The 63,242-nt window shown below is 41.6% G+C and overlaps 1 protein-coding gene across 2 annotated transcripts; it reads left to right on the top strand.

The window, feature by feature from the left end:
• Window positions 1-31,693: 31,693 nt before the first annotated feature.
• On the top strand, window positions 31,694-49,897 carry WSB1 (WD repeat and SOCS box containing 1). 2 transcript variants are annotated; one of them, XM_032216408.1, is made up of 9 exons: window positions 31,694-31,848; window positions 35,105-35,273; window positions 36,617-36,885; window positions 39,572-39,703; window positions 40,445-40,545; window positions 43,373-43,545; window positions 44,365-44,478; window positions 46,695-46,802; window positions 48,574-49,897. In XM_032216408.1, the coding sequence occupies exons 1-9, from the start codon at window positions 31,809-31,811 to the stop codon at window positions 48,731-48,733; spliced, it is 1,266 nt and encodes a 421-aa protein (XP_032072299.1). In that variant the 5' UTR covers window positions 31,694-31,808; the 3' UTR covers window positions 48,734-49,897. The 2 variants fall into 2 exon arrangements, with proteins under 2 accessions (XP_032072299.1, XP_032072300.1); XM_032216409.1 differs by lacking the exon at window positions 31,694-31,848 and adding an exon at window positions 34,034-34,070.
• The last annotated feature ends 13,345 nt before the right edge of the window (window positions 49,898-63,242 follow it).

Raw genomic sequence — 63,242 nt, 5'->3', positions numbered from 1 at the left:
ACAATTACATACTTCATTTGAGGATTTTTTTTGTTTTGTTTTGTTTTGTTTTTAAGAAATGGAATAGGAGGTAGCAGATACCCCACTGAGTACTGAAATCCCTTTGCACTGCATCCAAATCTCCATTGTTACATCAGATGTTTTGCTCTTTCCTTGTGTTTCGATTTGCAATTTGCTTACCATTTTGCCTGCCCCAGTTCCGTAAAACTTAGAAGGTTGCATAATATAAAGATGGATGCTGCAGGTCACAAAAGGGGACCTGAATGATGAACTTTATTCATTAGAAAAGATGCTATGAGGCTCCTGATGTTTCGCTATCACACTGATTTGGGTCTCCAACTATAACAAATATGTCTATGTAAATTTTTGAACACAACATTGAAGAGCTTTGTAACTGCCTGCTTCATATACATATACATATTTCCTAATCTAGCCTACAACCCTGACATTTTGTAATGGTTTCTCAGCCAAATGCTAGCCAGGCCCAACTCTGACTAGATTTTGATCTGTGAAGCTCCTCCTTAATCAACTCTGTCTTAGATGAAAGAATATCCTAATAATCGCACCATTTTATCCTACTTTATTGAATATTATTGAGTCTGTCATCTGCACCTCCATAACTTTCTGTTTTGGCTCTGCAACCAAACAAGACAAACATAGACTTCAAAGGACAATTAGAACTGCAGAAAAAACAATTGCTACCAACCTGTCTTCCATTGAGGATCTGTATACCGCACAAGTCAAAAAGAGGGCTGTGAAAATATCGACAGACACCCCCACCCCATCCTGAACATAATTTGTTTCCATTTCTACCTTCAAAACAACAAACAATTAGACACGAGTTTTTCCCTGGATGCCATCACTCTGCTTAACAACTAATTCCCACAACACTCTCAAATAATTTACTAAGATTGTATTATTACTATTATTCTTCTCTTCCTTACTAGTATCTATCTCTTCCAACTTATTACTATAACCATGTTGCTTGTATCTTTCAATTTATATTGAAGGTTTTTTTGTTTCCTAATACAATTTGATAGCTTATTAGTTACTTTGACTATCACTAAATATTGTATTTTTTTAGTCTTGATGACTGTATTTTATTCTCTTATGTACACTGAGAGCATCTGCACCAAAGACAAATTGCTTGTGTGTCCAATCACACTTGGCCAATTAAGAATTCTATTCTATTCTATTCTACTTGTTTTATGCAGGAGATGGAAATGCTTCCCATTTACAGCCACAAACAGGATTTTCAACTAAAATGGAACATTTATTTTAAAGTTCTTCCTAATGCCTAGTTTTTGAATTGGCAGTAATTCCAATTTCAAAACTAGTACTCTTAATCTTGAAATTTCTGTCAATTTAGCAGCAAATTTTTGTAGTGACTTTGTCCACTAGAGGTCACCAAAACTTTTTTCACCCTGGAAATAATGAGGAAGAAGCCTGGGGGGAAATGGTATTTTATCTATTTTAAAGTACTGGAATGCTCCATTTTTTAAAGTTTCCTTCATGTTGTTCATCCTTCTGCTCTGAGGCAACCTTGTTGCTTAATGCAAATGTGTATCCGGTCTTTCTAAGCCATGAATTGCAACTGGGTTGTATTGTGGGAATCACCATTAAAAAGAAATGTTAAATGTAAAGCTGAGCAGCAGATTAAAAGGAGAACTATTCTCCATGAAAATTTGCTTCCTTTCCATTTGTGGACTCATATGCAGAGATAGATAATAAAGAAATAAAAAACAACAAAAAAGACAAGATCGCATTATAGTGAGGTAAAATATATACGTAAGCATATGCAATATTATTTTTTATCCTTGCTTTATACAATGTTTTGGCATACTTGTTTGAAATCAAAATGGTTGCCAACTTGGATCTTTTTAATCCAGATGATTTAATCAATAAGAAATCTAAATATGTCTCAAATTTTCTCCAATTGGCTGCTGGAGTAGCAGCAAGAATAGCCAAGAAAGCAAATTGATTATCAAATAAATCAATCTGGACATCTTACTTGAGGCATAAATAATTAAGCTCATATTTTGAATTCATTACAGATAATCCTCGACTTGCAACCATAATTGAGCCCAAAATTTCTGTTGCTAAGTGAGACATTTGTTAGGTGGGTTTTGCTGTATTTTACGACTTGCCACAGTTGTTAAGTGAATTACTGCAGTTGTCAAGTTAGTAACATGGTTGTTAAGTGAATCTGTCTTCCCCATTGACCCCAGAACACTGCAACCACTGTAAGAGCCAAGGTGGCGCAGTGGTTAAAAGCAGCACTGCAGGCTACTGCTAGATCAGCAGGTCAGCGGTTCAAATCTCACCGGCTCAGGGTTGACTCAGCCTTCCATCCTTCCGAGGTGGGTAAAATGAGGACCCAGATTGTTGGGGGCAATATGCTGACTCTCTGTAAACCGCTTAGAGAGGCCTGAAAGGCCTATGAAGCGGTATATAAGTCTACTGCTATTGCTATTGCTATTGCTAAATATGAGTCAAGAGTCAAGACTTACTAAAATCTCTCCTCCCTCAAATACTGTATTTTTCAGAGTATAAGACGCACCAAGATTTTGAAGAGGCAAACTTTTTTTAAAAAAGTTTTTGCACTCTGCAGACCCCCCCAAAATAGCCAGTTTTTTGCAAAAATGGGCCCTTCCCCCCCCCAAAAAAGAGCATGAATAGCCTTTAGGAGGTTTGTAGAGTGATCCTGGGGCCTAGGGGGGGGGGCAAAATTGAGCAAAAACGGCCCATTTTCCACTCATTTCTGCCCTCCCCATCCCCCCGGCACTCTCTATAAGCCTCCAAAAGGCTATGCACGGCCATTTTGGTGAAGGGGTGGGGTTTCGGGAGGCCAAAAATACTGTATTCAGTGTATAAGACGCACCCAGATTTTCTGTCTCTTTTTTGAGGGGAAAAGGTGCGTCTTATACTCTGAAATTTATGGTATATAACCCCCCCTCCTTCAAATGTAACCTGGGAGTACAAGGTTTGTTAGGATTAAGATAGGAAAACATTTGTATATGTGTCAATGTGGATCAGTGGTGGGATTCAAATAATTTAACAAGCAGCTCTCTGCCCTAATGACCAGTTGAGTAGGCATGGCTTGGTGATCATGTGACTGCGTGGGTATGGCCAACCCAACATCACTCATATTGATGGGCGCTTCGTCTGAGCTGTTACAACGTAATAAAAATTAACTGTAAAGGTAGTTTCTGTAAGCAGGGCAATAAAGATTAGTCTAGAAACAACACCAGAATGTTTCATTCCGGCCTTCCTTACAGGATTAGCCCTCTAAAGTGGAAAAAAACAAAACAAGATTTCTACCTACAACCATTTCTCCTAACTGCTTAGAACGTTAACAACCGGTTCTCCCAAATAGATGCGAATTGGCTGAATCCCACCATTGATGTGAATCCTATATAGCTACAACTATTCATTTAGTGATTATTCAAAGTTACAATGGCATTGAAAAAAGTGGCTTATGACCATTTTCGCATTTACAGCTATTGGTCAGGAGATCACAAATTGGGTGCTTGGCAACAGTGTCTTGGGGTATGTGATCCCCTTTTGTGAACTTCCAACAAGCAAAGTCAAAGGGGACTCGATTAGCAACCATTTTGTTAACTTAATAACTGCAGTGATTTGCTTAACAGGTGTGGCAACAAGTTCATAAAATGAGGCACAGTTCACTTAGCAACTGTTCTTGCTTAGCAATGGAAATTTTGTGCTCAATTGTGATCATAAGTTCAGGACTACCTGTACATTCATCATGATGCAAAATTCAGGTATGGGCTAAGAACAATTACAGGAAGGAAAGAATTTGGAAACCAGAGAGGTTGTGTGATTAAGAACCTTGTGACTTACAATACAATCAGCATAGAGCTGGAAGGAATGTTTGAGGTCTTCTAGTCCAATCCCCTGCTCAAGCAGGAAATCTCTAGTGATCCAGATAAAAAGGTGTCCAATCTCTTCTTTAAAACCTCCAGTGATGGAACACCCACAACTCCTGGAGGCAAGCTGTTCCACTGGTTAATTGTCCTCACTGTTAGGAAGTTTCTCTTTAATTCCAGGTTGCTTCTGTCTTTGATTAGTTTACATCCATTGTTTCTTGTCTTGTCTTCCAGTGCTTTGGAGAATAGCTTGACTCCCTCCTCTTTGTAGCAACCTCTTAAATGCTAGAATACTGCTATCATGTCCCCCCTAGTCTTTCCTTTTTTTCTAGACTAGGCAAACCCATTCTATGGACTTCTATTGTATTGTATTGTATTTGGTTTATTTGTATACTTGGACATTCCATAATGATGAAGTCGATTTATTGTGTATTCACATTAGGATAAATAACACCGTGATCCTCCTGGATGTAAAGATGCTAAATAGATAACAAAGAGATTGTTAGGGTTCCAAGTAACACACCCAACGAAATAAGACTCCAAGGCTTGGATTTCCTCAAAGTTCGGTTTTATTAGAGATGTCATATTGGCACATATGGGAAAACCTGAATCTGAAAGTTTCCAGGTTTTCCCCACCCAAAAGAAAGTTGAAGACCCTGCCCAGCACCCAGATGTCTATCACACGGTCCAATCAGGCACCAATCAAAACTGGAGATGCCTCCCAGTCACCTCAATGCAACTGCAGGGCAAGATGGCCTTGACTTTCTGAGAATGTTACTTTGACTATATATATCACCCACACTCTATATAATCCCCCCTCTCATTTTCCCACAGTAGAAAATGTGGCAGGCCTAAAGGCTCAAATGTAAAAGACGGCTTCCAGGTCTGGCAGAGATCCTCATTGCATTCTTTTTAAAATTTTATATTTTGATTTTCTTCTTTCTATTGTGTTTTTTATTTATTTTTTATGCACGTTTTGAATCTTTTTATAGAATGTATATATTTACTTACAGTTTCTAGAAAAAATTGCCCCATAGTGAACCCTGGGTTCACTTAACAACCGCTGCATTTGTTTAATGACCACTGCATTTGCTTTATGGCTGCTGCAAAAGAGGTCATAAAAGTGGAGTCAGATTTAATGACCATCATGACCTATGCCCATAATTATAGGCTCAATTACAGTTGTAAAACAAGGATTACCGGTATGATTTTACTAAATATTTAAAACACTGCAATTAACATCCCTTGAAAGGCATCACATATAATTATGTAATATGATATGAAATGGTATAATTATATTGCTATTATGTAACATGCTATATATTTCACAGGAGCAAAAGCTTAGCTTGTATATAGTATCCTATTTAGTATCAGAAAAAAAACTGCTGGCTCAGGGTAAGGTATCACCAATACAGAGTTGGCATCTAGTCAAACCCCATCATGAACTGAATAGAGGATATAATGAAAGCCCTCATCCCATGTTGGAAGGCTCTTAGGATCTGAGGGGAACAGCTTTAGATCCAACTTGAACAAGGTTGAATTTCAATTCATCCGTGAACCCACTGATTCTGGAACTACTATACTATACCCGCGATGGCGAACCTAACCCTGACCCTGCAGTTGTTTAATTGGTGACACGGTTGTTAAGCGATTCTGGGTTCCCCATTGTTTTGCTTGTGAGAGGGCTTTCAAAGGGGGAATCACGTGGATACTGCAACCGTTATAAATACGAACCAGTTGCTGAGGATCTGAATTTTGATCAGGTGACCACACGGGGATGCTGCAACAGTCGTAAGTGTGAAAAATGGTCATCAGTCATTTTTTTCGGGGCTGTTGTAACTTCAGACGGTCACTGAATGAAGTCAAGGGCTACCTGTTCTGACCCCCCCTTCTTCGCTCGTTCAAAGACGACAGGCAGACAGACTTAAAAGGAAATAACTTTATCAGTCCTGGCTTCCGCTGGCTGCGAGCCCAAAAATAAACATAAATAAAGTCTCTGGCAAGAAGATAACAAAATGCAAAAACAAAGATCTCTTACGGCCAAACCAGGTGTACAGAAAAAAAGCAAATCACTTCTCCAAGTGTCTCTTTGAATCAGGGTTACAGAAAGCAAATCACTTATCCAAGTGTCTCTCACAAACAAACCACGACCGATGAACCATGAACCATGAACAAACGACGAATGTTGACTTCTGCAACCAGGGCGTGGCACCATCAGTCCTTTTACCTCCACAAAACGACACTAACGAGCCCCAGCTGCATTGTTATTCCTGCATCCCGACTCAACTCACAGCAAACTTCTGCTGAGTCACAACACTACCTGTAGCCTCCACTACACACACACACACACACACACACACACACACACACACACACACCAAAGTTAATGACCACTGACCCACCCACCCAGTACGGCCTTCACTGATCTGTTGAAAGGCGTGTGAATACAGCTGGTAACTCACAGGTGTATCTGTCTCTACAGTAGCCTCTTTTCCTCCCTCCTTTTTCTCACCAAACCTGTCTTTGGCATTTTTATATACTTCCAGACTCGATCCCACATTGCATTCCATGCATTCTGCTGGAGGGTATGGCTGACTCTCTGCCAAGCAAGTTGCGAAATCCAGACAGGTCTGACTGTTTGCCCTGAAAAAAAATCAAAACACGACATAACCATCACGGGATTCAGGGTTTCCTAAGCAGGAACAACCTCCTTATAAACACAGAGCTTGTTTTTCCACAAATTCTCGCCCTTGTTAACTTAGCACCCTAGAAAAGGTGTACAAAGTTTACTTTTTAGCATCTCCTGTTTTTAACGGCCTCAGATCTCACATTGATAACAGTTGTTATTCATCAGAGACTGTGGCAGGGTGGAGCGGCAGACAGCTGCCAGCATCTGACATATTTACATTTAAATGGTTATTGCAAACAGAAAGGTCCTTATTGCTCCATCCCACCAGACTGAGGGTTTTCTTTGAAGCCTTTGCAAGGTTTTGCAAGACAATATGAAGCATCTTGCATATTTTTCCAAATACGTGCTTGTGTGCATGTAAGGATGTGGGTGTGGCTCTGTCAATATATATGTATATGTCCATGTTGTGCATCTGTAATCTCGGCAATAGAGAAATTACAGAATCTATGGCCTCCCAAATGTTGTTCAGGAGAAATCAGATCGGCTCAGAGAGAACAACCAAAGGCCAGGGGTATGAATCTATTCTGGTCTTTTTAATCCACTATTCTATCTCCTACCATTAGGACAGAATATCAGGATTCTCGCCCTCTTTAATTCTGGCCTTTCTTTGAACAGTTAAGCACCTGACAGTCAATTTAAAGTTTTTAAGCAAGTACTGAAGCCAAACATTTTTGGGAAGATGATGTGGATTGTGGCTTTGCTTTACAACAGGGGTCCCCAACCAGAGGTGGGCTCCTACGGGTTCACCCGGGTTCGGGAGAATCTATAGCTAACGTTATAGCCCGTTCGGAGAACCTCCAAATCCCACCCCTGACTAGCCCCTCCAGCCCCACCCCTCCCCTCCCCAGGAGTCTCCACGCAGCCTGTTTTGGATGCGAGGTAATTGCAGGGCCTACGCGGAGGCTCGGGAAGAGGGGGAAACGGGCCTCCCAGAAGTTCCGGCGGGCCTCCAGAGCCCGGGGGAAGCAGTTTTCGCCCTCCCAGAGGCTTGAGGAAAGCCTATGGAGCACGGGGAAGGTGAAAATGCCCCCCCTTAGGCCAATTAAGCCACGTCCACCATGGCCATGTCCACCCAGCAACCGGGCAGAGAACCTGTTGCTGAAATTTTTGAAGCCCACCTCCGGTCCGTGGATTGGTTTCCACCCATTACTTCTTGTCCTGCCTTCAGGTGCCTTGGAGAATAGTTTGACTCCCTCTTCTTTGTGGTAACCCCTGAGATATTGGAAGACTGCTATCATGTTTCCCCTGGTCCTTCTTTTCATTAAACTAGACCTACCCAGTTCCTGCAACCGTTCTTCATGTGTTTTAGCCTCCAGTCCCCAAGAAGAGCCCCTTGTTGCTCTTCTTTGGACTCTTTCTGGAGTAGGAACTAGAACTAGAAAAAAAGACTTCTCCGAATCCTTCAGATGGCTTGCACAGTGGGAGGTTTCAACCAGCAACTTTATCTAGGTTATATACATTCAGCCGACACACTCCGCAGAACTCACCCTAAAGGACCTTGAATTCTGGTACATCTACTCAACTTATTTTTGCCCACTTTGAAGGCCTGGCACCTTCAATTTACAAAAACAACAACTGATCTAACTCTGTCTAGATCTCTGTGTTTCCATAGTGAATTATTGCTATTTTCTTCTTGGTCTCGTCTGCCAGAACAACAATAAAAATAAGGTTGGAAAACCACACTCCTACTTCAGTGGGGCACAAAGTGCTCTAAAGATCAACTATAAAGGTAAGAACAGAGCACAGTGTATTCATTCTCCCATATTTGGACTCACCAAAAACATTGGCTTGGATTCATTACAGTGGTGGGTTTCAAATTTTTTTAGAACCTCTTCTGTAGGTGTGGCCTGCTTTGTGGGAGTGGCTTGCCAGTCATGTGACCGGGTGGACGTGGCCAACTTGTAAAATGTGGTGAAACTCACTTAACAATGCTCTTGCTTAGCAACCAAAATGTTGGCTCAGAAACTGATATTTGAAGCACGCAAGTCTTAAAGCTGTTAAGTTACAAGACCCTTGCACTTCTAACCCTTTAGGGGGAAAAACCCCAGGGGTGTTCAAACTTGACAGCTTTAAGACTTGTGGGCTTCAACTCTCAGAATTCCTCCTCTCGCTCTTCATCTTGATGCTGTGCAGATGGGCAGGGGGAGGGAGCTGGAACCAATTCTAAACGGCACTGTAGATTTGTGGAACCTCTTCTATAGAAGAGGTTAGAAATGGCAGGAACCCACCCCTGATCCATTATAGCAGGAGGTCTCCAAAACTTGGCAACTGGATCGCTCGTGGACTAGCTGTGGAATTCTGGGAGTTGAAGTCCACAAGTCTTAAAGTTGCTAACTTTGGAGACCCCTGTATTATAGTATAGTGTAGAGATTCTCAGTCATCCAGGTCATACTTGTCCCAAAGATGCTTTCAAGGAGGCAACTGGACTTCCTTGTTTTTTCTTGGAAGACATTTAGCTTCTCATCCAAGAAGCTTCTTCAGCTCTAACAGGATATCCTTCCATTTCCTACTATCGTGTCAGAGCTGAAGAAGCTTCTTGGATGAGAAGCAAAACGTCTTCAAAGAAAAAACAAGAAAGTCCAGTTGCCTTTTGAAAAAGCACCTTTGGGACAGTATAGGTCTGTGATGCCGAACTTATGGCACACATGCTGGAAGTGGCACACAGAGCCATCTTTCCAGGCCCAGGAACAGTCGCCCATTGCTCTTCCGGGTTCCAGCATGCCAGCCAGCTGGTTTTCATACATGCGAAAGCACCAGAAACCAGAAGAGCAGCTGCACTCGCCAGTTGCCTGGCCGGTGCGCATGCATGCTCCGGAAACCAGAAGATAGTCTTCCCAACACACGCATGCACACCGGGCGGCTGCTCTTCCGGTTTCCTGCACTCATGTACACATGCCTGCCCCCCTTCCACCCTGTTTTGGCACTCAGTGCCGAAAGGGTTTGCCAATACTGGTATAGGTAGTCCTCAACTTACAACAAAATCTGGGACCAGAATTGGTACCTGAGGAAGGTACTTGTTAAGTGACTTTTGCCCAATTTTACAACTGTTTTTTCCCTGACTAGTTAAGCAAATTAACTGCAATTAAATAAATCATGTCATTAAGCGCATCCGTTTTCCCCCATTGATGATGTTCTTCGGAAGCTGACTGGCAAAGTTGCAAATGGCGAAACGTGACCCCAAAGGGCTTTGCAACTCTTGTACATACATGCCATTTGCCATGCACCCAGATTTTGATCACATGACTATGGCAATGCTGTAACGATCGTAATGCAAGGATGGGTTCTAAGTCACTTCTTTCCAAGGCCGTTGTAACTTTGAACAATCACTAAGTGTAATTTATTCTGTAAGTCAAGAATTCGTTTCTGTCAAAGAGGTTTATGCAAACCTTTTTGCATAACTTCACGCTGGACAAAATTCTCCTTGCTTGTATCATGCCACATTGCACAAGTATGTCATCTGACACATTCTTCTTTCCTTCTTTCCTCGATTGTCTGAACTTAGATTGAAGGTGATAAATAAGACACGGAGGCCTTTCTCGTAGTTCATCTGGTTTGCATCAAAGACTTTCGCCTGTCCTTCGGCGGCATTCTTCTGACATGAGCTACGATGTCACTCTGGATCCGGTTAGGCAAAATTTGAGCCAATGGGCACAACTTGGAATATTGAGAGCGCTTGTGGCTGTTGCTTTCCAAATACCATTTGTGAGTCACTGTGAGTGAATTAGGCGGCTATATAAATTTCTTTCATAAATAAATAATAAACAAAATGGCTGCCATGAGGCCAATGCGAGGTTCACAAAATGGTTGCCAGACAGAGCAGGGCCCAGGGACAAAAAACATCGAACAGAAAATAAATTGGTGAGGTGATGCCCTGCCGTTTAGTCTAAACCTCTAGGATATACAATACAGAGCACAGTGGTACCTCAGTACTCATCATTAATTGGTCCCGGGAGTGCGATAAGTATCAAAAATGATGAGTACCAAACAATTTTTTCTGATAAGGAATAATGTAGTGAGTCACAAGGCAGCCGACATTGACAATTTCTAGCTTGTGCATTGAGTACCAAACAAATGATGAGTACCGGGACAAAAATGTTTGCATTAAAATACATTGAATTCCAAATTCAATGTGTTTCAAAGCAATTGAGTATCAAGGTACCACTGTATTTGTAGTTCAGGGTTGAATTGGTACTCTGATCTTAGTTGTTTCCCCTGGTGCAGCGGTTAAAGTGCATTATTGCAGGCAAACACTGTCTACAGCAGGGGTAGTCAACCTTTTTATACCTACCACCCACTTTTGTATCTCTGTTAGTAGTAAAATTTTCTAACTGCCCACCGGTTCCACAGTAACGGTGATTTATAAAGTAGGGAAGTAACTTTACTTTATAAAATTTATAAAGCAGAGTTACAGCAAACCCCTACCACCCACCATGAAAGCTGGAACGCCCACTAGTGGGCGGTAGGGACCAGGTTGACTACCACTGGTCTACAGCCTGGAGTTCGATCCTGACAGGGCTCAAGGTTGACTCGGTATGTAAGTTTAAATGCTATTGCTATCACTTACAAATGTTTCATTACACAAGTAAGTAACATCATCAGTGCCATTGATGGTGCACTGATCATTACAATTGAGCCAAGCAGCTAAACCTGGAGAGCACCAAGGACTCCACATTTCTAGAATATCATCTAATACCCCAGCTAACTTCTTTCTTTTCTTTTTCTAAGTGAACACATTTCAAAATACTGCTTTTGTTTTGTACAATTCCAGGAACCTCTGTCTGGGGTGATGATGGGAGGCCAAATCTTTTTGTTTTACAGGATGCCAGGTTTTGCTTTTTATTTTCATTAAAAGACCAGGTAGTCCTCAACTTACAGTAATTCATTTAACAACCATTCCAAATTAAATAATACTGGGAAAAAATGACTTAAAACCAGCCCCTTGTATCTATGACTGTTGCAGCATGGTCACATGATCAAAATTTGGGTACTTGGCGACCAGCACATATTTACAATGGTTGTAGCATCCTGGGGTCACATGGTTGTCGTTTGTGACCTATGCTGCCAGCATCCGACAAACAAAATCAGTGTGGGAAGCTGGATTCATTTAACAGCTGTATGATTCACTTAAAAAATGCAAAGATTCACTTAACAGCTCAGCAGAAAAGAATGTAAAACTGGGTGCAACCCACTTAACAACCACCTTGCTTAGCTACAAAAATTAGATTTCCAATTGCGGTCTTAAGTTAAGGACTATCGATACCTTCAGTTAGAGAAGAACACAGGCAAAAATTGAATCAACCAATAACCTCGGGGGAAATCCTGCAGGTAATTAAGCAATTAAAGTCAGGGAAAGCACCAGGTACAGATGGCTTGACAGCGGTTTACTATAAAAACTTACAGTTAGAAATGGTAGAACCTCTTAGAGAATTATTTAATATGATTCAAACGGAAGGTAAAGTCCCTCCATCTTGGAAGACAGCGTTTATATCTTTGATACCCAAAGAAGATCAAGATACTACTCAACCCAAAAATTATAGACCTATTTCATTACTGAATGTAGATTATAAAATTTTTATTAAAATATTAGCAAATAGGTTAATGTTGGTCATTCAACAATTGATACATACGGACCAAACAGGTTTTATACAAGGGAGACAGATGAAAAGTAATGTTAGATTAATTATTAATGCATTAGAATATTTGGGAAAGAACAACCAGATCCCTGCTGCGTTTATATTTTTGGATGCTGAGAAGGCCTTTGATCGAGTTAACTGGCAATTTCTGCTGAAGATACTGCAAAAAATGCAGATAGGAGATAATTTTTTACAGTCAATTAAAGCAATATACCAACAGCAAACAGCACAAATTATAGTCAATGGAAGTTTAACAGACTCTTTTCAAATTGGAAAAGGTACAAGACAGGGCTGTCCTTTGTCCCCATTATTGTTTATTATAACTTTGGAAGTATTGTTGAATAAAATACGGGGCTTGGATGGTTTAAAAGGGATCAAGATTAGGCAGCAAGAATATAGAGTCCGCGTTTTTGCGGATGATTTGGTCATAATATTGGAACAACCGCAGGAATCCAGTATGGTTTTAATGAATACGATTAATCAATATGGTCAAGTGTCGGGTTTTAAAATAAACTTAGGAAAAACCAAAATATTAGCTATAAATATGAATATTAAACAAAAGGAAGAATTAGGAGTGATGCTAGGATGTGAGGTAGTTAAAAAAGTCAAATATCTTGGAGTTAACATTTTAACTTCAAATGGGAAATTATATAAGCATAATTATGAACCACTTTGGCATAGCATACAGACAGAGATGAAAAAATGGGAGAAATTGCACTTATCTTTGCTGGGTAGGATAGCGGCAGTGAAAATGAACATTTTACCAAATTTTTTATTTCTTTTCCAAATGTTACCTATACTTAAAAAAGATGCGAACCTTTTAGAATGGCAGAAGGGTATCAACAAATTTGTGTGGGCAGGAAAGAAGCCGAGGGTAAAGATGAAAATAATGCAAGATGTACGTGAGAGAGGAGGATTGAAACTACCTAATTTAAAACTATATTATGATGCAGTGGCATTATCTGTAATTAGTGATTGGACTCATTTAACCAATGATAGAATATTGAATATTGAGGGACACGATCTGGTATTTGGTTGGCATGCTTACCTGTTATTCAACAAAAAATTGGATAAGAATTTTAAAAGTCATATTTTAAGAAATGCTTTATTGTGGGTTTGGAAGAAATACCAATATAAATTAAATGACAAGATACCCATGTGGGCAATTCCTAGACACGCAATTGAAAATATGAATACAGCACAAAAACAGGACAGAATTACTTACAGACAGCTTCTTACATCGGAAAGGGGGGTATTACAATTAAAATCTTTAGAGGTATTAAAAGAGGAGAAGGTAGTTCAAACATGGTTCCAGTATGGGCAATTACAGGCTAGGTGGAAAATAGATCAAAAAATTGGTTTTATCCAAGTTGAGGATAATCTGTTTAAACAAATAAGAGATCAAAGCTTAATGCATATAAAGAGGATATATAATGTATTAATACAGATGGATTCGGAAACAGAATTAGTTAAGATTGTATGATAAAATGGGCTCAAAATATTGAGGAACCAATAATGTTGGATACATGGGAAAGAATCTGGGTAAGAAATGTGAAATTTACACAAGCTCAAAATCTGAGAGAAAATTTTTACAAGATGTTCTATAGATGGCATTTAGATCCTAAAAGTTGGCTTCTATGTATCCGAATGTACAGCCTAAATGTTGGAGGTGTGGTTCTCTCGATGCTACATATTATCATATATGGTGGACCTGCCAAAAGGTTAAGGCATTTTGGATAAAAATATGGTGGGTCATGAAAAATGTTTTTAAAAGAAGGATAAAGTTTATTCCTCAGTTATTTTTACTAGGTATATGTACTGACTTTACAGTGGTAGAGACCAATTTGATTCTGCACCTGATAACTGCAGCAAGACTGTTGGTGGCGCAATATTGGAAGAAGGAAGACTTGCCTACAATCCAAGAATGGACATTGAAAGTAACAAACTTAGCCGAGATGGCTAAAATATCGGCATATCTCAAAGATCATTCAAATGAGATATATAAACGAGACTGGAAAAAATGGATTGACTATATACAAAATAAATACGGGACTAAGAAATTCCAGTTAGCCTATGCTTAAGATCAGAAATGATTTAAACTGTCAAAAGTCAGTTCAGTAAGAAGAAGCTAAGGTCAATCTAGAATGTCATTAATTTCTTTATTTCTTTTTTCTCAATAGATTTTAAACTGTGTTAGTTAAAAATCCATACCGTGTACGGGTTCTGGGAAGTCGGGGGGGGGGAAGGAGGAGGGGGGGGTGGGGGGGTGGAGGGAGGGGCACATACAACAAAAAAAAATGTACTTCAATGTCTTAATGATTGACAAATGATGACATATTTGTGTGTTTTTTTTTAAAGAAAAATAAAAAAGTTCTGTTTAAAAAAGTTAAGGACTATCTATACCTTAAAACTATGTAGTACCAGCATTTGCCAGCATACAGTATTACCAACAGAGATATTGAGATCATTTTCAACATCTCTGTATGCGTATGTCTATTAGTGAGATCCAGTGTGATCTACTGGGGAAGGTGCTTGACTAAAAGGATGGAGACCCAGATTCTAGTTTTGTTTTTCCTTTGGCACAGGCACGGAAGGCCACTGGGTAACCTTGGTCCAGTTCCTCTTTCTCAAACAACTGAAGACAAACTCCTTGAATTTTGATGTCTTCCCCGTGTGAATTATGCAAGCAAAATGCAAACATGCAGGTGTTGCAACTAAGTGGGACAAAGGCTAAGGACAATTAATCAGTAGAATGTCTTACCTCGAGATAGTTGCAAATACATCACTGGAGGTTTTCAAGAAGAGGCTGGACAGCCTTTATCTCGAATTATATAGCGCCGGGATGGCGAACCTATGGCACTTGTGCCACAGGTGGCACGTGGAGCCATTTGTCAGGGGACGCGAGGCGTTGCCCTGTCAAATGACCAGCGAGCATGCGCACTCTGGCCAGCTGAGTTCAGCCTTTTTTAAAGCCATTTTTCACCCTCCCAAGGCTCCAGAGGCTTTATAAGGCCCTCCTCGGAGGCCCTCCGGAGTCTTCAGGAGCTTCTCTGAAGCCTCAGGAGCACAAAAAACCGGCCCTACAGGCAAAACGGAAGTTCAGGAACGGACTTCCAGTTTGCTCGTAGGGCCAATTTAAGCCCTCAGGGATCTTCCGGAGGCTTCCCTGAAGGCTCCAGAGGACTAAAAATGACCCTACAAGCAAACCAGAAGTCACTTCCGGTTTGCTGGTAGGGTTGTTTTTTGCCCTCCAGAGGCTTCGGGGAAGCTCCTGAAGCCTCCGGAGGGCCTCTGGGGGGGGGCTGTTTTTCACTCTCCCCAGGTTCCTATAAAGCCTCTGGAGCCTGGGAGGGCAAAAAAAGCATGCAAAAAATGAGGGGGACCGCTTGTCATGCGTGCATGCACGCTGTGGGGTCGCACATTGCATTATGGGTGCAGCCTGCCCGCGCACAACCCTCCCCTGCGTTCCCCCCACTTATGGCACGCAAGCCAAAAAAGGTTCGCTATCGCTGATATAGGGTCTCCTGCTTGAGCAGGGGTTTGGACTAGAAGACTTTCAAGGTCGCATCAAACCCTATTCTATGTTCAATGTATGTAATTCTATGTAATTCTATGTTCAAAGAACAACCATCTTCCCTTCCTCCTCAGATACAGGTAGTCCTTGACTTACAATAGTTTGCTTAAGTGACCATTTGAAGTTACATCAGCACTGAAAAAGGTAACATGATGATTTTTCACACTTACAACCGTTGTAGAAGCCCCATGGTCAGGTGATCAAAATTCAGTTGTTGCTAACTGACTCAATTTTATGACAGTTGCAGTGTCCCTGGGATCACCTTTTGTGACCTGACAAGCAAAGTCAACGGGGAAGCCAGATTCACTTAACAACCATGTTACTAATTTAACAACTGCAGTGATTCACTTAACAACCGTGGCAAGGAAGATCGTAAAACGGGGCAAAACTCACTTAACAAATGTCTCACTTTGCAACATAAATTGTGGGCTCAATAATGGCCGTACGTCCATGACTACCTATATATGTATGGAGTTCCAACATCTGAGCATGAAATACTGAATTGGTTATTGTAGGTATTAACAAGCACTTTTATGCAGCTTATTCTTCCATACTTTGCTTTGTCTTTTCTGCATTTTACTCTGATTTTGGATTACTCTTTTGAGGCAAGGTCACTAAAATGCAAATTATAAAAAAAGAGATAGTGTGGTATTTTGAATGATATCAGCTGTCTTTGCAATAAGTTATTAAGAAAATCTACTTCCTCCTTCCAACACAAAGGATAAATCATTATTACTTTGAGATTGCCACAGTTTCCAAGGACAATTAACTATTCCTTTGTATTTATTTATTAGTTCTTTGATTTCCATAGGCGCCCATTTCACCACATGACACGCTTAACAATTAATTCCAGGCCAAAGCATTACAATGATATATGACTAAGGGATATCGCAGCCACATAGACTTCTAACTTTTTTTTAAATGTTAATTTGTATACAAGTGCTTAACTCTTAGCCTAAATAATCTTGTTTTTATCCCAGTTTTCTTATAGCGGATAATAGGCCTATTACAGGGAAGAAGAAGATAGAACAGGGGTCGGCAATGTTAAACACTCAAAGAGCCACAAAGGTCCTAACCGAAAGCCCCCTGTTCAATTCTGGAGCCGACCGGAAGTCTGGTTCCCCCATCATGGAGTCTCCTCCTAGTATGGTGTCCTTTTTCCTCTGCTGAGCGAAAGTCCGTTTCCCCCACCATAGAGTTTTCTCCTAGCGCGGCGTCCTTTTTCCTTTTACCAACTGGCAACAGGGAGCTGCAGCAGGGGGATGAAAGAGCCACATGCGGCTCCAGAGCCACGGGTTGCCCCCTGATATAGAATAACAGAACACTAGAGGAACCTTGGGGGTCTTCCGCTCCAACCCCCTGCTGAAGCAGGAAATCCTATACCATTCTGGACAAATGGCTGTTCAGGCTCTACTTGAAAACCTCCCGTGGCGGAGACTTCTGTATATAAACCATTCCACTGATTAGTCCGAACGTCAGGAAATTCCTCCTCACTTCCAGGTTGGATATCTGTCTAATCAGCTTCCACACATTGCTTCTTGTCCTACCTTCAGGTGTTTGGGAGAATTGGTCCACTCCCCTCTTCTTTGTGGTAGCCCCTCAAATATTGGATGGCTGCTATTATGTCATCTCTCATGGTTCTCTTTGTTAGACATGACATATCCAGTTCCTGCAACTGTTTATCGTATGTTTTAGCTTCCGGTCCCCTAATCATTTCAATAATTTTTAGAAACCTCAGGATTCACACAAAAAAGGGAACAATTGGTTCCTCCTATTCCAGTGCATACTGAACAAAACAAAGGGGTGAATACCCACATATGCATATACTATATACATGCACAGAATGAGGAAGTTGCAAATTGTATGAATTGCCAGCAAAAAATGTGATTGGGTACAATAGGATTGCTTAACTACCTCAACGTCCACATAAATGCAGAAAAAGGTAAAATTGTGTGTGGCCACAGGGTGAGCTGCTTAACAACCGCCATAACGTACAACTGTAGGAAGTTAGCATCCACCCCTCTCCTAGAAGAATGAAATATTCTAGGAAGTATTAAAAAGGCGGAATATTATATTTCCCTGGATGTGAAATGGAGGAACATGTTTTTTAAGTAAGGTGACCAGACGCCCGATTTCAGCGGGACAATCACGCTTTATAACAATTTGTCCCGTGTCCCGGGGCATTTTTAAAAAGTTCCGATTTTCTGGCTTCATATTGGAAGCCCAGTGGATTTGCTTAAAAAATCCTAACCGGGGCAAGACAAAAGACACCCTGTCTAATCCCTCTCTCTGTCTCAGTACTTTCATTGAAGATATTAAAACGTTAAAGCACCAAAACGGACCCACCCCCCGCAGCCCTTTTACCTCATTTTATAAGAAAAAATGACCAAGTACCATAGAGCTCCAGGAAACACTTGGCTAGAGAGGTCACGAGTGTTACTTCCTGGATTTTCCAGAGGGGAGGGGCACGGAGGTTGGAGGTCTGCTCGTGTGCAAAAAATGGTGGCAAAGTTTCTTTGAAAAATATTTCCCTGACTAATTTCACCATTTCAATTTGCTCAGTTCTTTGTATTAACATCTACATCATTTTGGGTTTACTTGGAGTGCAAGCCTGCTGGTAAGTTAGCTGGGTTTTTTTCTTTTATTTTTTAATGTATTTTAAAATAATATTTTATTTATTGTGCATAGGATTTTTTAAAATTCTGTGTGGATTCTTTTTTTAAATTGTCTTAGACTATTTAAAAAAAGATTCTATCCAAAATAAATTGAAGTGAAACCATGTTTAAAAATTCTATGCACAATACTTTGAAATATATTGTGCATAGAAAGAATAGTTTGAAATGTTTTACTTCAATTTATTCCGTGTGGATTCTTTTTTTAAATTGTCTTAGGCTATTTAAAAAAATATTCTATCCAAAATACAAAATACCAGCTGCAGTTATTCACTTAAGAACTGTGGCAAGAAAGGTGGTATAATGGGCTTAGTGACCAAGGTTACAATGGCATTGAAAAAAGTGACTGATGACCATTTTTCACATTTAGCGACCATTTTCACACTTAGCGACCATTGCAGCATCCTCATGGTCACGCGATCAAAATTTTGATGTTTGGCAACAGATTCGTATTTATGATGGTTTCAGTGTTCTGGGGTCATATAATCACCTTTTGACAAAGTCAAATGGGGAAACTAGATTCACTTACGTTAATAACTTATCAGCTGCAGTTATTCACTTAAGAACTGTGGCAAGAAAGATGGTATAGTGACCAAAGTTACAATGGCATTGAAAAAAGTAACTGATTACCATTTTTCACACTTAGCGACCATTTTCACACTTAGCGACCATTGCAGCATCCTCATGGTCACGTGATCAAAATTTTGATGTTTGGCAACAGTTCCAATTTATATTTGTAAATTGTAGTTATGTTGAAATTAAAAAAAAATTACAATACTATTTTTGTGTTGTATGAAAATTTTTGTTGCTCCGTATAAAATTTTTAATTAAGCCCCCCACCCACCCCCCGGTCAAAGGTGTCCCTCTTTACCAATCTGAAAATCTGGTCACCTTATTTTTAAGGCAGGAAGCAAACACGCTCTTAATAGCCCCCACCCTCCTCAATAGCCCACAGCAGATGTCAGCACTTAAGAGATAAAGAGATATATAGCTCTATTCTAAGCAAATGCCCTCTCCCAAGATCCAACAAAGGTAGCATTAGCCCTCTAACCATCTAGCAACAGAACTCACCACATGGCACCTGGAGAGATTATATCACCTAGTAAGATTCAACCAAGCTTGGGACTCAAGACACTACAAAGTTACCCCTACATGGCCCTGTGAGATTCTGACAACCAATGAGAATATATTTCTTACACAGGAACAGGAAGCTCCAAGGCAGGGCCCAAGAGAGGGTATAAATCATGTGCTTTTTCTTTTGCCCAGGATCTCAAACCATGTGGTCCTGTCTACCAGTAAACTATCTTTCCAAGCATATTCCATGTTTCCAGTATCTTTCTCCCCACTTGGAACTGAACCCAGATGGACATTGCTCCCAACATGACCATAATTCCGAGCACATTTACAGTTGTATGTCGAGGACTACTACCTATATTCCGTTCCTTAGTGCCTCTTTGCAGGACTTCTTGTCTACAAATTCCAACTGTATTGCTTTCAAACTGTTCCTTCATAATAGCTTTTTTACAAAAGAGATATCACAGATTAATCAGCCAAAGGTCACTGCAGATAGTTTAATCCATATGTTTGGGAGACAAACATAGTCATTACACAGAGTTCTCTGCTAAAGCAGCCTGTGAAATACAAACAAATACAAAGGATTTCTTTTATTTTGTTATCCAGCTGTTTATTACAGCCGCACAGCATTTCACACTTCTTGGCCAGGCCTATTATAAAAAGCCTTGGGAACTTGCAAATTTCTGTAATCTTGAGTGAAAAGGGAATTAAAACAAAACGCTCACTTTAAAAATATCTATTGAAAGCCCTTGGAACACAATTGCTAAATTCTGGGTAAAAGCTGCAAAAGGCAGCTGCTGATTGATTTGCTTATCACTGTTTCAGAATGAACCTCAGAACTGAAAAACATTTTAGCTTTCCAATTAAAACAAATCCGCTAGTATAATTTTTCAAATTTTAGACTGCATCCCCCCCCACGAGGGTCTCATTCCTCTTTACCCGCTAATGTCAGATTTTAAAAAAGCAGAACTCTCAAATGTTCACTACAAGTCACAAATCCAGGGGGAGGAAAGATATGAACATTTTACAATCTCCCATCTTTCCTACTGTTAATCAATGACCAGCTACAATTTTAGATCCAGGGCAAAGAGCTTGCAAATTGGGGGTTGAGGGTGGATGGAAAAACTGGCTGGGAACAAATCCAGTGATTTTCCATTCTGCCTATATTATTTGGAAAGAGGAGAATGGATACTTTAGCTGAGGGGGTGGGTCAGCATTTGACCTCAACAGTCAAACCAAACAGGCATTTTCATTTTAACCCAATCACAAAAACGTGAGTGCTTTGCAGATGTAAATATTTTGTAACTGATATGTCCACCTGCTGATTAATATCTTCCGAATACTGTCATTTGCAAACACGAATGCACACGTGTGATCTTTCTAGCGCTGAAAACATTGTTAATAGGATTGTTTTCCTTTCCATTTTAAAATTTTAATTTCAGTCTCCCTCTGAAAGAAACGACTCGGTTTGGGCTACTTCTGCTGTTTAAAAACTTTCCTAGAAAAACTTGGTTTCTATTAAAGGAGCTACATAAGTAGTGGGTCCTACCAGTTTGGCTGAACCGGTAGTGATTTGGTGGCCAGAGTCGCTGGAACCTGCAGCGACCCAGGCCTCCACGCCCCCAAACCAGTTCTCCAGGCGGCACCATCTTGTTTTTTACTTCTGCGCATGCACAGAGCAATTTTTATTGTATTGTGCATGTGTGCACAACATGCCCATAAGAGAACTGGCAGTAGTGACTGCCGGAACCCACCCCTGGTCTACATCCTGTTCTTCCCCTAAAGAAATGGAGAAGTCCTGCAGTGGTACAGGTAGTCTCAACTTACAACCACAACTGGAATCAGAATTTCAGTCGCTGAGCAATGTGGTCATAAGTCAGCTGAGCCTGATTTTACAAACTTTTTTTTTTCTATAATCATTAAGCAAATCACTGTGGTCATTCAGTGAACCACATGTTTGTTATGTGAATATATCTTCCCCATCGGCATTGCTTGTCAGAAATATTCTGGGAAGGTTGCAAATGGCGACCTTGTGACTCCAGCACATTGCAACTGTCATAAATACATGCCAATTGCCAAGCATCTGAATTTTGATCATGTGGCAATAGGGAACACTGTGGCCGGTACTGAAAAACCACACAGGTAGTAAATGATGCCAGATATATGGCACACCTGACACTACTTCTGAATGAGTTGCATCGGCTACCAAAGTACCATTGATTAGTGCCCTGGTGGCACTATGGTTAAAGAGCAGCATTGCAATCAGACCCTGCCCTCAGCCTGGAGTTTGATCCAGACTGGCTCAAGGTTGACTCAGCCTTCCATCCTTCCAAAGTTAATAAAATGAAAACCCAGATTGTTAGGGGCAAATAATAATGCAAATAATTCTTCTACTATAATTCAAGTTTGACTCAGCCTTCCATCCAAGGGTGAAATTCAGCAGGTTCTGACAGGTTCTGAAGAACCAGTAGCGGAAATTTTGAGTAGTTCGGAGAACCGGCAAATGCCACCTCTGGCTGGCCCCATGGTGGGGTGGAAATGGAGATTTTGCAGTATCCTTTCCCTGCCACGCCCACTAAATCATGCCCACAGGAACAGTTGTAAAAAAAATGAATTTCACCACTGCTTCCATCCTTTCGAGGTGGGTAAAATGAGGACCCAAATTGTTGGGGGCAACATGCTGACTCTGTATAATCGCTTAGAGAGTGCTGTAAAGCGGCATATAAGTCTAAGTGCTATTACTATTGCTACAATGTAAACTGCCCAGATAGCGCTCTACAGTGATATGGGGCAGTCTATAAGCCTAAATACTATTGCTATGCTTTTGCCACCAGTGTGCTCCCAGTAAGATCCTAGCATGCAGTATTGCAGGCTAATTCTGCCGAATGCCAGCAATTCCATTCTCACTGGCTCAGGGTTGACTCGGCCTTCCATCCTTCCCACGTCAGTAAAATGAGGATCCAGATTGTTGGGGGCAGCACTCTGAAGCGGTATATAAGTCTAAGTGCTATTGCTAATGGTTACCTTTAAAGCCCTACATGGCTTAGGACTGGAGTACCTGAGGAATTGCCTTTTCCCAAGAGTTTCTATCCATCCAACCAGGTCAAGCTGAATGTGGAAGCCACAGATTCCATCAACTAAACAGTGACGTCTGGCAGTGACTAGAAAACAAGTTTTTCCTGCAGTGGTCCCTGCTGGGGATTCGCAGGGGTTCGGGAAAACCTCTAGCTAAGATTCTGTGCAGTTTGGAGAACCCCCAAATCCTACTCTTGGGCTGGCCCCGCCCACTCTGCCCCTCCCAGGAGTTCCCACGCAGCCTGTTCTGGATGCAGGTAAGTGCAAGGAACATGCAGAGGCTTGGGGAAGGCGAAAAACGGGCCTATTGGAAGTTTGGGAAGGGCCTCCGGAGCCTCTTTTCGCCCTCCCGGAGGCTCAAGGAAAGCCTCCAGAGTCCGGGGAGGGCAGAAAGCCCCCCCCCAGTGGTGTAGGAAGTCGATTAGGCCACACTCATGATGGCTGCGCCCATCCAGCAACCGGGCAGAGAACCCCTTGCTTTGAAGCCCACCCTTGTGACCCTGCTCTATGGAACATCCTCCCTTCGGATATCAGAATGGCCCCAACCCTGTTAGCCTTTCATAAGGCCCTAAAAATCTGATTTTTCCCTTTCCCATGCCTGAGGTACTAAATGTATTAAGGGCCCATTTCTTAACTAGATTGCTAACTGGTGAAGTACCTTGCTCCTATGCATATTTAAACTATTTAATATTTTACTGCTTTAAAATGTTTTTAATATTTTTAATTCTAATATTGTTTTTCTGTTTGAACTGTAAGCCACCCCAGAGACATTGGCTGCAATGGGCAGCTATAGTAAGTAAGTAAGTAAGTAAGTAAGTAAGTAAGTAAGTAAGTAAGTAAGTAAGTAAGTAAGTAAGTAAGTAAGTAAGTAAATAAATAAATAAATAAATAAATAAATAAATAAATAAAACCATTCCTCAACTGCAGAAATATGGATTACCATCAGATGGCAGCCAAAAGACACAGAAAGCCTCAACCCATTCAGTGACTCAAGAGTTTTGCAGCCCAGATATAGTGCGTAGCAGCCTGAGATACTATATAGGCAGTCCTTAATTTATGACCCTAATTGGGACTAGATTGTCCATCACTAAGCAATGCGGTTGTTAAATGAGTTGAACCTAATTTTACAACCTTTTTTTTTTTTGCTGCGAACATTAAACAAATCAAAACGGTCATTAAACAAATCAGGTTTGCCCCACTAACTTTATTGGAAAGGCGCTGGGAAGGTCACAAATGTTGATCATGTGACCTTGGGACTCTGCAACCATCAGAAATAGAAGCTGGTTTCTAAGCACTCAAATTTTGATTGATCAAGTCACTTCTTTCAGCACCTTTGCAACTTCAAGCAGTCATCAAATAAACGGTTGTATGCAGAGGCCTACCCAGTGGTGGTGTTCAGCCAGTTTGGACCTGTTCGGACGAACCGGTAGTGGCAACCCAGCATTATGCCATCCTATTTAGCCACGTGCATGCGTGCAAGTCATGTCCACAAGCAAAGCGCATATGTGGAAGGCCGCACACATGTGCAGAAGGCTCGCACTCACATTTTCGGTGTGCAGCGAACCAGTGGTAAAATTATGTGAAACCCACCTCTGGGCCTACTAATAGGTGAAGGAGAAAAGGTTCAGGCAAGGCTGAATCATGGGATAAGAAAATTCTGACACTGCTTGTGGATTTAAGCCAAGCTGCAGATCTCTAGTTATTTATCACATTTCAGACCAGGCAGTATAGGTATTACAATTATTCCATGCGAATCATAGGACTCATCCTTGCTCCAAAATCATCCTCCAGGATGCTCTGATTTTCCCAGGTTGTAAGCTTCTGTTTCCGTGAATCCTCCAACAAATTTTCTCAGACTCCATCAAAACAAACAGAAATGCATTAACCATTAATAGGCTTAGGCGGAAGGAAGGAAGGAAGGAAGGAAGGAAGGACTGCAGTTAGTTGTGGCTTACGCTGACATACTCTAGCTTCCTATTCAATTTTATCCCCTTTGTTGCAGTGTGCTTATTTTAAGATTGTAAGTTCCAAGGTTTGGCTTCATATAGGTCAGTTTTCTCATAATTTCATTCTCTTCCTAATGTTTCAAGTTAATTTCTGCTTATTGCTCAACTTTTCCAGCTTCTGCTTTACCAGTTCCCCTTTCAAGAACATTGACAGAAAGATATTTAGCATATATGGGGAAGTTATGTAACCGCTTGCCTTTTAACCACATGGTTAGTACAGGACATATGACTGGTTTCACAACACTAACAAATTCTCTTTTGATTTGAGCTTGATGCCTAATGACTACTTGGTCATGCCTGTACAGCTTTCTTGGAAATAATACAAATGTTGGTTGCTGTTGCTTCTTTCTGGGATGGTAGCATCCCGTCGAATTTTTGCACGCGCACCAAACCGGCAGTAATGCCGGCAGCAATCCACCCCTGGCTGTAAAGCACTGTAAAGCGGTATATAAGTCTAAGTGCTATTGCTTATGCTATGTGCATTATAGACAGGAAACAGAAGCCAATAGAAAAAATGATAGAGGTTGGCAGACCAAAACAGTACAATATAATACAATGCAATGCAATGCAATGCAATACAATAGAATAAAATACAATGCAACATATAGTACATACATTTTTACATTTCCTATAAACTTGGATTTCAAACGAATTAGGAAAGATTACTCCAAACACAACTTCTGGTTATCCAGTTTGCTTTCAGAATAAATAATTTTCAGGTAGTCCTCAAATCCCAAACACAATTCAGCTAAAAATTTCCACTGCTAAGCAAGACAGTTCAGTGGTGAAATTCAATTTATTTTACTACTAGTTCTGTGGGCGTGGCTTGATGGGCGTGGCAGGGGAAGGAAACTGCAAAATCTCCATTCCCACCCCACTCTGGGGCCAGCCACAGGTGGTATTTGCCGGTTCTCCAAACTATTCAAAATTTCCGCTACCGGTTCTGCAGAACCTGTGAGAACCTGCTGGATTTCACCCCTGATACAGTTGTTAAGTGAGTTTTGCCCCATTTTACGAACTTTCTTGCCACAGTTGTTAAGTGAACCACGAGTTGTTAAGTTAGTAATATGGTTGTTAAATGAATGTGGCTTCCCCACTGACTGGTTGTCAGAAGGTAAAGTTGCAAAAGGTGATCATGTGACCCTGGGACACTGCAACCATCTAAATACATGCCAGTTGCCAAGGGTCTGAATTTTGATCCTGTGACCATGCTACAACAGCCTTGTGAAAAACAGTCATAAGTCACTTTTCTCCATGTTGCTGTAATATCGAATGGTCACTAAACAAATAGTTATAAATAGAAGACTACATGTACTGGCTAATGGCAGATCATTGTCAATGATATTTTTATTTCTGTTTTGGGCATAATGTGCTTGGCTAACATGACATTGACTTTGATTATCTTATGGCCATAGCATTTTAGGGACGAGTGGGCCAATCTGTACTTGAAAGCAAAACAATGTTATGGTATGCCAACAATAACAATCAGAAAGAAAAACTCTGATTAATTTTTCATGGTCATTAAAATTCAACCAATGTGGTAATTTTACTTATCAGTTCTCTCTGTCTGGAGTCTATCTGGAGTCGCTCTTCCTCCAGTCTCTCAAGGTTATTCCCACATACCACTACATCAGTGGAAAGATAAATGAGCAGGTGGTCCTTCTGGTGCCCTCTTATGCTTCCTCATCTCCTGCAAACGATAGTTACCCCATCAGTGTCCATACAAATAAAGGTCCTGCAGGAAGTTTCTGTTATTTTTTCCATCTGAGCTAGATCTAGTTTGAGCCGCTCATAAATTGTGAGGTCCAGTTTCCACAATTGTTGATCTGCCTTTTCTAAAAGTAGCCAGAGCATTTATTAAAATGTTCCTTGAAGGAAGAGGTTAATTTTTCATTTTAATGTCTAACATAAAGTTTTCCCAGTCTTTGTCCAGTCTTTTCTTAAAAACCTCCAGTGATGAAGCACCCACAACTTCTGAAGGCAAATTCTTCTTCCACTGGTTAATTGTCCTCACTCTTAGGAATTTTCTCCCTAATTCCAGATTGTTTTGCTCCTTGATTAATTTCCATTCATTGTTTCTTGTTTTGCCTTCTGGTGTTTTGGAAAATAAGTTGACACCCCCCCCTTCTTTGTGGCAACCCCTCAAATACTGGAATACTGCTGTCATGTTGCCCCTAGTTCTTCTATCTCTAGACCAGCCACGATGACAATGTGCCCACTGATGTGTTGTTGTTTCATGTGTCAGGCAAGAATTTTTCACATGTTCACTTCTTATTTCTTATTTCTAAAATTAAGGCATGAGATTCCCAGGGTAGAATCAAAAGCACGAACTGGGTCATCCCCATCTGCAGGAAAAAGCATCTTTGAATCACTCCTTTGAACAAATGTAGGACTGAATTTCTGATTGTTACAGTTCATTCCTAATCTTGCTAACTAAGACGTTTTTTCCCACCCAGCATATCAAAGATTGAAATGTTACTTTTGTATGCGAAAAGAAGAAAAGCAATCACTGAATTACAGCCTGGACGGTTTTGTTGTTTGTTTGTTTAAGGAATATCAAGGGGTTACTCAACGCAAAGACATAGTCTTTCTGTTGGGCTTGAAACATTTGTGAGGACGTGCATCAAGTCATTCAACTCTGAAGGATATCAACTTCCACATGACTCTTTCTGAGAGTGACCGTTGAGTGGCTGGGATGAATCATTTCCCAAACATGTTCCTGCTGATACAGTCAAGAATTTTAATAATAACCATTCTAGTTCATTGAGAAAGCTTTTTTAGCTAATATCAGAATGAGAAATAAGTCAGTTATGCATCCTTATTTTGAGCAATTATTGCCTGCCTGGTATAAAGGGTTCCACCACAAAACCACGGTCGACTAAAGCGCGCTCGACGAAACCGCGTACCTGACGTCATCACAGCGCGACGAAAAAAGCACGCTGTGAGCGGTAAAGCTAAAATTAACGCGTAAACCTAAACCTAACCCCCCGAAACCTAACCATAAACCTAACCCTAAATCTAACCCTTAACCTAACCCTAAACCTAACCCTAAACCTAACCCTAACACTTAACCTAACCCTAAACCTAACCCTAACCCTTAACCTAACCCTAACCCTAACCCTAACCCTTACCTTAATGTGAATCGGCTTGCTTTAAAAGCGCTTTTTAAAGCGCCCTTTTTTCTCCGCGGTCGTATTTGTCGCGCTGCTGATGACGTCAGGTACGCGCTTTAATCGGGCGCGCTTTAGTGGACCGCGGTTTAGTCCTCGACTTAACCATTTGTTTAGCGACCGTTCAAAGTTATAAAAGCATTGAAAAAAGTGACTTAAGACCAGGCCTCTTACTTAAGACCATCACAGCATTTCTATTGTCATGTCATCAAAATTCTGGCACTTAGCAACCAGCACTGTTACCAATTTGGGAGCCAATTACCTCCCACAGACCCATTAGATCACACAGGGTCGGCCTCCTCCGGGTTCCGTCTACCAGCCAATGCCATCTGGCTACCACCCGGGGGAGAGCCTTCTCTGTGGCAGCTCCGGCCCTTTGGAACGAACTCCCCGCAGAGATTCGGACCCTCACCTCTCTCCAAGCCTTCCGAAAAGCCGTCAAAACCTGGCTGTGCCGGCAGGCCTGGGGTTGATGAGTTCCCTTCCCCTCTCGACCTGTGTGGCTGTGTGACTCTTGGCTATTTTAACTACTTGTATTGTACTCTGTGTTCCCTTTCCCCCTTTGAGTTGTTCGCCGCCCTGAGTCCCTCCCGGAATAGGGCGGCATATAAATAAAACAAATCTCAAATCTCTCACTGTCCCAGGTTCATGGGATTATCATTTGCATCCAGCTGGCTTCCAACAGTCAATGGGAGAAGCTGAATTTGCTTAATGACTGCATGCTTAACAACTGTGGCAAAAGGCCAAAAAAAAGCAGGTGTAACTCACTTAATAACTATTTTGCTTAGCAATGGAACTTCTGGTCCCAATTGTAGTCATAAGTCAAGGACTACCTGTAATTAATACAGGTGCTATATCAAGACAGGATTTTGGAATCAGAGTTTTGATGGTTTGGGAGGAGAGTAGAACATTTAAGTGGAAGCCCACGTTAATTTTATTTCTAAATACAATAAGAAGCCCTGCTAGATTCAGGATACCCATTCTGCAGAATCAGTTTATGGGTTTGAAAGTCAAAGTCTCATCCCGTGATAGCATCCTGTAGAGTTTCCACATAAATTTTGGCTGCCTTAAGTTCTAAAAACAGTGCTGCTTGTTTCTGGGATAGCTAAGGCTCATCTTAATTTCATATGGTTCCCCCCCCCTTGCACATACAGTATGTGCTAGTTGTTCCTGACTCTAGGGGTGGTGCTCATCTCCATTTCAAAGCCGAAGAGCCAGCGCTGTCTCTGTGGTCATATGGCTGGCATGACTAAACGGCGGAGGCGCATGGAACGCGGTTACCTTCCCATCAAAGGTGGTTCCTATTTTTCTACTTGCATTTTTTACGTACTTTCGAACTGCTAGGTTGGCAGAAGCTGGGACAAGTAATGGGAGCACACTCTGTTACGTGGCGCTAGGGATTCGAACCACTGAACTGCTGACCTTTCTGATCAACAAGCTCAGCGTCTTAGCCACTGAGCCACCTTTCATAAGCATTTCTTATTCAAATCAACATTAGTGCCAGTAAATAAACTTCACCACTGCTGCTTAAACCATTTCATTTAGGAATTTTGAACCCAATAGGAGCCTGAGGTTGTAATTTGGTGTGTTGTCAAAATGGTTTGCCTTGTGAAATTAAGAACGACGAAAGTTGCCTTTTAAAATGGAGCTCTTTCACAAGAATTCACTGCATGCTTCATTTTCGTCATCAGCAGCTAAAGCTAAATTTGCTTGCTGCAATTTTCCTGACGGCTGGGAGTACATATTTGGAGTACTTTTTGACAGCCATAAATCTTAACGGAACAGTGGACATACTGAAAAAGTTTCCAGATCTCCAATGGTTTCATATTTAGCAAATGCCAAGAAAAGGGTGCGGTTAAGCTCCATCTTGACATAATGAAAAAGTTATTTCAGGGCATTTGAGGCACATTCCGCCCCCCCTTAGGCCTCTACTGTTAGGATCAAAACATCAGAATCATAGAATAATAGGGCTAGAAGGGACTTTGGAGGTCTTCATTAAATGCAGAACAATAAATATGTGGGAGGAAACAGAGATAATTGTGTGCTAGTTAAAATGAAAATCTAATCTCAGAATTGTTAGCACAAAGTGGTACATTTGATGACAACCGACAGACTAAAAATATTAATATTCCCACTGCAAATTTAATGAGTGATCTTGGGCCAGCCTTTCCCTCTCTCAGCCCAACCAACCTCACAGGGTTGTTGTTGTTGTTGTTGTGATAAAATGAAGGGAAGGTATGCAATGTGTGAATCTAAAGCATTTTTCACTTTTTGGATATGAAAATTACAGTACATCTCTCTACAAAATCCCATGTAAGTAGTCTTGTATTCTTAGAGAAAAGGAAGACACAAATAAATTAGTGGTTATTCCTTTATTGATTAAATGTTATCCACTTTTCATACTTTTCAAGGTAGAATACAACATTTTTCTCCCCCCCCCCAACTATCTTATTTGACTACTGCAGCTTTAATTTAACAAGTCATATCCCAATAAAAGTATGTTGGGTTGGAATTTTAAGATGGATAAACTTCAACATTGGTGGCTGGGCTGGCTGGGGTATTGTGGGAGATGAAATCCACAAGTCTTTAAAAAGGTGAAGTTTATGAAACAGTGTGTTAAACCCTAGAGTAAGTAAACACAAGAAGCCATAAGCCAGCCTATCTGAGATTGAAACTGATCACAAAATATAGCCAATACATCTTTCATGGGTTGTGCAAACCCATCTGTGATGTGCTAGCAACACTGGCCATTGATTGAAGGATTTTGGGAGAAATTAAGTCCACTATGAGAACCAGTTTGGTGCAGTGGTTAAGGCTCAGGGCTCAAAACCAAAAGATATGAATTCTAATCCTGCATTGGCCACAAAGCCAGTTTGGGTCAGTCATTCTCTCTCAGCCCTAGGAAGAAGGCAAGGACAAACCACTTCCAAAAATGTTATCAAAAGGATGAAAGGACTAGTCCAGGCAGTCATGAGGAGTCGACACTGACTTATAGACATACAAGTATATACACAATATTAAACTGGTGGTCCCTCGATTGAATCTCTATGTATAAAAGGCAAGTACCACTTAATTATCACGAAATTTCCAGAACCATAAAGCCTACAAACCTGAAATTTGGCACGTACGTTCCTCTTGGCTTCTAGGTGCTCACTAAAGGATTTTTCGAAATGACCATCAGATCATTAGTCTTTCTTATACAGTAATTAACACGCTCTGATGCTAAGGAGTTCTACTCCCCCTCCCCACCTGAAAAAAACTCTGTTCCAACTGCCAGTTGCCTCACATTCCCTTACCTCAGCTCAAACTGGCAGACATTCCACTCCTTCACTCAGGAACGGTCCAGGGTTCCTTACCTCACCAAAATGTCTACACCTTCCACCTATGGAATTGCTTCCGGACTCAAGGCGGCAGGAATGATATTCCCTTATGTGTTTCACTCTCCAACCACCACTGAGCCAACAGATTGTGACCTGAATTTCTCTTCCTGGCATAGCACGGATATCCAGCTACTAGTATAGTTTATAATTAAATCATCTTTCCCCAACCAAGTACCCATCTAGCTCTGCATGGGTACAAATTTCAAGCTTGAGAGACTTTATTGCCTAGAGAGGAAATTAATGCCCCAATGCGTGAAAAGGCTGGTTAGCCCTAGTAATAGCCTCTATTCCTCCTTTTCTTCACATAATGGATTCTTCCAACGGAGCATCTTCCCTGGTGGGCCTATCGTATTCTAACTTAAAAGAGGGGGGGGCGCCTGAAAGAAACAAGAGATTTTCACCCCGTTAAGGGGCCGAAAGGAAGACCGGACGAGCATCTTCCCCTCCTTCCCACTTCACGCAAGGGGCGCGGCTTGGTGGCTCCCCGCCAAGCCACGCCCCCTCTTTATAAGGCTTCCCGCGCCGGCCATTTTGTCTGTCTTTCTTTGGCTGCGAGTGGGAGAGGTTGACAGACCTGTCTTTTTTCCTCCCCAACCGTTTGTTTTATTTCATTTTAGTTCAGAGCCGGAGTGAAGGGCCGCTCCGTAGATGGCCAGCTTTCCTCCGAGTGTTAACGAGAAGCTCATTGGTAAGAAAGAGTTCTTCTTCACGGTTCTTTTTTTTAAAGAAAACGTTTCGTTGCTAGGGTTATGGTTAATAAACGGCGGAACGGTTGGGAAGAAATCCGTTGGGTGTGTATAGATCGACCGACCTGTTTGGGGAGGGCGGGGGGGGAGAGAAGCTTCATGTTGTGCATGCATGCTTAACGAAATCTCATTAATTTTATTGGAGATGGTCTTATTCCAAGGTAAGTAACCTCAATTTCCTCCGTCTGGCATTTTCCCGATTATTTGGGTGGCAGCTGATGTTGGTCTCAGTCACGGTTTGCCTCTTGGGAGACAAATAATGAGACTCGTGGGCGCCAGGTTGGGGAAGGGCAGTCTGTCTCGGCTAGCCCTTAATGCCACTTTTATTTTTTTTTTAAAAAGGGGAAAAAAATTAAATGCCTGAGTATGCTGCCATATGAACAAAAGCTTCGTTTTCCTGGAAAGAATAATGGTGCGCAATAGGAACTGTTGGGGCATGTGTATTTGTATACTATAAATGCAGATGTCAGCACTTCCATGTGTCTTAGGAGGAATACAGGGAGTCCTCGACTTATAACAACAGTTCAGTGACCGACGTTACGCCGCCGCTGAAAAAAGGGACAGGACCGTTTTTTCATACTTTGAATGCTTGAGAACTGAGTCACGTTTATGATGGTTGCAGCGTCCCAGGAGTCAAGCGAAGTCAATGGGGAAAGTCAGATTCACTTTAACAACCAGTTTACCAATTTTACAACTCCAGTGCTTCACAAACCTGGCAAAAATAATAATAATCGTAAAATGGGGGCAAAACTGACAACATGTTTCTCACTTAACAGAAAGTTTGGCCACAATTGTGGTCGTAAGTTGAGGACTGCCTGTAATCGTGTACAGGGAAAACAAAGCCAAGCCGTGTGCAGGCAAAAGAAGAGGAACTTGATGTGAGCTTGCAAGGTGGGGTGTCAGTCTGCTTCCGCCTTAATAGGAATGATCCGGCCCATTTCTGAGGAATTGCATCTGGGTGGATATTGGAAGCAGCCCTATATTTATTTATTGGGAGGAAGGTTGTGGTGACCCTAATAATAGCTCCACTGTAAGATAATCTTTGGCTTTGCCCATTGCAGACCTGCCATTCTAAAAATAGTGGCTAAGGAGACTCCTCCTGACCCCTCAGTTATTTGAAGGATGTGGGTGGGTGGAATGATGGAAGGGGAGGCAGGGGCCCTTGACAGTAGAGACTTTGTGGTCAGAGTCGAGGGCTTGTAGTGTCTGCAGCTATAGAAAGATAGTTCACACCATTCCCCCTTTGCACCCTAAAAAGTAGATGACATGGACTGTAGCCCCAACACATGCTGGCTGTTGAGCAGATGTAATTGTCTTGAATGGAGTTTTTCAGCTGGCAGGAGGCATTTGGAGAATGAGTTGATGGTGGCCCTATTTTTGGATTGGAAGAGGGGATTGGTGGTTTAGACCAGGGGTTACCAACCTTTTAGACCTCAGGGATCACTAAATTCATAATTTTAAATCCCGCGGATCACTAATATGATTTTTTTAAAAACATAAATAGTATTTAGTGCAATATAAAAAGTGCAAATAATTTTTCTGCGGACTACCAAAATGTTCTCACGGAGCACCAATTGTCCACAGACCACCAGTTAGTAACCACTGGTTTAGACCATCTAGAGAAACCAAGGCTGAAGAAAACGAAATTAGCTGTGGTTTATATTTGGGTTCCAAATTGAAGTGGAGGCGGGTGGGTGTGGACTTAGAGACCAATCACAAGACAAGAAACATGGGAGTGGAGATGAGGGAGTGGAAGAGGCTGGCATCAGAGATTTGATCAAATGGGAATAAGTATCAGACAGCAGTTTTTATCTTTGTCTGTACTTGCATCTATAGATAATGGCAAGGCATAAAATGCTGCCTTCAGCCTGCATAATAGCCAATAATACTTTGTGTTGCTTGCTATACCATGTTCCAGAGGTTGTTTTCAAAAGGCAACTGGACTTTGTTTTTTCTTTGAGGACATTTTGCTTCTCATCCAAGAACCTTCTTCAGTTCTGAAGAAGAGAACTGAATAAGCTTGGATGAGATGAGGAAACATCTCCAAGAAAAAAACAAGGAAATCCAGGTGCCTGTTGGAAGGCACCTTTGGGACAACCATGACCTGGATGGCTAAGAATCTCCATAGACCTTTGATATATCATGGATGTTCTTCCTTTCACGAGTATGATTTCAATTTTCTAACAATTTATGCGTTCTCCATAATATTCTTTTGTCCCTTCCCAGGAAATTATAGCATACAGTACACATAAAAACAGAGCGTGTAGTTTAAAGTAACAGACTCAGATATGAGAATTCAACTCAAACACAAATTATGACATATTAAAGGTGAATAAATTGATTGTACCTTAGCTTTTTGATAATTTTATTAATTTTTAAGATACCCAAGGAGACAATAGATCTGCTATAGCAGACAAATCATAATTTCAGGGAGTATGGATGAATTATTTCAGTATAGAAACAATTACTAAAACATCCGTATCCAATTTCACAAGTCCTTGGAAGGAACAAAACTGCTTGAAAACCTCAGGCACATAAAGGATACAAATTGTTTGCTTTTGTAAAATGATCTGCAAAGTGATACAACTTTTCATTGATACTAAAGATGTTGTGGTTATTTGAATGAATAGTGCAATAAATTACTTTCCAGTTCTACATCTAGTTTGGTCCAATGGTTAAGGTGCTTATTCTAGGTAGGAGCGGGGAAACCTGGGTTCAGGTCCTGTTTTAGGCATGAAATCATCTGGCTGCGTGACTGGCTCACTCTGTCTTTGGATGATGACAAGAGCAAACCACTTCCAAAAATGCAACCCAACACCTTCATGGATTTGTCTATGTAGTCATCTGACTCAAAGCAGCAATAACAATTTAAAAAAACCCACACATAGTTTCTGATCCTCAATTGTGGTATCTAACTTGTGCTGCATGTGGTAGCAGGAGGAATTGCAACTTTTTGTCCCTTGTAATTTTTGAAACGACAAGTCATTTTCTTTTTGATATGCTTAGATTCTATTCAGATTTATGTTGGTTATCATGTTTCTGACTTTGAAATTGTGTGCTTATATTTTTTTATATACTGTTGTAGGGAATTAAAAGCAGAATCAGATTGCACATGCACAATTATTCAAAAAATGTAACTTCTGGTATGAAGTTATACCTATTGAATGTCTGACAAATGATGAACTTTTATTTTTTTAGGAAGGTCACGGACAGTAGGAGAACTCTTAGCTCCAGCTTCTCCTTTCGATAAGAAGTGTGGCCGTGAAAACTGGACAGTTGCTTTTGCTCCAGATGGCTCCTACTTTGCTTGGTCACAAGGCCATCGCATAGTAAAGCTTGTCCCCTGGTCTCAGTGCCTTAAGAACTTGTGAGTATGGCTGGCTTAGAAAAATCTTATTTGTTTATTTGTCTGAGACCTTCCTACAGTCTTCCTATTATGGATTTTTTCAAAATTTAAATTAAATACAATATCAGGGAAATATAGCAGATTGAACTCAATCATATTTTGCCTGAATATATACATTGTGTTATATTATGATTTGTTTAAACATAGCATATGTCATGGCACGTTAACTGTAACTTAAAACCACAATATCTTAAGTCTGCATAACACACTACTATATTTACCAAGCAGTTGTGTAATGTCTTACCACAGTACAGTAGTTAAAATATGGTTTCAGTTTGTTGTGTCTTTTCTCGTTGGCTTCATGAGGATTACCCATTCTAACCTTCTCCACCTTTTGGTCTTCTAAATAATATTGGATAAATTCTCCAAATCCCTCATGTTAGGAAAGGCTGCTCTGTTCTCAACAGAAGAGAGCATCTAATCCAAGAGTGTCAAACTTGCATCATCACATGACATATTGCTATTTTTTTCCCCTTCGTTAATAGCAATATATAGCAATAGCAATAGCAGTAGACTTATATACCGCTTCATAGGCCTTTCAGGCCTCTCTAAGCGGTTTACAGAGAGTCAGCATATTGCCCCCAACAATCTGGGTCCTCATTTTACCCACCTCGGAAGGATGGAAGGCTGAGTCAACCCTGAGCCAGTGAGATTTGAACCGCTGACCTGCTGATCTAGCAGTAGCCTGCAGTGCTGCATTTAACCACTGCGCCACCTTGGCTCTAAAACCGGAGTGGGCGTGGCCAGCCCGTAATGCAGCCAGCCCATGAGTTTGTCACCCCTGATCTAATTCAATAAGCCTTAGAGAGAGATTCCCCAAAGGATTATGGGAACTAAAGAAAAGGATGTGGTTCTTCGGCTTAATCATACTTCCGCATGAAGCAAGCTAGTTGTAGCTCAGTGGTGGACATATGGATTTTAATCTAGAAGACATGGATTAATTCTACGTTGGCCTTGATATGCTCTCTGCTTTGTTTCTGTCCAAAGCAGTGGCCTGTTTCTCAAGGATAAAGAGAAAATGCTTTCTTCTAGCTAAAATGCATCATCTTTCTTCATGCATTAAATGCTGGATTGCAATATTATGGGGTGATTGATGTTAGTGTTGTCTGCTGACCACCTCCATAAAGAAATGTTTTTGTATGAGTTTACTAGAAAACCACAGTCCCTTTCTTGATGTTCTTGGGACTTTAAAGTCCAAAGGAGTGGGATGTTATAATGGTTTATAACAGGATATTTAAATAAAATGGCATGCCTTTAGGACCTTGCTCTTGCAAAACATTTACCCTTAATTTTGTTACCCACAGCTCATTGCACGGTGTAAAGAATTTTGCCAATTTAAATCATTCCAAGCTTTCAAGGCAGAACAGTGATGGCGATCAGAAAAACAAGCCCTGTGAGCAAGTCATAGATTGTGGCGACATAGTCTGGAGTCTTGCATTTGGATCTTCAGTACCTGAGAAACAGAGTCGTTGTGTGAATATAGAATGGCACCGGTTCAGATTTGGTCAAGACCAGCTTCTATTAGCAACAGGCTTAGCCAATGGACGCATCAAAATATGGGATGCCTATACAGGTAAGGAAGGACATTTTGACAGAGCTCAGGTGTCTTGCTTTCCTTCTAAAATAACAATAAGGTTAGCCCCCTTCAGATGTTGCCATAGTACAGCTTCTACCAGCCTTACACCTCCATGATTTGGGACCAGGTTATTTGAAGGGCTCTTTCTCCTCTATTACTTCTATTCAGCCCACCAGAACTGGAAGACAGGGCAGGTTATAGGTCCCACTGATTAAAGATTATCATCCTGTGGGACTATGATAAAGGGCCTTCTTGGTAGTGGCCCGTTCTTTATGGAACATTCTATTCTCCCTGACGTACATTTGTGCCCGCCCCCACTCTCCTGCTTTTCTGAAAGGCCCTAAGGTAGATTTGTTAGCAGGCCTGGGCATCATGAATGGTGATGGAGCTAATCAAATGGCAAATTTGATTGTGTTGTTGCTGCTATTGCGAGTGGGTGGGGGGTGTTGCAATGGATTTTATTATATAATGGATTTTTTCAATTTTGTAGGGTGCCAGTGGGTGGCACCCTATATGTGAGTGGGTGGCTATATACATTTGCTGAATAAATAATAAAATACTTGTCTTATTGGTTGGAATTGAGAGGAATCTAGTGATAATCTGGAGAAACATTTCTGTTTTTTATTTAGAAGAGAAGGAAGAATGGCATACAATAATTATAAAGACTTGTTATTTGTAAGCTACTGTTGTATGTGTTCCTTTAGGATAAATTATTTCACTTATTGAAAAGTGTCTTTGCAAGTGTAATTTTTGCCCAGTTTAACTTTTATTTAATCTGAATACAAGTTGATGCCCAGTTCTTCAAAATTGAAATACAAACAGCATTGTGCTGCATAAACCTTAAAAGTTGAACCAGTGGCTTTTGTATCAAAATCTTGAAACTACTTGGGAGATAAGTTATCCTGGCACTTTTTTATAAAGTTTATCCAGTAGATAGCTCAGGTATATTGACTTAAAGGAGGCCTATTTGGGATCAAAGGTTTCTTTAAAAAAAAAACCCAAAACAAATATAAGTGATGTGTAAATAACTCATTAGTTAAATATAAGGACCTAGGGCTCAAAAGGGATATTGAAAGAACTGGATTTGTTTAGCATCAGAAAAGGACAACCAGGGGTGGTGCAATAACTGCCTTCAAATATTTGAAGGACTGCCATGAAGGTCAGGGACAGGGAACACAGAGAAAGCGTGCAAAAGAATGTGTGCACAAACTGTTCTGCACAAGCACAGCTGGTTTTGGGTGGTTCATGTAAAAGCTGTAATATGCATGTTTGGTCTGGATCAGAGAGAAAGGGGGTTGGGGATTGTTCTCGATACGGATTGAAGTGGAATTGTCCAGGTGGGAGTGTTTGTAGGAGAAGGTAGAAAGGAAGGGAACCCCAAAGTTGTGTGAGGTTGAGAAATGGTGGAGGAAAGAAATTATGATAGGAAAATGAGAGATGGGAATAAGCCAGTGAGACATATGGATGCACCAGTCTTCTACTTTGAAAAATGATTCTGGGATTCCTGTGAGTATTTTCCCAGTCCAAATCTGGAACCACAGTAACATTTTTTTATGCTGAACAATAGCCAACCTTGAATGGTTCGGCAGGACTTCCACAAAAGTGATTTGTTCCATTTTGTGCACATCTTGGGATATTAAATTATCTGATGTTTGTCTTTTCTACCCATCAATCTCTCTGCTCCCCCTGATTATTTAAATAGGAAACTGCTTCTAATAGGGGAAGCCTCCTAATTATGGGGGTGGGGGTGGGGTGTTGGGCCCACAAATATCTCATTATAGCAATAGAGAATATCTTGGTCCTCTAGTTCAGTGTTTCTCAACCTTGGCAACTTGAAGATGTCCGGACTTCAACTCCCAGAATTCCCCAGCCAGCATTCAAGTTGCCAAGGTTGAGAAACACTGCTCTAGTTCACCCTCGGATAAATGGCTGTTTTGTAACTGGCGATGGTTAACCTGTCAGCCATTTTATGAATAAGCAAGTTTTCCCAGGCAGCCATTTTGCGAAAATGCCCACCTCATGGTAACAGAACTCAAAGTGCACGTAGAATGGCGACCCATCCCTGCACACGTCTCTTGTGTGGCAAACATGGATGGACAATCTTTTGGGGGTGAAATCTCTATTTTAACTATAACAATTTGGGAATTTTCCAAAGGTTCCAGGCCTATTTTGTGAAGTGAGAATTCTGGAGGCTGAGGGTAAAATAGATACACTTTGTTTCTCAAAGGCTCCAGTACAATAATTTATTCCCTATTTTGGCTAAAGAATGTGGAAAGTTATACCATCTAATATATTTTTTTTTTGTCACAGAGAATTTACAGGGTGTTTGAGCTATTCTGTAGAAGTTGTAGGCAGTGTTGCATATGATTTTGATTTAAAACTTCCTGTATTAATATTATAAAACATAAAATAGCACTCAATTGCTTGCAAGCAGAGACAATATAAAAATTTGGGTTTCGTGGCATTGGATTACTTTTTACAATTACCTTTCAAGATTTATAAATGTATATGAATTATATGTTCAAAGTAATAATAGAGAAAGGAAAACTATTACAGTGTCTCAATTTAATCTCAATTGCTGCAATAATTTCATAGGATGACCTTTGTCCTCTGCCTTAACTATGGAATATCAAGCAGATAGACCTAAGTGCAATTTGAAGACTAAAATGCATTTTTCCAACAGGGAAGCTCCTCCTTAACTTAATGGACCATACTGAAGTTGTCAGACACTTGACTTTTGCCCCTGATGGCAGCCTGATACTAGTATCGGCCTCAAGAGACAAAACATTACGAGTGTGGGATCTAAAGGATGATGGTATGTTTTCGGGAAAGAGGCAACTGTGTTATAGAGCCTACAGTCATCAAAATCTTGGATGCTCTAATTGTCCTAGAATCGCCACTGTTGTAATATAATAAATACACCACAAATTGCTGTACTATCTTAAATTAAAATTAAGGCATATAAAAGACCTAGGCCTTTTTGGTTTGTACCTGGTGGCACACTTCTTAAAAGATTACATGTGGTCCTTGGCAGGAAATACATCATAGATCCTTTTACTACAAGGGATGATAAAAGACCAGGGAGCCACTTATTCAGTAACAGCAGCATGTTCTAAATAAATTGAATGGAGTTTTGAAATGATGCTCTGTACCTGTGAAACCTACCCTGGGTTCAATCTCAGATGTATTGAAATTTGATTCCATACATGTAGGGAAATTGCTACAATTCACTTTTAAAAGTTGTTGCTGCCTATTAAATGGTGCCACCTTCTTAGTGAGAAGTTAGCAAGCTGGTTTTTTTTCCTATTCACTTTAATAAAGGTCCAGTCTCCTGCTACTATCAGGAACATGATAAGAACTGGGCTAGTATATTCCCCAATAATATAACACTTTTTTTGTATTTTTCATCATTTCTACTTGACTGTGGCGTTAAAATCTTCTTTTTAAGTGCGCAACTAGTTTAACTTCAGGCAGAGAAAGAACAGTGGACAAAGTTCCAAACCACTAATTCAGAGAGTGATTGAGACCGATCCATTTTCTTCTCTTAATTTTCCAGGAAATATGATGAAAGTATTAAGAGGACACCCAAACTGGGTGTATAGCTGTGCTTTTTCTCCTGATTCTTCCATCCTTTGCTCTGTGGGAACCAATAAAACAGTAGGTATCAAAGTTTCATGATCTTCAGTTGGTATTTCAATTGTGAACAAAGAATAATTTGGAATCTTAAAATAAAATATGTTTGTGCTTGGCGTCATGCTGCTTTGTTGATGATGTGAGGATTTGCATGACCAAAATATTTACAGTAATTAGCATAAGGTTGCTCAGTTAGGTGTTACTGAGCTGACACTGCATTGCTTTTAGATTCAGAGAAAATGAATCTTTGCATGTCTCCATCTGTTCCATAATTCTTTACAAATAAAATACAAATTCCAGTTTAAGAAGAAATGGTTTAATATTAGTAGAAATATATGTTTTGTTCTTGGTGCTTCTTATATTTTCCTCCTAAAGCCTGGGCTGCTCTCCTATAACAATACAGTAGCATTCCTGGTTGGTATTTAACTACAAGCAACCCTTGTGCCTTGTAAAGAGCTACTATGACATATTAGTTTAAATAAAATTGCAATGCCCTGCTGCAAAGTTCAGAATTAGTTAACTTTCAACATAAAGGGCCTCTCCAACCTGATTCTCTCCAGATGTTCTTTAATATGTCCAGTCACGAGAGCAAATGGTCAGTTGATGCTATTGGAAAAACATCTTGAGAGACTCCGGTTGTGAAGACTGGAAGTTGTAGAACTAGCTTGGGATGGAAGCCATAGTTTTAATCAGTGAAACTTAAGTTTTGAGAAGCATATATGAGACTGAGTTTCTTATATATATACCATAATAAATTCCAGATTGAACTCTTATAAGGGTGGGCAACTTGTGTCTCCTGAGGCTTATTTATATGGTGTCGAGAGTTTTGTTGGGATCGGGAATTCTACATTTCCTGCAAAAAGTTAAAATTTCTAAAATAAATGGTTGGCTGTAAGCCTGGAAAAATAATGAGTAAAATCCAAGGCTTGCAATGAGCTGGGGGGATGGCCCAGATTCACTGTCGTACAGCTTTTGGATTAAACATTTCTTTAAAAAAAACAGATCCTGTTTAAAACAAAAATAGAAAAAGAGTTTGGGGTGTGGTTTTGTATCCTTCAGAGCCACCATTTCAGAATTTGATTTTATGGCATTGCATAATTGCACAGCTCTTAAGTACAGACTTACCCCAGTCAAATTCTTGCAAAAAGAATGTTTTGGCTTTTGGAGGGTGCTGCGACTATTAATCAATTTTTAAATTCTTCTGCAGTGGCCTTCAGTGTTGACCAAGTTGTCCATCCTCTGGGCTAGCAAGAATCCTGGCTTCGGCTTAGCAGCTTAGCCAGGTTAGCATGGTGGGGGTGGGTGGGGGGGGAACATATTTTAAAATTATGAAGCAGCGGCATAGAAAGGGCGGACTAGTCAGTAAAGTCTTAAACAGAACAGATGTGGATGTATGCCTTGATCTTTTAGGCTGTGTGTTTTCCATAAGCTTCTTGCTTTCCCTGTCACAGGTGGTGGCAGCAATATTGGTGTGATTGAGGGTAAGCTGGCACCACTCAGACAAGCGCACAATGGTGTTAGCTGGGCAGAAAGATTGGCACCTCCGGCTACCAGGCTGGAGGCGAACTTTACCATAGGACGAAGTAACCTTGCATTCGGCTGCAGGGTGTACTGTACGTACGCAGGTGCTGGTTGATGTCCACCTTCTGCTTTTTTTTCCCTTTCTTTTCTTTTTTATTTTCTCATTGGTGAGAGCCACTGACTCCTTTTTAAAGAAAAAAAAAACTTATCAACTTTAATGTTTTAGTATTTCATTCCTATGGAATGTTGGAGTCTGGTAACTTTGAGGCAATTGTCAGTTTACTGTAGCTGATTTAACAAAGTTTTGTTATAGTAACGTAACAGAGATTTAAAGAACTTACTTGCTCTATACATTATGCACAAATTCATGTTGTGCGATCGTATGTTTTAAAAGCTCTGCTTAGTGTTAAGGCTCAGAGTGATTTACAATATATATAATTTTTTAAAAAAATTGTTATTAAAATAACAACTACAATCCCTCTTCTGTGCAGATTTGTTTTTGTTGCTAGACTGTTGATAATACACCGAAGTGTGTAGTATAAATTTGATAGTTAGATTCTCCCAGACGTGCTTAAAATTGACCCCAATGTAACAAAAAAAAAACATTTAAATGCACGTAAACTGTGTTTGAGCCATGCCTGCCAGTAGAAATGCTTTAATTTATTGAAACCTTATTTAAAGGAAAGAGCCTGGCAATAACGTTTGATTTTTATGCTTAAAAGTAAGCTTAAAATGTCCATACTTTTAATAACTTGGATTGAGTTTTATTTTTGCCAAGTCATGTCATTTGGCTGTGACAATACCTGTTTTTGCTTGCAGTATCTGTTTCTCTTCCTAGGCTGTCGTTGGCGATCCAAGCCCCTTGTAAACAAGTGGTCTTAAACTCACAGGGAATTCCACGGGAGTAACAATATGTTAACCTTCCTTTTTTTTTTCTGTCTGTATATTTCTTAAATTTGGGGTAGATAATTGAACAGAATAGAGATGTTAGTACTTTAACCCTATTACATTTTAAAAGTAGATAAATATTACATGCCATTCAGTTAAGTACCCTACACCATTAAATTTCCATTTGATACTTATCTTTATATATTATTGGCTTACATTACGAATAACACTTAACATTGTTAGCATTGCATGTATACTTTTAATTTCTGTAATTCCGAGTACGACACTGAGCGTATTCTTTAATTGTAGTAGTTGGCCATTGTGCTTGGCCTTTAATTTTAATTCCAAGTACTAGTACAAAGATCTGGGGTGGGGGAGGGGTGTGTGTGTGAAAATGCTTCCCCTATAGCAGAACTATAACAGGGCCTTGTTTTGATTACAGGTATTGCTTTGGAATATGGATAAATACACCCTCATCCGAAAACTGGAGGGGCATCATCACGATGTTGTAGCCTGTGAGTTTTCCCCGGATGGAGCCTTGCTGGCTACTGCATCTTACGACACCCGTGTCTACATCTGGGACCCCCATATTGGAGCAATATTGATGGAGTTTGGGTAAGCCTGTGCCTGGTCCACTCTTTCTTAACTTTGCCAACTTCAAGATGTATGAATGTCAACTCCCAGAATTCCCCAGTCAGCATGGGTAGGCACAGAGCAATGACAATATAGGGGAACAATAGGGTGCGTTCAATTTTGTTCATGCAGAATGGATCTTCCCCTTCTTTTTCCGTCTTGATATTTTCTGTACCCCAGACTCCCCACCCCCACCCAAAAAAAAAAACCCTTCTCCCTGGGCAATTTGGAAACACCTATAAGCACTGATTGCTGCTTCTTATGGGGCAGCAGTGGGAAGCATTCTTGAAATTAAAAGAATATAGGAAAGCTCTGGCCCATTTTGGAGACTTCGGATTCTGTGAACTGTTAAAGCTGGTGGCAATTTATAGTATAGGTGGTGCTCAACTTACAACAGTTCATTTAGTGACTGTTACAATGGCAGTGGAAAAACTGACTTGTGAACCTTTTTCACATTTACGAACATTGTAGCATCGCTGCATGTCGTTCGGTGCATTGCTTTAAACTAGTCTACACCTTGTAGGTCAAGTAGTCCTAAGATGCTTTGGACAAAGTCTCTTCCTCTTTGAACGTAAACAGAAAGAATCCTAATTAAAATGTTGGCTTCTGTCCAAGCAAATTGAAAAGGAGAGATTTTGGAAGAGTCTTCTGCAGTTGAAGCTGGGAGAGCTGCATAGATCTTCCTTCATTCTCCACCACTTGATCACAGATCCCAGGGACCTCTGTTGTAGATCTTAAATGATTAAATAAAATGCAGCTGCTTCCAAAGCTTTGATATAAAAGTTTCATTTTTGTCCACAGGCATCTGTTTCCCCCTCCAACTCCAATATTTGCTGGAGGAGCAAATGACCGCTGGGTCAGATCTGTATCTTTCAGTCATGATGGACTGCATATTGCAACACTTGCTGATGATAAGTACGTATAGCGAAGCGCACTGGATTTTGCTAGTTCTTGCTGGTCGAGAAAATAATCTTGTTCGTTAAACCCTGCCACTGGTTCATTTAAGTGGATGAGAAAAATACGGCCCTAACTGCCATTAAAGGTGATCCATGATAATCAGATTAAAATATAATCATTTATTTATAATTTCGTTTTCCACAGTGGCTGCATGAGCAGTAACTGAACCACAGGCAAGATAATGTCAAGTATAATCAGCAAGAAAGGCAAATATCTCAAATGATTTTTTTTTAAAGCCAAAGTTGGGTTTTAAAAATGCTTTGAAAGCTCCCTTAAAAATCAAGAAAGGGTGTCAGCTGTTATGTTCCAAGGATAGGATTTAACAAATGTTGCTGCTTGCTGTCATAGAATGGATTAGCCTTATATCCTAATCAGCCATGCCTGGGAAAGTTGTGGGATAATCTAGATCAGGGGTGGGGAACCATGGCCCCTTTATGACCTGTGAACCTCAACTCCCAGAATTCCACAGCATGCTTTCTATCAGGAAGTGTGCCCATTCAGGAAGTAAAATAGAACTGTGATGACTCAGTGACTATGGTCAGCCCTGAGTAATCATTAAGCATCAAAGGTTAATCCATATTAGAAAGAAAAAGGGAAAAAAACTGTCAAAAGTTTAATGAAGTACAACGCATTATATATGTGTCAGGCATTTCTGTCTGCTAACAGATGCTCGAAAATAGTCAGTGCCCTCTGGAGTTCAGCTTGTAAGGAAACCATAAAATAACCTGCCATTGTAATAAGAGCAGATGAGGCAGATAGGCCTGAAAGATCTGGTTCATCACACCTCAAAGTACAATTGCAATCTTTCACTGGGATTTGTACTGTTGGCAACACATTAGATTAGAGCATGCTGGGGAGAATGCTCCCAGTTTCATGATCTCCAGGGAAAGAAAGATAAGTCAGAGCCCATTGTCATCCTGTAAGGCTTTCCAGAGATACAGCTGAATACAAGTCCCAAAGGTGCTTTTTCTAAAAGGCAACGGGACTTTTTTTCCTCCTTTGAAATTTTTTTGTGTCTCATCCAAGCTTCTTCAGTTCTAACTGATTGGTCATTTAGCATTGAAGAAACTTCTTGGATGAGGAGCAAAAAGTTTTCAAGAAAGAAAAAAAAACCCAAGAAAATCCAGTTGCCTTTTGAAAAAAGCACCTTCGGGACAATCATGACCTAAATGATTGAGAATCTCCTTAGAGTCTAGACCAGGGGTGTTAAACTCCATTTCATTGAGGGCCGCATCGGCTGTGGTTGACCTTGGTGGGGTGGGGGGATGGGTTGGCGTAGCGAGCTTGACACCACTCCCCAAACTGCTGGCATGTTTCCTCTTCGCTCAGGGTAGATTGGGCCCATTTTCCAGCAGGCCGAATCTGACCAGATTGTGGGCTGAATCTGGCCCGTGGGCCTTGTGTTTGATACCCCTGGTCTAGGCAGTTGAGTAAAAGATGCATAAATTGGATAAGGCAAGATTTGGGTATGAACATACTGAAGTCCAGAATGCTATTCTTAAATAAGACAATTGTGTACCTCATAATTTGGCAGTGGCCACGTATGCAATTGTAGTTGCATACTTCATAAAATGACCCTTAAATTGGTTTGAGGTACCAGGGGACAGTCCCCTGCCCACCTCTAAAACTCTGCGGAAGTGTGGGAGTTCAAGCACAGGAAGAAAAACAAGCCTCAATGTTCTGTTTCAGCAAAAAATATAATTTCCCCTTTGCTCCTATAAAAGGTGTACATTACTTTGGATTGCTGCTGAGTTTGAATATTTTGCATAAACCAGTTACTGTGGTTTAAACATGGCTTGTTACTTAGCAGATGTCAGCTCTCCCAAGCAGACCAGACCAGGAAAACAAAGTATAGAAGCTAATATCACTTTTGTTATAAGGTTTTAATGAACAAAATCTTGCAAGTCTGAATGTGTTTCCTCCCTTTCCTCTCTTTATCTTTATTAGAACGAGGAAGGGACTTGTCTGAAGTGCTTACTTGGGTTACAGTTCTGGCCTGGACTCAAAACTATTTTTACAGTTTGCATCCAGTTGGCTGATCCAAAGCCACACCCAGACTGTGTATTTATGTTCTTTCATGGCCCCTCCGTTCCTTCAAGAATCCTCTGGAAGCCATCAGTTTGCAAGAGACATCTCAATTAAGCTTCTAATTCGTCTGCTGCTGTTTCTTTCAGGCTGGTTCGGTTCTGGAGAATTGATGAGGATTACCCTGTGCAAGTTGCACCTTTAAAGAATGGGCTTTGCTGTGCCTTTTCTACTGATGGCAGTGTTTTAGCTGCTGGGTAAGGAGACTTTGCAAGAGAAAATATTTTACATTTACAATTGCTTACTTTTACTCTGTTGTTTGTCTCTCTGTCTGTTCATTTGACTTTTATCCAGCTTTTATATACAAGTAATTCAAGGTGACAAACATACATGATATTCCTTCCTCTTCCCGCTTTCCCCACAACAACAACTCAGTGAATTGAGAGTGAGTGACTGGACCAACGGGCTTTCATCCTAAAACTCACTGTATCCTGGTTTCTAAGCTGACACCTTAACCACTATATCAAACTACCTCCATGTGAATAGCCTTCCTTTTTGCAGTGATATGGCTCTGCCTTTCATATCCCAAGCAGTGTGTGTGTGTTTCAAAAGAAGAGCTACCATTTTAACTTATTTGTTAGCTTTAGATCCCACCTTTATACCCTCCAGGAACCCAGCGCAGAATACAAGGTGTGCCCAACTGCCAGGTCCTTTTCTGACCCCATAAAAACAAACAAGTTCTGTTGTGCCCTTGCAAGTTTCAAGGGCATCCTACAGTCAGCCAAGATCTCTCAAGATTTGACTATTTTTAAAAAAGTATTTTGGTATCACAAATTGCATAATCGTTAGCTGGGCAGTATTAATGATCTTGGCAGCAGATGAGTTAGATGGGTTTTCTGGATCCAAATCATTGTCCTCTAGCAAGAGTTAAGAAATGATGTATGTATGTAACTTATGTATGTAATATTTTGTGTTTCTAGATCGCCCTTCTCCCTCAAAGAGGAGCCCTGGGTGGTGTGCAGTATAATACAAAATAGCATGTAAAATTAGAATTAAATATTGAAATTAATTTAGGATTTAAAAACTTAAAATTATAAGATTATAAAACTACAACAATTTCAAAGGGTCACAAAATTCCAAGAAGGCAATTTAACTTAAAGTTGATCAATAAAGGCAGAGGGAGGGTTCTCATGGCACCAATGGTGGGTTGCAGGCGGTACGCCCGGGTACAGGCATATCAGAGCCTACCTGGAGCACTGGGTACCGTTCCAGTGCTCAGGAGGGCCCATCCGAGCTTCTTACAGTGTTTTAAAGCTTTCAGCGCTTACACACCTGGCGCATACAGCACATGTGCGATGTTCCACCAAGCAGCTGGAGTGTCACGGAGGCTTGCAGAAGTGTCGTTTGCAGCTACAAGACCCTGGGCCCGTTCCAACCGTACCAGTTGGAATGGGATCCGGAACCTACCACTGCATGGCACCCAGCAGCCCCATGATTGGATGATCTTTTGTGCCTCCCATGCAAGTTCGCAGAGCCAAATTTTGACTCAATGGAAATCCAGGGGCCGCTAACTTCCGGGGGAAGGATATTCCATAATGTAGGGGAAGGCTCTCTTCCTAGACCACAGCAGTTGGATTTTTTTGATTGGTCTACAACATACCTTCCCTGCCTGATTAAGTAAGTGGGACAGGCTGATACAATGGGGCAAAGCCAGTTTTATAAGTAGCCTGGCCCTATGCCATGCAGGGCTTTATGGGTGATGTCCCAAAATCTTGAATTAGACCTGGAAGCAAACCAGTACCCAATGCAGTTCACAGATCAAGGGTGTTATTGTGCCGTTCTTTGGGGCACCCAATATAGCTCACACAGCCACACTTTGCGCTAGTACTGGCTCGTGAATTCTGGGAGATGAAGTCCAACAGCTGAGAAGGAGGATTGCAGTCTCTACGACAACTAGTATTCCTTGGAGAGAAAGCAAATGCATGGCACTTAATTTATTTCTGTATGGGTTTTTTCCCCCATCCACAGAACACAGGACGGAAGTGTGTATTTCTGGACCTCTCCCAAACACATTCCCAGCCTCCAGCATTTGTGTCGGATGGCTGTCAGACGGGTGATGCCTACAAGAAAAGTGGAGACCTTGCCTGTTCCTTCTGCCATCATCTCTTTCCTTTCCTACCGGAGTTAGAAAAACCATCGGAAATGAATAAAAGAGCATCAGGCTTTTTAAAGCCTTTGAGCTTCAGTGATCCACAGGTTTTTAACATGGCTTTATTCCCTGAGACTAGATCATCAAGTTTCCAAATATGGACCACTTTCAATTTGTAAAGGTATTATTTATAGAAAAACATCAGAGTACGTATGTGTCCCGAAGTTGTGGAATAGCTTTTTCAAAAGAAAGCTCTTAACTGTGAAACCTTGTACATAATTGGATGTAAGCTGCTATGTGCTATCCATGTATATCTTTTGAGGTTGCTTTTTTTAAACTAGTGTGTAGCTTGCATGCACAGAGAGGAGTCACGTGTATATAAGTGTGTGCATGAGGGTATATTCACAGTATAAAAGCCTCTAAGATTCACCAGTGTTTGCCTCTTTCCCCCCCAAATGTAAGAACCGTTATACCAACTTGCACAATACATCCAGCGCATACATTCACATGTCTGTTGTCTCTGGAGCCACCAGCAAAACCGGTGCTGTGTAAAATAATTCTCATGTTAGATAAATGCTGGCAAAATCTTGAGCAGCCTTTGTCGTGTACATTAAGTGAGCTATACAAAGCCGACCCTGTGGTGGTCATCTTACAATAGGGGTGGGCAACTATGGCCTTCTATGACCTGTGGACTTCAATTCCCAGCATTCCTGAGCTGGCATAGCTCAGGAACATCATAGCTGGCTCAGGGATGCTGGGAGTTGAAGTCCACAGGCCATAAAGGGGCCATAGTTGCCCATCCCTGATCTTACAAAGGTAGAAACGGAATTTTCTTGAAGCCCCCAACACAGGATGGACAGTTCATTTAGCAGGGATATCTCCTTTCCCAAGGAGGCCTTAATTTTGCAGCAAAAGTTTGTTTGGGAGCATGTGAGGTCCTTAAAACTTTTGAATTCCTGCCTAAAGACTTCCAGTAAATGAGTTTTCCACAAGCTTTTCTTTTTCATTATCCTGTGAGGCTTTGTCATATCAAGGCAAAAGGCTAGGTGAACTACCAAAGACAGACAACTTAGTTCTTCCTAGCTTTTGCCTTCCAGTTTATCTGGACATGCAGATACAAGAATGTATGCATTGCTTAAAATGCCTGACTATTTTGTTTGATTTTTTTTTATATGTATATTAAATCATTGTACCAAAAAAAAACAAAAAACCCACAATTCAAAGGCTGATTATTTACATGCGGAGTGAACAAGGAAAGATGTGCAATTTGTGTTACAACCTAAACTTAATTATTTTGAAGGTATTAACCACCGTTATGTGTTTCTAAAGGACAAATGCTGTTTTAGACTGGATAAGCGGAAATGTAATTTCCAAATCCTATGGATTGATTCTTCTTCTTCTTTCTGTGGTATATATGGTATCCAGTTTTGGGCATCACTTTCCATTCTCCAGATTTGGAGAAGGCAGTGAGGATAATCTGAAGATTAGTTCTTCTACACCGATACAGCCATTTTTGGCCTCCCAAAACCCCACCCTGCGTGTCGCCAAAAATGGGCCTGTTTTTCACAAAAATGGTGCACAAAGGGTTTGGGAGGCTTGCAGAGTGCACCTGGGGGCCAGGGAGGGGGAAAATTGGTTTGTTTTTTTTCTTGTTTTCCTCTTCAAAATCTTGGTGCGTCTTATACACAGGTACATCTTATACTCTGAAAAATAAACAAGAAAGGAATTGGGGAGGAGAGTTGTGCCTTGTGCCCTTCTGTTAAGTTATTGTCATCTTAAATCCAACCTGTCTCATTTTTAATCCTGAAATGAATTCATTTTGAAAAAAAGTTCAGCCCAAAATTCCATTCAATTGTTATTTTTAACTTGACTTGTTATTTCTTAGCTGCCCCAGGATATCTCTGGTGAGCAGGGAGCTATTTATAAATCATCAATTCATAACGTCCCACAAAAGGTGTCATTCAAAAAGAATCCACCTCTTGATCTCCAGAAAGTACGCTACAGAAAAATAGATTTAAATTGCAAAACACAAGTTTTCATTTGATCAGTAGGTAATGCACAATATTTCAATAACAATGAATGACCCCCCACTGTCTTCAACTGAGAACCGCAGAATCTTGAACTTGGCAATTCCTGTGAGATTTTGATATTCATCTTTCATGAATTTGCATGAGAAGTAGACGGACAAAGCAACCAGAAATTCTCATTGAAGAGTTTCAACAGTTAGTTGCTAGTCAGCTATGTTCACAAGGATCTGGCCGGACTTCCTGCATTCCCTTGGAAATCACAAGATATGGCTTCAGGGATTCCGGGGGAGCAGGGGTGGTGTTTGGACTGGTTCACCCTAACCAGTAGTGGCAACCTGTCGCTGGTCCCGCCCAGCTCCAAAACATCCTCTGTAGTCTCGTTTTTGACACCATGCACATGTGTGCACACTGTGTGCACAAGCCAAACGCATGCACAGAAGGCGCATGACATGAACATGCACACGCTGTCAGGGTTCCAAATAACATCCAAAATTAAATCAGAGTCCGAGGCAAAGTATTGCTCAAAGTTCCAATTTATTAAGAGAGCCATGTTGGCAGATCTGGGAAAACCCGAATCTGAAAGCTTCCCGGTGTTCTCCACCTAGTAGAAAGTTCAAGATCTTGCCCCCACACCCACCAGTCCCTCACATGGCTCAATCTTCCTCTGCCATGCTGGCAGTTCCACCCATCTAGTTCTGGTCAGGTGCAGAGACAAAGGGTGACCTTGGCTTTCTAGAAAGAATGTTGTTATGGCTACATAGCATCTAACTGTACAATCCCCCCTCCCATTTTTCCTCTAATGAAACAGCATAGTAGAATAGAATATTAGTGTGGCAGGCCAAAGATCCTAAAAGGAACCGGCTGCAGGTCTGACACACACACACATTTGTGAACCGGTGGTAAATTTATATGAATCCCACTGCTGCAGGAAAGGTCAGCTGGTGCCACTTATTGCACTGCAATGACTAAACGTGATCCTTCTTTGACCCCTCCCTCTAATCTAGCTGGAGAGTCCACCACATGGACAACTTGATGGCATTCAAGAGCTGGAAAATTGGTACCAATCTTTATATACCCTCCTAACTTGGCATATATAGCATGGAAGAAATAGAAACCACAATTTTGCGTAGGCTGGTGGGCCTGCTAAAAAAATTGGACAGGAGAACAAAAACAATGGAAATCTTCCAAGGCTGGAAGGATGATTCAAGAAGCATTTCCTGAAGATTGAACAGGGGGAAAAAAAACAGATGGAAGGCAGGAAGTGGCAGGCTTTGTGGTCAGGGACTTGGTTCTTCCTGCCCCCAGTAACAGGATGCTCGCCTCCCATAATAACAGATGGAAATCAGGAATCCCCAGAAGTGTCTGTACACAAGCTGGGCCCATAAATTAGCTGTATTGCATATTTGTGAATTATGGTGGTTCTGCTTTCTTTGCAAAAAAAAAATGCTTTGTCTAGGATTTATTGTCCAATAAATGTTTGCCTAACGCAATTCTCTGTCAATGATTAATAAAGTATTGTGGTTTAATATTTTCTGGTGATGAGCGAACCAACAGCGATTTCAAGAGAAATAGAAATGAATTCCAATAGAATAGAATAGAATAGAATAGAAAACAGAATTGGAAGGGACCTTGGAGGTCTTCTAGTCCAACCCCCTGCTTAGGCAGGAAACCCTACACCACTTCAGACAAACAATTAATCTCTTTAAAACTTCCAGTGTTGGGGCATTCACAACTTCTGGAGGCAAGCTGGTCCACTAATTCATTGTTCTAACTATCAGGAAATTTCTCCTCGGTTCTAAGTTGCTTCTCTCCTTGATTAGTTTCCACCCATTGCTTCTTGTCCTACCCTTAGGTGCCTTGGAGAATGGTTTGACTCTCTCTTCTTTGTGGCAACCCCTGAGATATTGGAAGACTGCTATTATATCTCCCCTAGTCCTTCTTTTCCTTAAACTAGACATACCCATTTCCTGCAACCGTTCCTCATATGTTTTTGTCTCCAGTCCCCTAATCATCTTTGTTGCTCTTCTCTGCACTCTTTTTAGAGTCTCCACATCTTTTCTACATTGTGGCGACCAAAACTGAATGCCGTATTCCAAGTGTGGCCTTACCAAGGCATTATAAAGCGGTATTAACACGTCACGTGATCTTGATTCTATCCCTCTGTTAACGCAGCCTAGAACTGTGTTGGCTTTTTGGCAGCTGCTGCACACAGCTGGCTCATATTTAAATGGTTGTCCACTAGGACTCCAAGATCCCTCTCACAGTTACTACTATTGAGCAACGTGCCACCTATACTGTACCTGTGCATTTCATTTTTCTTGCCTAACTGTAGAACCTTACTCTTCTAATTTTCTTTACATGCTTTATCCCTTTGCCCAGCTTTGCATAAATTTGCTTATTTCAGGAGGGAATAGTGTGATGGATGTGTATGAAGACCTAACAAATCTTGACTATAAACATCTTGATGTACTATTGGCCACCTAATACTTCTAGTAGCCCTGTATTGGGTGTCTGTCTTAGTGCCTAATGATTAACTAAATGGGCATCTCCCAACACATTCTTTGAATATTGGGAAAAGCTGCATCCTATTCATTTGCTGCAGCAAAAAAAGAAAAGCTGTTTACACTTTGTGGTATGTATGTTTGTTTAACTAGGCATGAGTAGCTTAAATAAACGTCTGCTTTGCAAAAGTTTCTAAGCAAACAAAATAGTAAGGGCAACTTTAGGTTATCAATTCAAATAAAATTATCTAAGTGCACCCTCTTTGCCAACCATTGATAACGGGTCCATGAATTGGACCTGTTTTTTTTTGCTGGGGATCAAAGTTTGCAAGCATGATGGCTTCTTAACAACTCAATGATTTTCTAACAAGGTGAAATAGGTTAATGAAAAGGGGTAACTTAATGTGTTGCATGAGAATACTAAATACTAAAAAGGGATTGGTTGACCTAAGCAATTAACCTCCCAAGATCATTCACAGGATGATTAATCTTGTAAACCACAGATGTCAAGCTCACCACTCTCGTTGTCATCACATGATATATCCCTTCTTGGAGGTGGTCGTGGCCCAGTGGTGGGTTTCAATTTTTTTTTTACTATCAGTACTGTGGGTGTGGCTTGGTGGGCATGGCAGGGGAAGGGTACTGTAAAATCTCCATTCCCTCCCCACTCCAGGGAAAGTTGCTGCAAAACCCCCATTCCCTCCCGATCAGCTGGGACTCGGGAGGCAGAGAATAGATGAGGGCTGGGCCAGTCAGAGGTGGTATTTGCCAGTTCTCCGAACTACACAAAATTTCAGCTACTGGTTCTCCAGAACTGGTCAGAACCTGTGCCAGGGTTCCAAATAGCATCCAAAATTAAATCAGAGTCCTAGGCAAAGGATTCCTCAAAGTTCCAATTTATTAAGAGAGCCATATTGGCCCATCTGGGAAAACCCGAATCTGAAAGCTTAATGGTTTTCCGCACCCAGTTGAAAGTTCAAGATCTTGCGCCCACACCCACAAGTCCATCACATGGTCCAATCTCCCACTGCCATGCTGGCAGTTCCACCCATCCAGTTCCGGTCAGATGCAGAGACAAAGATGCAGAGACCTTGGCTTTCTAGAAAGAATTTTGTTATGGCTACAACGCATCTCACTCCTGCAATCCCCCCTCCCATTTTCCCACAATAGAAAATGCATAGTAAAATAATAGAAAGTGTGGCAGATCCAAAAGAAAAGATGGCTGCAGGCTGACAACCTGCTAAATACCACCTCTGGTGTGGCCTGCGTGTGACGCATCTGTTGTACACTGAGCTGATCCCCTGATCTAGTCCTCCAAGGCAAAGAGCTGGAGATGTAGACCAGTTGGAAAAGGAAGTTTTTCACCCTTGCAGAACTTACCAACAAGTCCTGGCAGTACAGGTAGTCCTCAAGTTACGACCACAATTTCTGTTGCTAAGGGAGACGTTTGCTAAGTGAATTTTGCCCCATTTCGCGACCCTTTCTTGCCACGGTTCGTAAGGGAATCGCTGCAGCTGATTAAGTTAGCCACCTGGTTGTTAAATGATTCTGGATGTTACTTCTCAGATCGCAAAAGGTGACCCTGGGCTACACCAACCGTCATAAATGTGAGTCAGTTGCCAAGTGTCTGAATTTTGATCACGTGGCCATGGAGATGCTGCAATGTGTGTAAAGTGTGAAAAATTGTCATGTCACTTTTTTTTTAGTGTTATTGTAACTTTGAACCACCACTAAATGAACAATTGCAAGTCGAAAACGGAGCCTAGGAGGGCTGTGCAAGCCCCCCTAAACTCTGTTTTCACTGGCAGAGCGCTCAGGCCACCACCAGCCCCTCTGACACGAGTGACCTCAAGATGGCCACGCCCACCATAGCCACGCCCACTGAAGTCAAATACAACCCTAATGCGCCCCTCATTGAAATCGAGTTTGACACCTCTGTAGTAAAGGAATTGTCTTGCTATGGATTCAATGATTCTGGAGTATCATTTTAGTCATCACTGCCCTCTGGTGGTTATTCATAAACATAGAGATTCAGTTTTAACAAAAAAAAGTAGCCCTCACATAGCAATGAACAGGGAGATACATTCAGTTTTGCAGGATCCAATCTGGGTCGGTCACCGGGACCAGAGTTTTTGTCTCCCGAGCTTTCGGACTCATGCTGGAGCCCATCCTCAGAGAAAATCCTTGAGAATGGCTTCTAGCACGAGTCCGTCAGACATCAGAAGACAAAGCGTCTGGTCCCAGTGTTTATGGAGATTCTCAGTCCTCCAGGTCATGGATGACCGAAAGGTGCTTTTTCAGGAGGCACCTGGACTTTCTTTGTTTTTCTTTGAAGACATTTCGCTTCTCATCCAAGAAGCTTCTCCAGTTCTGACTGGATGGTGGGGAATGGAAGGGTTTATATTTCTTGCAGAAGGAATATGCTAAAGCCCCTTTGGGAAATCCGTGACCTGGATGACTGAGAATCTCCATAGACTTTTAGCTATGCATTTTGGGATAAACATCCTTCAAATGGTGCGGGAGTATGAATGGATTTCCAGAAAAATTGCAGACTACAGGAACCATTTGTGCTTCAGTTTAAGAAGCAGACAATATAGACTCATCCCCAACAGCCTGTCTTCAACAGAGAAGGGACACAGGGCAGAAAGCATCCTGCAGCCAAGAAGGTTCCACACCCATTTGCACTACTGAGGTGACCCTGAGGACACAGATAAACCTCCAGGTGGCTTCAACGACTCTTTAAAAAATGCAAATGATCAGCTGCAAGAAATATACATCTTTCCTTTTTCCATCATCCAGTCAGAGCTGCAGAAGCTTCTTGGATGAAAAGTGAAAAGTCTTCAAAGAAAAACAAGAAAGTCCAGTTGCCTCCTGAAAAAGCACCTTTGGGACACTTTGATCCCAATGACCGACCCTGATTAGATCCCGTAACATTATCCTGGGACATGGATATTCACTTTCATTCATTCAATTTTGCAGCTACTAAGATTGTTGGACGAGCTGGCACAAAAACAGCCAGGGAAGTGATTGAAGCCTGGGAAATGGGCCCCAACAGGTCAGTCAACAGGAGTGCTGATTTATCACCAGCCGGTCAAGTACTTAAAAGGTGAGGGCTGGGCAGCAGAAGCAAATGACAGCTGATGACTTAAAAGCCAGCCATCAACACACCTCGATCCACATCTAAAAGGTCACATACAACAGCCACCATATAAATACCATACACAAAGCAGCACACACTCTGCTACCGAAAAGTTTCCTGAAGATGGGCTCCGGCACAAGTCGGAAAACTCGGAAGACAAAAACTCTGGTCCTGGTGACCAACCCAGATTGGATCCCTAACAAAAAAGTGTCCCAAATGATTTAATTATGTAGAAAGCTACCGTATTTTTCGGAGTATAAGATGCACCGGAATATAAGATGCACCAAGATTTTGAAGAGGCAAATTTTAAAAAAGGGTTTTGCACTCTGCAGACTTCCTCAAAACAGCCCGTTTTTTGCGAAAACGAGCCTGGTTTTGTTTTGTTTTTCAAAAAAGGGCCTGTATAGCCTTTAGGAGGCTTATAGAGTGCTCCTGGGGAGGGGGAAGGGCAAAATTGAGGAAAAAATGGACCATTTTTTGCTCATTTCTGCCCTTCCCAGCCCCCAGGAGCACTCTGCAAAGCTCCTAAAGGCTACACATGGCCATTTTGGTGAAGGGGGAGGTCAGGAGGCAAAAAATGCTGTATTCAGTGTATAAGATGCACCCAGATTTTCAGCCTCTTTTTTGAGAGAAAAAGGTGCATTTTATATTCCAAAAAATATGGTAGGTAGAGCCTTCCTTGAGTCAAAATCTGAGCTGAGGGTGAATAAATGGACCAGATCTTCTAGCATCCTTTGTAACAATACAGATGCTAGGCTACCTCACAGTTTCCAAAATCCACATCTTTTCCAAGAACAATTCTCATAATAAAGACCATGTCAGGCCTGGAAGCCATCTTTTGCATTGGGCCTTCCAGCCTACCACATTTAACGCTGTGGGAAACTGGGATTATATGGCGTATGGGAGATATATAGTCATAATAACATTCCTTTCTCGGAGAGTCAAGGACATCTTGTCCTGCAGGAGTGGTGTGACTGGGAGGCCTCTCCAGTTGGGACAGTTCCTGATTGGGGCCATGTGATGGGAGCCGAGGTGGCGCAGTGGTTAAATGCAGCACTGCAGGCCACTTCAGCTGACTGCAGTTCTGCAGTTTGGCTGTTCAAATCTCACCGGCTCAGCAATAGCAATAGCAATAGCAGTAGACTTATATACCGCTTCATAGGCCTTTCAGGCCTCTCTAAGCGGTTTACAGAGAGTCAGCATATTGCCCCCAACAATCTGGGTCCTCATTTTACCCACCTCGGAAGGATGGAAGGCTGAGTCAACCCTGAGCCGGTGAGATTTGAACCGCTGACCTGCTGATCTAGCAGTAGCCTGCAGTGCTGCATTTAACCACTGCGCCACCTTGGCTCTCAGGGTTGACTCAGCCTTCCATCCTTCCAAGGTGGGTAAAAGGAGGACCCGGATTGTTGTTGGGGGCAATATGCTGACTCTGTAAACCGCTTAGAGAGGGCTGAAAGCCCTATGAAGCGGTATATAAGTCTAACTGCTATTGCTATTGCTATGGACATGTGGATTCTGGGCAGGGGCTTGGACTTTCATCTGGGTGGGGGAAACCTGGAAGCTTTCAGATTTGGGTTTTCCCAGATGTGCCAATATGACATCTCTAATAAAATGGAAACTTTGAGGAAATTTAAGCCTCACAATCTTCTTTTGTTGGGGGTGTTACTTGGAAACCTAACAAAACTAAGGGAGGATTAGAAGTCACTGTGTTCCATTTTTACCCATAGATACAACAGCTCTAGTTCTGTGAGAGTTTTCTTTCTACACCTTTGAGGTGAAAATCATTTTTTTATGCTTCAAAAAAAGCAACAACCGCTTTTACAGGTAGTGCTCCACTTACAATCACAATGGAGTCCAACATTTAAGTTGTTAAGCAAGACATTTAAGTGAGTTGCACCCCATTTTACAGCCTTTTTTGCCACATTTGGTAAGCAACTGATTGAGGTTGTTAAGTGAATCATGTGGTTGTTAAGTGAATCTGGGCTCCCCATTGGCTATAAAAGTTGAAAATGGTGATCACATAACCCAAGGACAGAGACCTATGGAAAAAGAAACATTCCATAGTAAGGTCGTCTTTAGTATAGGAACTTTAGTATAGGAACTAGTCTTTAGTATAGGAACTGTGGATAATATGGGTTCACCGACAAAACCGCGAAGCCCTTTTCCGCGCCGACATAACCGCAGAGGGCAAATCCGCGCCTTCCGAAGCGCTCAGCAAAATGCTTTTACTAGCATTCAAAAGCTAACCCTAACCCTAAACCTAACCCTAAACATAACGCTAACCCTAAACTTAACCCTAACCCTAAACCTAAACCTAAACCTAATCCTAAACCTAACCCTAACCCTAACCCTTACCTTAACTTAAATCGGCTTTCTGTCGCCGCGCTGTTGTCGCCGCGGTGATGACATCATGGTGGTGACGTCATGGTTTTAACGACGCGGTTTTGTCGGCACACTTTTGTTGTGCGCAATTTTGTCAGGTCACAGATAATATGATAGCAGTCTTCCAATATTTAAGGGGCTGTCCCACAGAAATGGGGGTCTGCCTATTCTCCAAAGCACCTGAGGGCAGGACAAGAAGTAATAAATGGAAACTTATCGAGGATAGATGCAACCTTGAAATAAGGATAAATTTCCTGACAGTGAGAACAATTAATCAGTGGACTGGCTTATCTCCAGAAGTTGTGACTGCTCCGTCACTAAAGGTAAAAGTTCCCCTCGCACATACGTGCTAGTCGTTCCCAATTCTAGGAGGCGGTGCTCATCTCTGTTTCAATGCCGAAGAGCCAGCGCTGTCCGAAGACGTCTCCATGGTCATGTGGCTGGCATGACTAAACACCGAAGGTGCACGGAACGCTGTTACCTTCCAACCAAAGGTGGTTCCTAGATTTCTACTTGCATTTTTTACGTGCTTTCGAACTGCTAGGTTGGCAGAAACTGGGACAAGTAACGGGAGCTCACTCCGTTACATGGCGCCAGGGATTCGAACCACCGAACTGACGACCTTTCTGATTGACAAGCTCAGCACCTTAGCCACGTCCCTAGCTCCATTACTAGAGGTTTTTAATTAGAGATTGGACAGCCATTGGTTCAGAATATCCCTGCAACAATTAAGCTTTTTCTGACCATGTCGCTAGCCCTGCTTCTTTATGCAACCTTGCTCGGACCTTCAGCTTCGTGTTTTACGCCCTTAGAAATAGTTAAATCCAAATTCATTGGCTCAATTCTCCAGATGCCACATTGTGTCTCAAATGCACTTCTGTGCCTGGAGACAGGATAGACAAAAGTCGAAGCCAGAATTTGTATAGCGTCCATAAATCTCTGGCTAAAGCTTAACTTCTTTCCGCAAGGGCTTGCTCCATTAATCCTCCAAGACAAATTCTCCTCGTCATGGATCAAGGCTGTCGAGTCCAGCCTTGTCAAACCAGACTTCTCCCCAGCTTCAATACTCAAGATGGACTACGACCCAGCAAGACAAACCTTGCCACAAAGCGTGGAGGACATAGAGAGGCAGGCGGAATTAGGGAAAGCTCCGCTGTTTCTGGCTCCCAATACCATTCGATGTGTTGTTGCTCCTGCTAGCTCTCTTAGTGAACTGGAGTCAACAAACCACCAGAAAGCATTTTCACTCGCACGGTGCCATGCGCTACCATCGGCCGTCCTGTACGGCAAATATAAAAGGATACCATTGATGGAAAGAAAGAGTCTGTTCCTACGGCTCGGGAGAGGTAGAGACCAGAATTGAGTTGCTCCTGGTTCGGCCGAACCAGTAGTGACAGCGACGGGAGACTCCACCCACCCGCCCGGACACTTCTGCACATTCGCAGAAGTGAGAGAGAGAGAGAGAGAGAGAGAGAGAGAGAGAGAGAGAATGAGCGAACTAGTAGTAAATTGGTTAGCAACCCACCACTGGTGGAGACTGTGGGTCACATGTTCCTTAGACGTTCCTTTTACACTGAGATTCGGGGGGGGACATATTCTACCAATAACTGCTAAGTATTGTAGGAAGTTAGCACCCACCCCTCTCTCAGGAAATGAGATATTTTAGGAAATATTTAAAGGGCAGCATATTTCCCCTAAAAGGGAGGCAGAAACTCCCCCACACAGAGACATTTGTCAATGGGCCATTAAGGCCTGAACCAGTCTATTCTACATAACAAAGATCTACCTCCTTCAGGCAAAGACATAGGAGGAATTGCCCAAAGCCCTTTCATTGCATCATCATCTAGCAAGGCTCAACCAAGCTTGGGACTCAAAAGACAGCCTACAGAGTTGCCCCTGCATGGCTCCATGGGAATCTGACAACCAATCAGAATACAAGCTCAAATTCAAAAACCCAGAGAGGGCATAAAACCCAGGCACTCTCAGCATCTCTTCCCTTATCCCCCCCCCCCCCCGACCTCAAACCATGTGATCCTTTCCATTAATAAACCTTCTTTCCAAGCAACTTCCATGAATCCAGTGTCTTTTTCCCCACTTGGAACTGAATCCAGAAGGACATTTCTTCCAACAATCCTTTGCACTGCTTAGTCTTTTCCCTTTTAGTGTTGAACCTACAATGGGCCACACAATTTATGGATTGTAATTGTAGTATAGTTAGACCATGTTTAATTGACAGGCTGGATTTTATTATAGACCAGTGGTAGTCAACCTGGTCCCTACTGCCCCCTAGTGGGCGTTCCAGCTTTCATGGTGGGCAGTAGGAGTTTGCTGTAACTCTGCTTCATAAATGTTATAAAGAAAAGTTACTTCCCTACTTTATAAATCACCATTACTGTGGAACCGGTGGACGGTTAGAAAATTTTACTACTAACAGAGATACCAAAGTGGGCGGTAGGTATAAAAAGGTTGACTACCCCTGTTATAGACTGTAGTTGCTATTTATTATTTTATACTAGAATTTTTAATTGTATATTTACCGGGCATTTTTATTTGTTCTGGTCTCTGGTCCCTAAGACTGTAATAAATTGATGGATTGGTTCAGAATGGTGTAGGACAGTGCTTCTCAACCTTAGCCCACCTGAAGATGCGTGGACTTCAACTCCCAGAATCCCCCAGCCAGCAGAGCTCTGCTGGCTAGGGGATTCTGGGAGTTGAAGTCCACGCATCTTCAGGTGACCAAGGTTGAGAAACACTGGTGTAGGATCTCCTTGAGGAAGGGGATGGACTTGTTATTCTGTATTTTGTAGAGCAAAATTCTTCAGATATGAAAAAAAAACAACTGGTGGGTAGGGATGGAGCTCCATCTTTCATATTGTCCTTTGCATCCTGACCTCACTCCCCTCTGATCTTCGGAATGTTTATGACGAAGATATTCAGGGCAGCATTTCAAAAATGCAAGGAATTGCCAACAGGCATTTTACCCTACAAGGTTGCTTTCTCCTCTCCCATCACAGCCATTTCCGGCTATTCTTTTGTATTCCTGTTTCACAGTTCAAGACAATAGCCATTCCCCCTTCTGCCTACTTGCTGACTCACTTCCTTCCCTGATCTTGGCCTGTGGCCCAGCCTCTTGGAAGGACTAGGTTTTAAGAGAAAGAGAAAGAGAGAGAGAGAGAGAAAGAGAGAGAGAGAGAAAGAGAGAGAGAGAGAAAGAGAGAGAGAGAGAATTATTTCTGCTCTTCTGAACATTCTCTTCAACTTCTCCTCAAAGCTGTTGGCTGTAGATGGCATCAGAAGATAAGGAGAGAAATGTTAATGGGACATCACAGCACCAAGTCTCATTTGAGGCTCTGACAGATAAAGAATAATAGAGTCGTAAGGAACCTTAGAGGTCTTCTAGTCCAACCCCCTGCTCAGGCAGGAAACCCTATACCCAGGGCCGGATTTTCCTATAGGCTAACTAGGCTTCAGCCTAGGGCCTCAAGATCAAGAGGGGCCTACATTCAAATTGTTAGCAAAATTACAATTACACTATTCTAAAAACAGTGAACACTAAAACACTGAACCGAAAATAAGGAGAAATTCTACGCATATGACTAATAAACAAACATAAAAATGTATTAGTTAAGATCGTTCCAGCGCCACGGCAGTTGGGGAGCCCGCCCACGTTCCCGGCACCGGCGGTCGGGCGAGAGGCGTGGCCGCTCCCAGTAGCCGCCCCGTCGACGTGGAGCCCACCAGCGGTCAGGCAGGTGAGGGCGACGGGGCTGAACCGGGCAGCTGAGCGCAGTAGGGGAGGCAGCTGGCCTCGCTATCTTTGCCGCAGAGCAGAGCCGCCCTCCGTTGGGAGGCCAGCTATATATATTGATATATATTGATATATATCACAGTAATGATGTATTTTATTGTCTCTCATGTAATTTACAAACTTAAAAATGGGAGGTGAAAGGGCCTCATAAGGGGAATAGCCTAGGGCCTCTTTTCATCTAAATCCGGCCCTGCCTATACCCATGACGGACCTATGGCACGCAGAGCCATTTCTTAGGGTACACCAGGCGTTGCCCTGTCAGCTCCAACATGCATGCATGCACTGGCCAGCTGATTTTGGCCTTCATTTTTGGCCATTTTTCGCCCTCTGGATGGAGAAAAGTGGCCCCACGGGCAACCCAGAAATGGGGGGGGGGTTTCGCCCTCCCCAGACTCCTAGAAAGCCTCTGAAGCCTGGGGAGGACGAAAAATGGGTCCAGCGTGCTATCATGTGCCAAAGGCGGGGGGAGGGTCGTGCACACATGCACGGGGAGGGGGACCACGTGCATGCACAGGGGAGGGCATGTGTGTGTACAACTGCCCCCTGCTCCCTCTGCTTTTGGTATGCGATGGGGGAAAGGTTAACCATCACTGCCCTATACCATTTCAGGTTGTTGAATCTCTTCTTAAAAACTTCCAGTGTTGGAACACCCACAACTTCTGGAGGCAACTTCTGTTCCACTGGTTAA

This window comes from Thamnophis elegans, chromosome 4, assembly GCF_009769535.1.
Source record: "Thamnophis elegans isolate rThaEle1 chromosome 4, rThaEle1.pri, whole genome shotgun sequence".
NCBI classification, from domain to species: domain Eukaryota; kingdom Metazoa; phylum Chordata; class Lepidosauria; order Squamata; family Colubridae; genus Thamnophis; species Thamnophis elegans.
The sequence above is the reverse complement of the archived record's forward strand: the minus strand, read 5'-3'. Positions and strand labels throughout refer to the sequence as shown.

Excerpts from the sequence above, each read along its gene's own strand:
- WSB1 (XM_032216408.1), top strand. The coding sequence starts at position 31,809 with ATGGCCAGCTTTCCTCCGAGTGTTAACGAGAAGCTCATTG. Across the intron at positions 36,886-39,571 it reads AATATGGGATGCCTATACAG|GGAAGCTCCTCCTTAACTTA; the intron begins GTAAGGAAGGAC and ends TTTTTCCAACAG. Across the intron at positions 43,546-44,364 it reads GCAATATTGATGGAGTTTGG|GCATCTGTTTCCCCCTCCAA; the intron begins GTAAGCCTGTGC and ends TTTTGTCCACAG.